The sequence below is a fragment of the Helianthus annuus genome, chromosome 12 (genome assembly GCF_002127325.2).
Source record: "Helianthus annuus cultivar XRQ/B chromosome 12, HanXRQr2.0-SUNRISE, whole genome shotgun sequence".
Taxonomy (NCBI): Eukaryota; Viridiplantae; Streptophyta; class Magnoliopsida; order Asterales; family Asteraceae; genus Helianthus; species Helianthus annuus.
The window spans coordinates 154,610,578-154,682,666 of record NC_035444.2 but is presented as its reverse complement, the minus strand read 5'-3'; the positions used below and the strand labels follow the sequence as shown (position 1 = coordinate 154,682,666).

The following is a 72,089-nucleotide window of genomic DNA, read 5'->3' as shown; positions in this document are numbered from 1 at the left end:
TGTTATGGTGGTGGTGGGTGGTGGATGAAGTGTGAGAGAGGTGGTGTGCCAAGGGATGAGAGAGAATGAAGTCAAGCTCCTCTATTTATAGGCTGAACAGAAGGCTGGACACGGCCCCGTGTCCGCTGGACACGGCCCCGTGCCCGTCTGACACTCTCTCTCTTCATTAATTGTAATTGCGAATTACAATTAATGCGCCTGCTGTACTTTCACCACGCCCCCGTGCCCGCTGGACACGGCCCCGTGGTGGGCAATGGAAGCTTCTACTGGTTTGTCTTTTCTGCTGCTTCCTGGGCACGCCCCCGTGTTCGCTGGACACGGGGCGTGTTCAGACTCTGTTTCTTCTCCTTTGCCTTGGGAGGTGCCGTTGAAGGTCCGGGCAGTCTACTTTTGTTCCTTTTCTTGTATTTATGCTAGAATTAGTTGTCTTTTTGCTTCTTTTATGATTTTGAGCTCATTTAATCCTGAAAATGCAAAAGGAAGACAAAAACACTATTTTTCCAACATTAGTACTCAAAAAGGGTTAGTTTTATGCCTTAATTGATGTGATTTATATGTTGCATTTTACACACATCAAATACCCCCACACTTGAACTTTTGCTTGTCCTCAAGCAAAACTCTTTAAATGTGGCTTACACTCCCAAATGGAATAGGTAGAAGAGAAGTTTTTAGCTTGTCCTAGAGTGTCGGGAATCCAAGGTCTTTATAAGTTTTATTTTTATTTATTTACAATCCTATTCGTTATGATTTATTTTGAACGTCTCATAAGATAAATTACTTATTTGGGCATAGCATGCCTTATTAAAATTCCATTTATATACAAGTTCACATACCTCACGGGAGATCACTCAACACTCGGCCGAAGGTGTATATTTTTAGTGAATCACTCGAGAGCGGCATGGAACTTAAGCCTTCCATAGGCTTGCCAAGCAATCAATCCTCCTCCTTTTTAACTTTTTACCTTTGTAAATATTAAGAGGACTTTTGGGTGAAGGGTTAGGCTTGGGTTAAAGGTGGGTGGTTGGGTTAGTGGTTAGTAAAAAGGGCGAAAATCGTAAAAGCGTCGGTTTTCGTAAAATGCCTTGTCTTTAGCAACTTTTTATTTTGAAGTATTTCTCCAAACAAGCTTTTATATAGCTTTTGTTTGTTTTTGACTTCATCATATATATATATATATATATTTCACATAAAAAGGCGAGTTTACGAAAAACCGAGCTTGTTACTAAAATAAAGGGTGAAAAATAAAAAGGTTTTTGGTGGGTAAAAAGGGTTTTTTTGGGGTAATGAAATGAAAGGTTTAGGCTCAAAGGGGCTATCTAGGGGGATTTTGGGTAGGTGATAAAAAAAAAATTGAAAAATAATGGTTTTGAAAGAAAAATGGTTAGTCCTAATGCCTCCATCATTTACTTACTTGGGTTTAAGTTGGTAAGGACCGGGAATGTATCGTCGTGGCAAGTTCTAGATTTGTAAGAACCAAGAGGCTATTCACACAAGAAACGAAAAATGAGCATTTAATCTAAATATGTATATTTTTATGCTCAATAAAGGCTCAAAACTCACTTTTGTGGGAATGGGTTTTTAATGTGATCAAGTATATATAATCGAATTTTTAACTAGACTTGTTATGCCCTTTCATAATTTTCTTATGTTGGTTCTTTTTATCACGACGCTATCGGTTGTAAACTTGTAAAAATATAACCTTTTTAGAACTTGTTATTCCCAACTTAAACTAAGACAAGTAAAAAAAAATGAAGAAGTTTTTGAAAAAAAAATTTGGGGTGTTTAGCGGTTCCAATAGAGTTTTGTGTAAGGCTTGTGTTTAGGATTTGCAAAATTCAAGGTTTTAGCATCCCCCCACACTTAAATTACACATTGTCCTCAATGTGTCCAAAAATAATGTTTTTGGTTGATTAGAATGTGTAAAAGTGGGTTAAAAAGCAAAGATTTATGTTACTGGCATCCTGGACACGGCCCCGTGTTGACCGGGCACGGCCCCGTGGTCAAGTGCCAGTAACAAAAATTAGAGAATTGAAACAGAAGCCTGGACACGGGGGCGTGTCCGCCGAACACGGCCCGTGTCCAGTTACCTGAACTGGGTGATTTTCTGCAGGGGGCTCAGCACGGGGCCGTGTTGGTTGGGCACGGCCCGTGTTGAGCCTTCTGTGATGGAGATTTTTGTCGGGTTGCTCTGTTCTTCGTGCATGGTTTCATTTTTCTCGTTCCCTTTTTCATCCATTACCACCATGAGTGTGTTTTATTTGTTAAAACAACCATCAATCTTAAAAACCATCATAGCATTGCAAACATAGAGAGACATTACATAAAGTTAAAGATAAAAGTACATAGATATTAAACTATGGAGTTCTAGCCCTATGTTTTATTTTAATTTAGCAAAATTTCCAAGAAGCTATTGATCTTGGTTAGATAAGGCATTTTAGAACTCCTTCTTCCGGGTGTGGTTCTCCTCACATGTCGGCGAGCCATTCCTCTATCTCCCTTGGAAGGAGAAAAGAGGGCTCATTTGCATTAGTTTGAGGAGTGGCAACTTCCGCTGGAATCTCTTGCGGGTTTTCCATGGGAGGTTCTGCGGGAAAGTCTTCCCACCCGGTAGGGTTGTGAACCCCGAGTGCTAGGTTCCAGTCTTGTTGCGGAAGGACTGGTTCCATAGGAGGTGCTACCAGAATGTTTAACCTTTGGTGCAAAAGGTTAATCTCTTGGAAGCTGCTTTCAAGTCCCATTGTAAGATCGTTAATACGGTCAATGAGGACCTCCTCTACTGACGTCATTTCGTCGAGAGCTTCCCTTAGTGCTATCACATAGTGCACAAGTGTAGCTTCAACGGAGGGCCTTCTCCCCCTTCGGCTGTTTGAGGAATGAACGGATGATGTTTCGCTGTTCTCACTCGCCATTCTACGAAAAATAAACCAAAAGCAGTTTATATGACGAAACAGTTTCTGGACACGGCCCCGTGCTCAGTGAGCACGGCCCCGTGTTTATCTTTCTGCAGAGTTTTTGGAGCAAGGAATCTTGGGTTTTTAAGTTATTTCCTGAATTTATGTAGACTTTTTGGCAGTAAATAACTTTAAACAATGTTACACAACATGTTTTTACCAAGATTCCATGATCTAAACTCATTGTTTCCTACCACAAAGGTTGAAAAATTCAAACTTTTCATGGTAGTTCTTGAAGAAAGATGAAAAAGAAGGAAATGTCTAGAAGAGGAAAGGACAAGATGGGTTGTTGGAAACTTCTTTTAGACTTACCTAGGATTGTTTGAGAGAAGATTCCTTCAAATCTCTGTCCCAAGTTGGTCCAAATGTGCAGGATTTTTGGCTGCATTTATAGAAAACGACAGCCTTCTGGACACGGCCCCGTGTCCGCTGGACACGGCCCCGTGTGCAGATGAAATTCTGACACAGTTTGTCCGTATTCTGACGTTCTGATCAGAAGGGAATCTTTAGGTGGACACGGGGGCGTGTTGGCCGGGCACGGCCCCGTGTCGGAAAGCTGTTTTATGAAGTTTAGTCTCTACTAAGGAGTTAATTTATATCGGGTGGCTCTTGACTTGTTGGAACAACCCCAAAGTGCCTAAGATACCTTAATTGTCCTATACTAAGGCGAGAACGCAAGAGGTTATCGGTGAGGGTAATTCCTATTTTCATTCTAGGTGGACAAGTCCAACCCTTTTCCGGGCTCTCGTTAAAGAAGGTGTATGCCGAATCGCTCAGGTCTATGTATGCACCGAACGAAGTCGATGGAGAGTCCTTCACGGCACAATCGGCACAGGGACGACTATCGTCCACGTCTTTTCCAGGTATGAAGGTATTTTCGGGAGCAACGAGGTTTTCGGAATGCGGTTCCAACATTTCCTCATGGTCATCATCTTGGGATGAATCTATAAAATCCTTCCTAAGTTCTTTTGACCAATTGAGAAGTAGTTCTTCTAGTTGAAATAACTCGTCAAGGAGCATTTCTCCTAGAATATCTGGCTGGGCGCATTCGAGGGAGAAATAGTGCTTATTTTTACTTTCGCCCCTCTTAAAGTTACAAGGAATCGGTGGGTCTATATAGTGGGGCCTATAGTTGAGAAAATAACATTTTAATTCCTCATGTTCGCCTCCACATAATCGACACCACAAACCATAAGAGTGCCGAAAGTAAAAAGAATTACTATCACTCATGTTTGTGTCAGAAATTACCAACCGCCGGGATCTAACGGTTCTGTTTTCAGCAACTGAATCTTGGGCACGGGGGCGTGTTGAGTGGACACGGCCCCGTGTTCAGCCTACTGTCTGACTTAAAACAGGATTGCCAGTTCCAATGATTGAGCACGGGGCGTGTTCAGCGGGCACGGCCCCGTGTTGAGCTCTGCAGAAGCTGAAAATCTAAAAAAAAAATCCTAAAAAATTAAAGAAAAATAAAAATACGATTAGGCCGTTGATTCCTAACTTTCTTAAAATCCTTGTGTCCCCGGCAACGGCGCCAAAAACTTGATGCGTGTGTAGTGTAATATATTTTTGATATATATTTTAGCCCCTTTTTACACTTTTAGCCAAGTTTTAAATTTATAAAACACGATATTTACTAACACTAAACACACATATGGGCAAGTGCACCCATCGTGGACGTAGTATAGTGTTGGTAAGATACCGAGGTCGTCCAAGGACACAAGAGCTTTTAATACCGGTTTATCCTCAACGTCTAATCAAATCAAAAAGTTAGAAAAATGTTTTAAACTAAGAAAAATAAAAACTAACTAAATGCTGAAAATAAAAATAAAATAAAAACAGATAGACAAGATGAATCACTTGGATCCGACACGTGTATTAGTATAACCTTTGATTATTTTCGCACTTTTGCACTTGTTTAAGAGATTATCTTAGTTATTGTAGTAGGCCCCTCTTTTGAAGGCGACGTTACCCTCAACCCAGTAGTTTGAGTCAGCAAGGATACAATCCTAAAGGGTCGGATTATTGAAAGATAATGAATTAAGTTATTAATGCAAATTGTGGTAGGCCCCGCTTTTGGCGGTGACGTTACCCTCGGCTAAGTAGTCTGAGTCAGCAGGGATACAGTCCTAAATAGCCGGGTTATAGTATTAATAGTAGTTAACTTATGAGGGGGTCAAAGAGTTTGGATCCCCGCCATCCAATACCTATGGGCATTGAAGGAGATCCTACTAAATTTGACCCAGGTCCCAAGCAGGACCTCTAAACGCTGAACAAGGGCAAGACCCTTACCAAACCGTTCCCTTAACCCCCGACCAGGTAGCCAACATACCTCCATATAGACCGTGGAGATATGAATGGTGAAAATCTTTTATTTTATATAGACAGTAAAATAATGCCAAGACACCACGGACAAACGATAAGGAAAGATCACCTTCAACATAAGTAACTAGTTATTAAAGTCATTAATACAAAACCAAATAAAAAGTGCAAAAGATTAAAAATAAAAAGTATTATACTAAACACTTGTCTTCACCAAGTGATGTAAGAGACTTAGGCAAACATGGCCTTGATTGTCAAGAACTCTTACGATCAATCTTGGATCCCGAGACGACTCACACACTCTACGATGGACAATGGATGATGGTGGTGGATGATGGTGTTATGGTGGTGGTGGGTGGTGGATGAAGTGTGAGAGAGGTGGTGTGCCAAGGGATGAGAGAGAATGAAGCCAAGCTCCTCTATTTATAGGCTGAACAGAAGGCTGGACACGGCCCCGTGTCCGCTGGACACGGCCCCGTGCCCGTCTGACACTCTCTCTCTTCATTAATTGTAATTGCGAATTACAATTAATGCGCCTGGTGTACTTTCACCACGCCCCCGTGCCCGCTGGACACGGCCCCGTGGTGGGCAATGGAAGCTTCTACTGGTTTGTCTTTTCTGCTGCTTCCTGGGCACGCCCCCGTGTTCGCTGGACACGGGGCGTGTTCAGACTCTGTTTCTTCTCCTTTGCCTTGGGAGGTGCCGTTGAAGGTCCGGGCAGTCTACTTTTGTTCCTTTTCTTGTATTTATGCTAGAATTAGTTGTCTTTTTGCTTCTTTTATGATTTTGAGCTCATTTAATCCTGAAAATGCAAAAGGAAGACAAAAACACTATTTTTCCACCATTAGTACTCAAAAAGGGTTAGTTTTATGCCTTAATTGATGTGATTTATATGTTGCATTTTACACACATCAATATGCTATGGATGAAACATCATGGAATCATAAATGTAAGAGTCCGAATCCCTCTGTGTTATGCTGAATGAGTTTGTATCTCAACTTATTGTGACTTCTGTCTACGCAGGTTGCAAATTCGATCTTGAACTCAATAGATTTGGATCAAACTGTGGCTAACCTGATGGTGACCGCGCGCAGTGATGGGTATACACAAGGATACGCGGAGTGTACCCAACATGTCACTAATGCTCTAAGGGTTGATTGGGATACCAGTAGATCTGCCACCTGCAGGGTTGACATCGGTGCTGCCCTTGCAGCTGCTAAAGTAGAATATAATAACAAGCGCCTTCCGGTGATGGATCTAGTGACTACTGCGCTGCAATCTGAGGACTTTGTGAATCAGCTGATAAAGATATTCCCTGATGAAGCGGACACTTCAGATGATGAAGACCTAGAGTAGGTCGTTTATATTTGTGATAGTTGTTTTTGAACATGTTTGGGATGTGGGATCCCGTTTTGTAATGTTTGTTAATGCGCTGGTGCGCAAGTAACTTTTTGTTAATATATGATATGTTTCAATTACAATATTTGCATGAGCAAAATTACTTTGCTTAGGTAAGACAAATAAAGATGGTATAAAGCTGATGTGTGAACGTAGGACTGGACCTTGCGTAGTACCTGTGACTGCGGATCGTTCATGAGACTTGTATTAGATTACCATAGTGTTTTTGTGCTTACCAAAAGAAATTGCATGCATTTGTAATAAAACATACAGGCGTAATGTAAGTAACAAACTTTGCATTGATAGGTAACAGACTTTGGACCATCAAGTTTGTTTTGTTTTTTTGTTGTTAGGTCCTTCATCTTTGCGGGTGATTTGTCGAATCTCTTTGCGCACATTCTGTACCAAATGAGTAAGTTCCCCACTTTTGAGTGCCTTTTCCATTTCAGTGTGCAGGCTGATACAGTTATCAGTGGTGTGACATGTATCCTTGTGATACTCACAAAAAAGATTTGGGTCTTGTCCCCGCTTGTTCTTCATCTGCTGCGGTGGTTTAAACTGATAATTTTCAGTGCTGAGTACTTCCGCAGGCATTTTGGTGAGAGGCGTCCATTGCCTTTCGTGGTTTTCTTGCTTGATTTCTTTCTGAGATGTGATTTTGTTAATTGTTGTGCGGGCATCATCTGAAGAGTGTGCGCTTGAAGTTGAATCTTTCTAGTTTTTCTTGAATTTTCGACCACTGTTTCCGCTCATGTCTTGAGGGCGATTCTGAGGCAGCGGTGGTCAATTGGAACTCAAGTTGCGCTCAGTCTGAGCATAAACTTTGGCTGCTGCCATCAACTTCTCCCAACTCTTTGGCAGCCCCTCCGTTCCGGATAACACCTTGATCATGTCATCACATCGCACCGCTATTTGAACTGTGCGCGAATTAAGTGTTCGTGCACATCACCAATCTCCAACACTTCTTTGTTATATCGCGTGATGAAATCCTCCAAAATTTCATCATCTCTCCGCCAGATGTTCTTGACATCCGCAGAGTCTCGGATAGAGCACCGTTGCTGGCTAAAATGGACCAAAAATTTATCCTTAAGATCAACCCAGGATGTTAACTTGCCTATTGGTAGGTTGTCAAACCAAAGGCGTGTTGCTCCAGTAAGGGTTTGGACAAATAAGTAACACCACAACGGTAACTTCCAACCGCCGATTAGCCCCGCGCTGGTGAATAGGCGCAAATGATTATCGGGATCTGACAATCCATTGAACTTCCCTACGTTTGAAGGTAGTTTTGCCCACTCGCGGGGAGCCAAAGCAATTTATCTGACAAACTTGGAATTCTCAGCAGCTTCCGTCGGTCGATAGATCAGATTGTAATCGTACTCTGCTTTTGGATTATACACCGCACGTATTTTTGGGTTATAATTTGCATGATCCTTTTGCAGACGATGAAAACACTTGTACTATCATCTTCATTATATGTTTTATCGTATTCATCAGTCTGGGTGTCCCGCTTTTATGAGAAACGCAGGCCCAACCGTGAATGGACGGATTAGCGTTTCTGAGAATGTTGCTCTTCACGTTGATCCCGACGTCTAATACCATAATGAGTAGACTCATATCTAGTGCGAGACTGGGAATTAACTTCTGTATCTTCGACTGACATGTACGATGATGAATCGTAATGTAAAACTCGAAGTGCAGATGAAGGTCGCACCTGAGCTGCAGATCTACGTGCTTGTGGTACCGTTTGAGCAGTTTGTGCACAAAGTTGTGCATAAACGGCGCTCAAAGCACCCTGTGATTTTACATACCATGAGATCGGAGTTTCACCAGGAAGTAAGATTGAACTGACCGCAATTTCAGGTTGAACTCCTGGAGTAACGGGATCGTTTACATGATTTCCATCATGCTGAACATCGTTGTCATCAGATGCTTCTTCCATGATTCCTTTGACACGGGAAGCATGATCAAAATTGCCCCTGTTCTCGGGTCAAGGACCTGGTGGGTAATTTGACGGACCATCTGCCATTGAAAACAGAATAGAGAGAAGAATTGATCGAGAAGATGAGAAAAATAGGAAATCGGTGGGCGCCAATGAAGAAACACCGGATCTAAATTGACCGGAATCAATTAGATCTAGGGGTAGGGTTTCTGCATAAAAAGGTTAATCTTCTCGTCGATTGCTGGATGGAGTTACTTCACCAGAGAACACTTCAAAACAAAAAGCCGTTAGACTCGCCACGGAGAGAATGGGGGTTCTCTCCGTGACCACCCTCCGGCGTAAGAATAAGTATAGTGATCTCAAGGAAAAAGATGAAGTAGTAAGAGTGAAAGTATGTGAAAAGTAGCTTGTGAGATCATACCTGAATTCCCATATTTATAACCAAGGTTTTGGCGCCAAAAAGGTGATGGAGCTAATGACGGAAATTACTTGTTTTGTTAACAGTTATTTCTTCTTTCGTTAATAGTTAACTCCACATCCACGCACACGGATCATGGATCTGATCAACGGCTGGGGAGGTGCCACGTGGAAAGTGGTTTGTTATAGATCCACCTTTAAGTTTGTTGCTATCATCGTGATTTAGATGAGCGACTAGGATGCTGCCACGTTACATTCGATTATAACCGAATGAAGCCATGCACGATGAGCACTTAAGGCCTTCTAGAAGATCTATAGTTGTAAACCATTGCATTATTGCCACGTGTCCATTTTGTTGTAACAGAAACCCTTAAGCCCACTTGCAATACACTAACTCTTGGACCAGCCCAGCTAGACATCTCCAAGCCCACATATAACCGGACCAAACTCATACAAAACAAATAAATGGCAAAAGGTTAGAGGAGCAAAAATATAACATTTAAACTGAAATAGTAAAATATATAAGGTAGTTTAACATTAGCTCTGCTTTTGACCAATAGATAGCTCAAGGTTTTGATCTCTTCGAACATATTCCAGACCTGGGATTGCTTATTATTAAAAACTGCATCATTATATATACACCATACAACCGTTTGCATGACCGCGTATTATCTTTTTTCCACTTAGCCGAACCCCGAGCATGTAGATGCAGATTAATAATATCTTTTTTTCCAGCAAATACAACCCATAAATCCTTACCCACCTCATCCCATAACTTTTTCTATAGGTAGTCATTGAAATAAATGTATAAATTATTGTTCATTCACGTATTATTTTCTGAAACAACGTATAAGTTCAACAATTTCAGGCGAATGCCTACCATGGTATATGTTCGTGAATCACATGTTGAGAAAATGGGGAAAGATCAAGATGTTGCATATGAAATCCTTAATGTCCTTGAGTTTAACAGGTATAAGTAATGTTTAGTTCAATTTTTATACTTTTGATTGTATATACTGTGTCAATAACTGTATTTTTCTCTTTTATAGTACTAGAAATCGATAGTCTTTTGTATGTCGCTACAAAGATGGAAGGCTTGTATTAAGTAAGATGTAAACTGGCCATAACTATTTCTGCAATTTAAACCATAAACTGACACTAATTCAGATTATCTATTGATTACAGGGGGCTGATTCTGTAGTTTATGAAAGATTGGGTAGTGGGAATGATGTAATAAAGAAAATTACAAGGGTACATATGGAACAATAAGGAGAAGCGGGATTGCGAATTCTTTGTTTGGCTTATAAAGATTGAAGCCCCCGACATGTATGAAAGTTGAAATGAGAAATTTATGCAGGCAAAATCTTGTTTACGAGACCGTGAGAAGAAGTTAGATGAGGTAATTAGTATTAATAAATAACTAGTGGGTTATCACCCGCGTTTCACAGCGGGTTCGAAATGTAGATAAAAATAAGCAAATCATGAGAGTTAAAGTTGTTTGGTATTTTAGTTAAGGTGCTAAACATGTCATTATTAAAGTTGAGGGGCTAAACATGTCATTATTAAAATTGATGGGCTAAAGCTGTTAAGTGGAGGGGCTAAACATGGCATTACCAAAGTAGAGGGGCTAAACATGCATTATTAAAGCTGAGGGGCAAAAGTTTTTATTATTATTAAAGTTGCGGGGCTAAAGTTGTTTATAATTAAAGTTGAGGGGCTAAAGTTGTTTTAGTTAAGAGGCTAAACATGTCATTACCAAAGTTAAGTGGCTAAACATGTCATTACTAAAGTTGAGGGGTTAAAGTTGTTTATTTTTAAAGTTGAAAGGCCAAAGTTGGTTGATGTGATAAAATAGCATATTTATAGTATATATAATTGGATAGGGGAAGGTTCATTTGAGAAGAAAATTTTATTGAGAAGAAAAAGAATAAAAGGGTATAATTGTAAAACATTAAATAGTTTTTTTCTCATCTCATTTATTATTATGTTTGACTAATTAATTAGTCATTAAGACTATAATCCTCCACACTAAATATTTTTGCCTACACACATCAAAAGTTATCCTACACATTTCGAAATTTATCCAACACATATTGAAATTTATCATACACAACTCGTAATTTATCCTACACGCCTCGTATTTATCCTACACTATAAATGAAATTTTATTTTTATTTTTTGTGAAAAATATATATCTTAAAAATAAGTTAAAAATTTAATATAGTTAATTATTAAAGATGAAACTACCAATTAATGATGTATGTAAGTTTACTAATATACCCATATAGTTACATTAAGTACAAATATTAAATGAAGTCTAATGAAGCATTTCTATTGGTTGAAATTTCTTCTTTTTTCTTCTTACAAAGAATTTCTTCTCATTTGAACCCTCCACTAATTGGATATGCCTATAAGTTATATTTTAAGGTAGATTTTTATCAGTTTACTTACGAATGAGTCAATAAGGATTGTGTTTCATTTCAAATGGGTCAAAAGTAAAAGAAACGTCTCAAGTGGGTCGTTATGGTTGAAACTTGAAAATTGCACAAAAGTTTGCTTGCTGAATTGTTTTATATGAAATTAAATCATTCCTATAGTAATATTGTTTTCATAATCAATAACATAAATCATTATTTATAGGACACTGAAAAATGGACAAAGAAGTGTTATTGGTAGCGGGTCAACCCAACCGGCCTAGCCCGTTTAGATATGTCCTTTTTTACTTGTAACCATTTGAAACTAAAAAAAGGCAGAAGAACCAATAGTGACGAAGCCTAATCTTATTAGAAGTAAACTATACGGATGGTTCTTTTGGTTTACCAAGATTTTGAATTTGGTCCCCCAACTCTTCAAAAGTACACGGATGGTCTCTGTGGTTTGCCAAGATTTTAAATTTGCTCCCTAACTTTTCAAAAGTACACGGATGGTCCCTATGGTTTACCAATATTTTGAATTTGGTCCCTAACTTTTCAAAAGTACACGGATGGTCCTTGTGGTTTGCACCCTGTAACGCATATGGTCCCCAGCCAACAAAACTTTGTTCATGTTCGTTTGTAAAGAAATATACGTGTTCTCAAACTATTCATGAACACTTACCTAACGAGATTTTATGTTCGTGTTCGTATCCGTTTGTCCATTGCAATCTTGTACAAACATAAAGGACGAAAAATGTAATTTACCTTAAATTTTTCTTGTGGAAACTTATTTCAAATGCTCACAGAATCGGTGTGCTTGGACCAGCCTGTGAGATCGGTCAAACTAGTAACATAAAGCAGTGGTTTGACCAAATTTGTTAGAGGTATATGTATTTTTTATTATATGTAAATTCTTATTTACTCTGAATTTTTTTTATTTTTTTATTTTATGCACCACATTTTGTTAGCATTGTAAATTCATTCTAAAACATAAAGCAGTTCTATATTTTCTTTTAAAGTAGCCTGTGTGAATACAGTGCATCTGTATTTAACTTTTAGATTTTTAACGTCATCTGGCTTTTGAAACCGGTTCAAGCACTGGACAAGATAAGAGATAAGACGGTCGTTTCGATAACCGATCTGGTTATGAAAGCATTACAATAAGTTGGGTAGCTATTTGTTGATTTGTAGTCAAAATTGGGTTTCTCGTGATTCCTTTATACAAAAGGTATTAAAGATGTGAGAATTTTCTGATGTACAATATATGCATTGTTGGGTTTTAAGCAATAATCACTCAAAAGAACAAACTCACAAAGATGAAACTTTGTTGCTTCAAAACTAGGGGTGCAAACGAGTCGAGCCGAGCCGAGCCCAAACTCGACCAGGCTCGAGCTTGAGCTCGTTGAACATATGAAAGCTCGAGCTCGAGCTCGGCTCGATTTGAACTTTATTTCTAAAGCTCGAGCTCGGCTCGAAGTTAATTTTTCAAGCTCGAGCTTGGCTCGGGCTCGACTCGTTTAGTATTTATTAATTAATTTATATTAATTATAATTATTATTATTATTATACGTATAATTTAGTTATTTTTTATATTTATATAAATGGTAATTATTATTATATAGATATTAATATATTAATAAAAAAAATATAAACAGAAAGCTTGTTTAGGCTCGCGAGCAGGGGCGCAGGATTTAAGGGGCGGGGAGGGGCGCCCGACCCCTCGATTTTTTCGGTCAGTAGTGTTATATATGTACGTTTCGTATAGGATTTTGTAGGTATATACGTTTTCGACCCCCCGGTTTTACGTTTCGTATAGGATTTTGTAGGTATATACGTTTTCGACCCCCCGGTTTTAATTTTTTTTATTTATATATTCCAAATAAAATATTTAATTACCCAAATATTATAGCTCAAATCATTGTATAGCCTAACTTAAAAGTCCACCCTATTCAAAAAAACCCAAATTCGTTTACTTTGGGAAATCGACCAGAAGAACAGAAGCCACAAGCCAGAACTGCAGAAGGGGGAAAAACGCAGGTTCCAGAACTGTTCGACTTCAGCTTCTTGTTCGAGAACAGAAGCAAAAACGCTGCTCGTTGTTGTAGTCTTGTACTCTTGTTCGACTTCTTCAATCTTCATAAGGTTAAAGGTATGTGTTTTTATCTTTAGGTTTAATTTAGGTTGAAATTAGGGGTAGAATTGGTTAAAATTTTTGCCCTAAACTTGTTAAATCTTTCTGTAACTAGGTCTAATTTTATTTGTTTAATCTTATTGTGATTTGATTTAGATAGAAATTAGAGTTTGAAATTCAGGGTGATTTGTTAACTTGTTTTATTATTAGATTATGCTATGGAGAATAATAAAATGATAACTTATTTTTTAATGTTTGAGAACTTTTTTATTTGATGGTTAATGTTTGTCCCGACCCGACCCGAATCACCGACGTCTGACCCGAACATACACCTTGAAACTATGCGATAGAAAATTTTTTTAGGTCTGTTACCTTCCGACCCCCGAATTTTTTTTTTCAAGCTTCGCCACTGCTCGCGAGCCGGCTCGAGCTCGATAAGCGAAGCTCGGGCTGGGGCTCGTTTACTAAATGAGCTTGTTTTTAGGCTCGGGCTCGAGCTCATTTAAGCTCGGATCATTCAAGCTTTTTTTCAAACCAAGCTCAAATAGCTCAGCTCGTTTGCACCCCTATTCAAATCTCACACTTTCATTCATTGCAAAAGTTTTACATTAAATAGACTGAAAACCATGCATATTGTCCACTTTTCAATGACCAACTACACCTAAAAACTTGTAACATATACTCCACTACCTAGACTCATTTAAAATATAAATAACCATGTGACTAAATACTAAATTATGCAACCCATTTTGAACCCGTTTCTGACCCGTATCCGTGAACCGAACTTGACCCATCAAGATTATCCAACATGCATAACTTTTGGTTTAGTCACCATAATCCATAAAACAGAAGGTTATACAAAAGGTACTAAAGATGTGAGAATTTTCTGATATACATCATTAGGAATATGATGTTACGATATATATATACATATGCATAACTTTTGGTTTAGTCACCATAATCCATAAAACACAAGATTAACATGCATACCAAACTAAAAACTGAGTTACGACAAATGCTTGCAAACCAACACACTTTACATCACTTGAAGAGCAACCTATCAAGATGAAGGTGTGGTGGTGGTGGCGGCGGTGGTGGAGGCAGCACCAAGGAAAGAGAGTCGTGTTTGTTCCTCTCATGGAACCTCCTAATATAATCCGAAGCCTTAAGATTTGTGACTGATTTTTCTAGCTCGCCCATTAGCATATGATCATGTACACTCCCAATGTCATGCTCATCACTTCCCTTAATCTTTATGAAAGACGAGCTTCCTCCTCCATCTAAACCGCCCAAGTGGTCTTTATCTGGCCTTATCGGGGACGGGGTTTTGGGTTGTTTAATCGTGGGGTGATGCCCATGTGACGGAGAATGAGAACTACTTGAATTAACATCTACGGGGAATGATGAGAGCTTGAGGATGTTTCTCATTATTTGCATGACTTCCTCACATGGAGATCTCTTCTTTGTCATGTGTGAAGTAATTTTGAGTAAATAAATTGAAACCGGCGTCGCTATTTATATATCGTGTTATAAAATTTCATGTATGATAAGAAATCTTAAAAAAAAAAAATGGAAATTATTCTGTGGGGTATATCATATGCTTGAAATTGATGGTATAAATAATGGGTTATCAATTTATAGTAAGGAAAGTTGTTGATCTTAAAGTACCTGATTCCAACCTTGGACTATGATGGGATAATTGAGTTGTCATATTGACAAATTAAGGCAAAGTAGAGAAAAAATGCATCAAGTTTTCAAATAATGGAAACTTTATCAGAAGAACTAAACTTTATCCGAAAAGCACGCTTAGGTATTACCCTTGGTTTGGACAACGAAAGTCGTAACATGGTTTTCATCTAGACATTTTGAAAAAGGAAGCAAGTGCCAAATGATGTTACAATGACCTGTTTTGACATGTGTTACAAAGTATATTAACTTACATATTTAGACCCGAACCCGTTTCCCAAGTTACCCTACAAGCCTAAGGTGCTCAAGGATATCTACTTAGATATATGCCTGACATACGTATAAGAGTCGGATCAGATAAAACCATAGTTTGCAAAAGCGACTAGACGGTTATTTTGCTATGTGTTTTAATCCAAATATATATTTACAAAGAGTCTAGGTTTTGCAAAACAGAACCAATTGTAATACTATATTACATTTTTACACTAGGTGTTGTGATTTTTTACATTTTACACAAAGTGTTTATGTTTGTCTCTATTTGGTGTTGCGTTTTCAAAATAAATTTTGCGTTTTCAAAACTACGTTTTGAAAAATCATCTAGGTATATGCTTCTCCAAAACTGCGTTTTGGAGGCAGATAATCATCTTTTCATCCAAACACTTTTTTAGATTATTTATGTTTTACAAACGCAATAATCAACTAATCACTTCAAAACGTAATCCCAAACACCCTCTAAGAAAAGTAGCATGAATTGTTATAGCATGGTTGTTTTTTCAAGTCATAGTATAGATGCCATTTACGCTCGACAAACTGATTTAAGTTTGTGACTTAACCGTTTGCGTATCATGTGCTCTCCTAGTGTCATGGTGATCATTTCCCTCTCTATATGAAAGGTGAGCTTCCTTCGCCATCTAAACCGCCCAAGTGGCGGCTATTGTGTCTTCTCGGGTCTCGTGGTTGGGTTGTTTCGTTGTCGGGTGATGCCTATGTGGCAGTGAACGAAAACTACTTGATCTGACATCGGTTCCTGTCATAGTTATCAAAAGCGGTCGATTTTGGCGCCTAAGCGATATTTCTGGGCGAAGCGAGTTGAATGCGCTCCTACTTCCTAGGTGTTTTGAGCGCAACCTAATTCCATGCGTTATAAATGATAATTAATCCTTTTTTTAATTTGTAAATTCCTCATTATCTGCAGTATTTATAGGACTATTGGCAACTGATTATATCACTAAATGTTGAATTCGGTATGCTGAATTAATCATTACTACTCACAGAACCTGCATATCCTAAATACATGGCTAGCTACTTTTGTCCTATTTTTTTGCACGGCTAAAAAACTTTCATTAGAATCCGGCAAACAAATACAACAGGAGCTAGCAAGTTACTCTTATCCTAAATAGATTAACAGCAGTTTTTTGTTCTCTGATTTAGTTATGTATTTTCCAGTATTTATTTTTAATTAGTTAATTCTGAATTAGTTCTCTAAGTTCTAGTTTTTGTTCTCTGATTTAATTCTGAATTCTGTTGTCACATTATTGTTTTGGTTTCGAGTACTTTATTCCCTTAATGAACTTTTTAATTTTTTTATTTAAGTGCGCTTTTGTTTTCTCGGGCGCACGCTTTTTTTGCGCTTATCGCCGAGGCCCTAATCGGAGCCTATGCGCCTAGAGTGCGTTTCGCGCCTTTCATAACTATGGTTCCTGTTAGGGGAATGATGAGATCTTGAGGATGTTTCTCATCATTTGCATTAACTTCTCACATGGAGATCTCTTTTTTGACTATAATCAAAAGTCATGTTTGTAGTAGTTTTGAACTTTTGAGTAGTATAAACTGAAAACCCACATGGGTATTGTGCTGGGAACTTTTTATAAGAAAAGAAATCTGAAAAAGTGGAAATTATTATGTGGAGGTTATCATTTGCTTGGAAGTTGTTAGATGGTATAAATTATAAAAGATCAATTGATTAGAGCATGAAAATTGAAAAGTTAAAGACCTTTTCTTCTTTCCTTTTGTTCAGGGAATATTTTCTTTTATCAGAAATAAAGCTCTTGTTCAGAGATAGCACTCATTTTGGTCACATAAGAAAGTGAAAGGAGAGTTTTGATTCAAATTTTGATAATCATCAAATTTTCTAGTATTTCTTCCATGAGATAAATGTTTGATATCGACTTGAATACAGGTAAAACTAAAAACGATATTGTGTAGAAATAAAGCAAAATTTAGGCACGTTTAAAACGAGTTTAGGTTAAAACTTTATAATTATATATTATATAAAAGATATAATTAGACACAATTATTATTAAAAACCAAGTAACTTTCAAAAATCACTGAAACCGATAGAACCTTTCAAACCAAAGCAAGTCAGCTTTTTTTTTTTTTTTTTTGAATGGCTAAACTTATACACCATGAGAATTGAACCCATGACCTCCTACTATTCTACACCTTATCAAACTCACCAACACCATTGGGCTATTCCCAATGGATCAAAGCAAGTCAGCTGGTTTGGCTAGTTTGAGATTTCAAATCAGTCATGTAAACCCAACCGGCTATTTAACCTTTTATTATCTTACTGTATGTATATTTTTTTTTCGTTTTTTGGACCTTTTAAAATCTATATGTAACTAGTTTTATAACCAGCGCGCGTTGCGGCGCACTAAACCGAATCGTTCTCGGTTTGATAACATATATGTTTATTATTCAATTGGTTGTACATTACTATAAACGATTTGAATTAAAAATCACGATTAGTTATACATTACTGTAAACGATTCGAATTAAAAATCAAAATCGCCCGGGCTGAAACCCCCGCCTAAGGGGCCACGCGGAAACCCAAGCCCACCCGAGGTGGTGACTTGGGCGTTTGTACCCAACCCACGCCACAACCCCCGCCCCATACCCCATATTCTAATATTTCCTAGATCTTTTTTTTTTAAACACATAGCCGTTGGCCAACAGCTAGCCTAAACGGCTACTTGTCTTGGCCAATGAGATCCCGCAATGTCATCTTGATAGCCCCGCTCAACGCCCGGGCTGAAACCCCTGCCCAAGGGGCCACGCCGAAACCCAACCCACCCGGGGTGGTGAATTGGGCATTTGTACCCAACCCACGCCACAACCCCCGCCCCATACCCCATACCTCATATTCTAATATTTCCTAAATCTTTTTTTAAACACATAGCTGTTGGCAAACGGCTAGCCCAAACGGCTACTTGTCTTGACCAATGAGATCCAACCATGTCATTTTGATAGCCCCGCCCAACGCCCGGGCTGAAACCCCCGCCCAAGGGGCCACGCCGAAGCCCAAGCTCACCCGGGGTGGTGACTTGGGCGTTTGTACCCAACCCACGACACAACCCCCGCCCCATACCACATATTCTAATATTTCATAGATTTTTTTAAACACATAGTCGTTGGCAAACGGCTAGCCCAAACGGCTACTTGTCTTGGCCAATGAGATCACGCCATGTCATCTTGATAGCCCCGCCCAACGCCCGGGCTGAAACCCCCGCCTAAGGGGCCACGCCGAAACCCAAGCCCACCCGAGGTGGTGACTTTGGCGTTTATACCCAACCCACGTCACAACCTCCGCCCCATACCCCATATTCTTATATTCCCTAAATCAATATTTAATTAATATATGTCACTGTTCATTCGCTTCAAATTTTATTAGTATATAATATATAATATATAATTTTTTCGTTTTTTTTTTTTATATGGATAATCGGATATCGTAATTTTGAAACATCTTTATCATTTTAAAATTTTAATACAGGCTAGTAACTTTAAAAAATACAAATTGGTTAAAATCACCTTAACCAAACCTTTAAAACCGACAAGTCCAGCCGACACACTCAACTGGGCCGGTTTAGCTTGTCATTTCTCAAAACTGTAGTTAGCGGACATTTCATCAAAATCAGCACTGTAAACACCCTAATACATATGAATTTTGAAGTGTGATATTAGTGTAAACACTTCTTTATTCAAATGATTCAAAATAAGCTACTTTTAAACTGTACACTAAATCTGGACAACAGACTTTTGACCTTTTTGGAATTTGGATATTGTTTTCTTTTTGGGTCTTTGGAAAAACTATGTAACAACCTGATTCTGATTCCAAATGAATGGAAGGGGAGACTTTGGACAAGATTCGTAAATAGTGCCATTAGAACTTAGGGTGTAGGGAGTGGTTAGACACTTTGAATAGGTAAACTCTCAAATCACCCAATCAAATAATGCAACGTCATTTTACCTATTTTGTTTACCTATTGCTCAAAAACGTTGGCGGTGGTTAGACACTTTGGAATAGGTAAACTATTTAAAAAAGAAAAAAAGTGTAGTTGGTTGAGAAGAATTGGACCCCACCACATGCCCTCTCTCTCCCCCTTTCCTTCACCTTCACCGAATCGGTGAAGGTTCACCGAACAAACATGGCAAAATCGGTAAACTTGGACATGGCGGAGGTTTACCGCATCGGTAAAGTGGTTTACCGAACTTTGCCGATCTCCACTCCGTAAGGCCTTATATAACATCTTAATCATTTTATTCCACATTAAAAAAAATAGATTAGCAGTTTAATATTGGAGTTTTCGTAAATATATTTAATATATAAACTACTAATACAATTCAAAGAAGGAGAAATGAAGATACGATTTTGGGTCAACCCAATCCGTTTTGATCCGTATTAAACTTATATGTTGAATGGTTGTAAAAGTTCCGCCTAGGTGGTCAACAGTGGCCAGATTCCGGCCAAATTTTGATCGAACCTTACAAAATCCCTCCATTACTTAAAAAATATGTCCCCAAGGGGTTAAAACATATCTACTTAAAAAATATTACAAATAAAATGTGTGTATACAAAACTAAAAAATTACATACAAAAAAACTTAATCCGATTAATCCCTATTAATCGTTAGTTGGTACCTCACGGACCGACTAACGCCTACCGATTCTTACAACCGATATGCTCTAACCCGAACATGTTTCAAACAGTTGCCCAACATGTCCGGCCCGCTTATTTTGTCAGCTCTAGACATCCATATGCCTTTGTTTAGGATATGGAACCACATATTATCCCAATCCAATCAGATAAGGATTCCACATTTTTAATAATTGGATTAACATATGGCAAAACAATTATTGCAAAAGAAGCAATTCAATGAAATATAAGCTTTCAGTATGATAGTTCTCTAAACTAGATCATGCTACAAACAATGAGATAAAACAATACACAATCATCATCAAGAACATTAGCACCACAACACATACCAAATAACATAAACCCTCAAGTTAATAAAGCAGAATATACCTTCTTGAAATCTTAATCTTTGTGATGATGCGGATCTTGTTTGGCGTATTTCGCAGGAATATCGTCAAATTGTTCCGAAAACCCGTGTGCGCCCGCCAAACCTTTTAACGACTGGTAAACGTTATACATAGAAGGTCGTTCTTTAGGCCTGGAAACAACACAGCTACAAGCAATCCGTAAAAACTGCAAGATTTCATCATCATTTCCTTTTCCTCTTAAAGATTTGTCAATAGCATCTTTACTTCTTCCTGAACCGACAAGCCGGTTAACCCATTCCACCAAATGACCTTTATACCCTCCTTCCTCTCCGTTGTTCACTTCAAGTGGCTTCTGACCGGTTGCGATTTCCAAAAGAACAACCCCAAAACCGTAAACATCCCCTTTCATCGAAGCAACCATCGTGCTCGAATACTCGGGAGCCACATAACCAAACTCACCCAAATTACCATTTTCAAATGAGCTATTGTTCGAATCACGAGTGCCCACAAGCCTCGCTATTCCAAAATCGATTATCCGGGCTTCAAAATCATCATCTACAAGAACCACATTCGAGCTAATGTTTTGATGAAGATACGGCGGTTCACAAACATGGTGCAACCAGGCTAACCCGCTCGCTGCACCAATACCAATTTTAAGCCTTAGCGGCCAGTCCAAATCGACATTACCAGCATTACCATGCAGAAGTGTATTCAAGCTCCCATTCGGCATATGTTTATACACCAACAGCTTTTCATCTTCAACAACACAAAACCCTAACAAGGGGACTAAATTCGGTTGCCGAAGCTGCCCTAACCTATTTATCTCAGACCGAAACTGTTTCTCATTAATCTTACAAGCACTTAACCGCTTAATCGCAAGCACAGAACCATCCTGTAACATAGCTCTATAACAAACCCCGGTTCTAGTAGTAATCTCGATATTACTACTGCTAAAATTATTAGTAGCACCTAATATATCATTCAACTTGATCTTAACAATCGGTTTCTGAAACAACGATACCTGCACAAGCCGATACGCTCTCAACCGATCCACCCAATTACTCCGATCACCCTCACTGCCACCTTCACCGCCATAACCCTTACCTTTTCTCCGATCAACTCGAATAAAAAACCACCACCAGATCCCAAACCCTAGCAACAACGAAGCAGCAGCACCTAACACACCTGCAGCTATAATAATCGCCAGGTTCTTATTATTCAACCGTCCACACTTCGAATCAACCGGCGGTCCACACAACTTATCGTTTCCAACGAACGAATCGGAGTCAAAGCGGTTCAAATCGTCAGGAATCGAACCGGATAATTCGTTGTTCGAAACATCCAGCTTCTTCAACCGTTCAAGTTGTCCGATCTGGTACGGAATCGTACCGGAAAAGCTGTTATCCGATAGAATCAAATTGTTTAAAAACTTACAGTTTTGAATCTCAACCGGAATGTTACCGGTTAACGAGTTTCCGGACAGATCTAGGGTTACTAAATACGGCAACCACGTGCAGATCTCTACCGGAATGGAACCGGAGATCTGGTTTTTGGACAGATCTAGTGATTGTAACGAACGACAGTACTGTAGCGAGTCAGGTAACGTACCGGCGAGTTCGAATTCCGGTAGCTGGATGGATATAAGGCGGTTTTCCTTCTCGTTCCAGCAGGAGACTCCGACGAGCTTGCATAAGGAGGTGACGGAGTTGTTGTTGGTGAAGGACCAGGAGGAGAGTCTGTTTTGTGAGTCGGTGAGTGAGGATTTGAGGCCTTGGAGGCAGCGCATGTCGTCTTCCATGGCGGTGGTGGTGGTGGTGGTGGTGAGGAGGAGGAGGAGGAGGATGATGAGTGGTGTCATGGTGGTGGTGGTGGTTGCTGGTGGTTTCATGGTGGAGGTGGTTGTGGCTAGGGTTAGGGTTAGTTGCAGGTGAGATGGTGTTAAGGTGGAAATGGGGTTTTTTGTTGTTGTTGGGATTTGGGAGGAGACAGATGACAGGGATGAGCTGTTTTCAGTTTTGACTACTCACGTCGCTGTTTTGACTAAATTCTTATTTTAGTCAAAGATTTTTGATTTTAAGAGCAACTAAATGACATTTTTTTATATATTTGTAATTTTCATAAGATTAAATGACTTTTCATATATTTGTAATTTTCATAAGTGATGAATAAAACAAGATACATACTTTAAACGTTTATATTAGGTTACTAGACAGCGCGATTGTATTGACGAAAACCATGCAGTCTACACACATATCTACTATTCCATACTTAAGTTTGTTATCACACTTCAGTCTTACCCTTTAATGCTCTATGTAGGTCTGTAAACGAACCGAACGTTCATGAACTGTTCGTGAGCTTGTTCGGCAGGAAGTTCGTTTATGTTCATTTGTTTAATAAAGAAACGAACACGAACAAAAAATTTTGTTAAATGAACGAACATGAACACACCTTGTGTTCGTTCATTTATGTTCGTGAACGTTCGTTTATGTTCGTTTAAATTTTAGAAAATTCCTAAGTAGTTATATTTATATAAATATTAGGTTTTCTTACTGTTTATATAAATATAAGAGCTAATTACACAAATGGGTCATGTGGTTTATACTTAATTTCGCCTTTGGGTACTAACTTTATTTTTTAACAGATTTAGGTTCTATGGTTTCAATTTTGTAACACCTTTGGGTACTAACAACAAAATTAGTTAATTAATGACTAAAATACCCTTGCGTTTTTTTAAGTTTATCAATGTAACACATTTGGGTACTAACACCTAATTTTATTTAAGTTTAAATCAATTTTACAAAATATATTTATTTTTTTTATTTTCATATTTTTATTATATCTCTTAATTAACATAAAGTATATTTAATTTTTTTTATTTTCATATTTTTATTAAATTCTTATTTAACATAAAATCTACTTGTTACACCAGTATTTTTTTAAAATAGATTTTTTAAATAAAATCTACTAGCTATATAGTTTTATGTAAATTAAATTTCTTACTAGTTTTAAATAATGTAAACCTTACTCGTTTTCAATTTTGGATATATATGATTGATAATGATAATAATAAATATCTTTCATGTAAAAACAATTAAGCCATTTTTAACTTGTCTTTTGTTCATTTACATTTTACTATTTTAGAAAGATATTTAATTTACATAAAATCTACTAGTTGCACCAGTAAAGTCTACTAGCTATATAGTTTTATGTAAATTAAATATCTTTTTTACAAAAAAAAAAATGAGTTAAAAAAAGGCTTAATTTTTTTAGTTTTATCTAAAATACCTAGCTATATAGTTTTATGTAAATTAAATGTCTTTCTAAAATAGTAAAATGTAAATGAAAAAAAAAACAAGTTAAAAAAAGGATTAAAATTTTTTACATGAAAGATATTTATTATTATCAATCATTTCAATCCAAAATTGAAAACGAGTAAGGTTTACATTAGTTAAAATGAGTAAGAAATTTAATTTACATAAAACTATATAGCTAGTAGATTTTATTTAAAATATCCATTTAAAAAAAATACTGGTGTAACAAATAGATTTTATGTTAAATAAGAAATTTAATAAAAATATGAAAATAAAAAAAATAAATAGAGTTTATGTTAATTAAGAGATATAATAAAAAGATGAAAAAAAAAATAAATAGATTTTGTAAAATTGATTTAACCTTAAATAAAATTAGGTGTTAGTACCTAAATGTGTTACATTGATAAACTTAAAAAAACGCAAGGGTATTTTAGTCATTAATTAACTAATTTTGGTGTTAGTACCCAAATGTGTTACAAAATTGAAACCATAGAACCTAAACCTGTTAAAAAATAAAGTTAGTACCCAAAGGCGAAATTAGGTATAAACCACAGGACCCATTTGTGTAATTAACTCTAAATATAACTAATTAGTAACTAAGTTTTCTAGTAATAAAAAATGAAATTTTAATTTTTTTCTTAGATCCTAACTCATCATTTACTTAATATTTATTTAAAAAAACTAAAATTTAGTATTTGTGAACCCTAATTTAGATGTGTTTTTGGATGAACTACAACATATTAGACCTGTATGTTTGTGTTCACTAGTGTTAAATTGTGTTTGTTTATATTTGTTCAATACATTCATTTTTGTTCGTATATGTTTGTTCAACCATGTTAATTTAGGTTTGTTTATTTGTATTCAAATATATTCAGTTAGATTTTTTTTATTTATGTTCGTTTGTGTTCGTTTATGTTCGTGAACTGTTTATTTAGACTTTAAACCAACGAACATAAACGAATACAAACATGCCCGATTTCTTAATGAACAAACATGAACAAAAAAATGCGTTCGATTATATGTTCGAGTTTGAGTTCGTGTTCGGTTAAAGTTAAATGAACGAACACGAACATGCCTATGTCCGTGTTCGTTCGGTTCATTGATAGGCCTAACCCTATGGCGCCCCTTTGAGACGGTGTTTAGCTCCCCTACGTGACGTTGTGGAGTCAGGCGCCAACCCACCACACTTAGTCTTAATGGAACTATTGGATCGCGGGGACCACTATCCCCCCAACCACACACACACACAAAAATAATAATAATGATAACCCGGTTGTCCTGCTTGAACAAGAAGGATTTGGAGACGATGCGGAATGAAGTTGGTGTTGAGGATAGGGGAAGCGGGGAACACCACACAACTGAAGTGATATGACGCTTTTTGGACAAGTTTAGTGTAAAAATATAATCAGATAATGGTCTTCACACCTTACCATTATAAATTTAGAATTAGAACTTGGAATTGGAACTTGTGATATATTTGGTTGACAAAATAATCATGTTTGGTTTCTATTTTTGTTAAAAAGTAGAAATATGTGGGTGGCGGCAACTACATATGTTGTGGGGCATTGGTGGTTGTTGTAGTGCTGCGATGTTGGTAGCGGCAACTACATTGATGTTGCAGGGGCATTTGGTGGTTGTTATGGTGCTACGATGTTGGTGGTGGCACTGCTGACATGCCAGGTGGCAGTAAGAACATTTTCAATGTCTCTATGGTAGAGTGGTCACGACTCACGACAATAGCAATAGGAGATCCTATTTCTTTGGGCAGTAAAAACATATGCAATGCCTCTGAGTGGTTATGACAATAGAAGTAGAGATTCATATTTCTTTAGTTAACTCTTACACATTCTTTAAAAGAGAATGTTAAATTCAAAAGAGAATTTTAAGTGGATTATTCGAAATCCAATTTCATTCATTCATGTTGAATTCAAAAGAGAATTTCTACCATTTCTAGGTTTCCAACTTCAATGAAGAGGTTAAGAATATAATTCAAACCCCAATAAAATCTTGTTTTCGTAGGGCTTTATTCATTTATATTTTGTAATTTAAATTCGTAAGAGAATGTAGTATTCAAAGTAATGAATATAGTATATAACTTAACTCCTAATTACCAACTTAAAATAGTTAAAAATAGAATAAAAATGGCGTCCTTTAACCAATTTAAGTAGATCACCCATGCCTGCTAAATTAAATAAAAATGAAACCTACACTTGACATTAGACCAATCAAAAAGTCGGTATCTTTGACATTAGATTGAAACCTTTTAAATTTGCCAACTAAAAAGCCAGATGCTCAGGAAAGTATAGGCTTTCACTTTCTCATATAAACCACAAAAACCATTCAAAAAAGCCAAAAAAAGAAAAAAGAATCATGCCTTTATAGACGAAAAAGGAACACATCATACCATGTCATTACTTCCTGCATTTTCCTTCCAACAACATATACGCCAAAACATAAAAAAAAAAAAAACCCCTCATAGCAACCTTGAATCACTTGTTCTACAAGTGAGGAGAATTACAAATTTCATATTGCCCCAATTAATTTAATTATATTTATAAAAATTAACTGGAGTCTTGTGGGTGGCATCCGCCTCGATCTGCTTCGGGGCTGGATCGAATTAGAGAAAGTTTTGCTCCATGTTTTCACCAATTCGAGAATCGCAGCCATATTTCCACATCGACAACAATAATTCGGAGCACCAAATGATAAAACTCCAGATTTCCACATTCTTGTCCCGATAGTTTAGTATTAATACACCAAATGACAAATTTATTGACTTATTTACATGGTTGTAAAACAAGGTCTCCAAGGCCGAGTGCTCCCCGAGTAGTCGCTACAAGGTAGGCTACCGAGACGACTTTCTTCAACTCCGCCTAATTACTTGGAATCGATTAAACGCGGTCAACCTCGGCCAGAATCAAATCTAGTAGGTCAACTAGGGCCGAGTTTGACTTAAAATTATAAAACATAATTTCTATGCCTATCACATTAAAGAATGAATATCATTTCACGTATTTTGTTATAAATATTAGTAAATTTATGTTATTTGACATATATTTAATTTCCGAAAACTAATTTCTTTATAATTTAACATGTCCGAGTACTCCCTGAGTAGTCTCCGCCTACACCGAGTACTCTTAGCTCCCCGGTCGACCGACTACGGGGCGCCTAGAGACTTTTGCAACCATACTTATTTATAAAGTATCAGTCACATAAACTGTAATATTCATTCAAAAACTTGTCCGGAGTCCATTTATAAAGCATCAGTCACCTAAACTGTAATATTCATTCAAAAACTTGGATTATCGTTGCAACATGTTTTCGTAATCTTGGTTATTGCATTAATTATTCTATTAAAAAAAGTTAAATGCAAAAACAATAAGTCATTGCATCAACCCAATCCAGCCGTCAAGTTTTGACACATTCTAAAAAATGAAATTTCAATCTAAAACTGTTTCAACTTGTTTTTGTATCAACGCAGTTAATGTGTTATGCGTATTAACCTGGCCCTTTTGGACAACCTACTAAAAATGATCAGTTCCAACCTAACACATTGACCAATTACCTAACCCGTCCAACCCCATGAGATCGGCGTAGGGTTACAAATAACCAAGTCACTGCCACGTTATTGCCACATCATACGCCACGTCTTAGGGATTGTTTTGGGTAACATAATTAAAAGTTATAAGCGTTATTGGTCAGAGTGTTGGCAGGGATAACTTATATAAGACCACCCGTAGTGAGGCATTATTTTTGAAAAAAATCCAAAAAAAAAACGCCCCCCTCCCCATTACTTAGGCGTTATGGGGCAGTTTTTTTGAAAAAAATTGGCTTGGCGTTTTTAAAACCACGCCTAAAAGAGATTGTGATGGGTTGACTGGGTTTGACTGGCCAATGAGAAACTAGCTTGCTTTTTTTTTTATAAAAAAAACGCCTAAAAGGGATTATTGGGCATTATTCCCACTACGCCACTTTTGCAATAGCGCCCCATGCTGACTGGACTGCCACGTGTTGAATAATGCCCCATGATGGGAGCATTATTTTTCTTAACCACTATACATGGTCTAATAAAAGTCACTCACATACCACTTTAGTTTAGAAATCATAACAGTTTTCTTTGATACATAAAACATTGCAAATCATAAATACTTCCGTTTACCCACTTTAGTAATTAGTCAGAGGGGTCTTTACTCTCTCTAAGGGAGCTTTCTATTTGAACCTCTATGAGGGAGCTTTATATTCTTCAAATTAAAAAGTATTTTTTTTTACCATTTGTAGACCATGTGATGCAAGTAAACTAGAAAATTAATTATGATGATTTGGAAAATCAATATGTATGTTTTTAACAATCTATATACATATATATATATATATATATATATAGAGAAAGTATAATGTACAAAACAGCTTAACCTACATTAACGTATGCGATATTGACCATTATAACGTGTGTGATTATCACCTCCATGCGTGATTAACTGATCCATGCGTGATTATGGCCCTGATCTGATGATTCTGCTTGTCGTGTACGTGAAGTATGATAAGGCTTTTTGTATGTTAACCTTTCTCTCTCTCTCTCTCTCTCTATATATATATATATATATATATATATATATATATATATATATATGAAAAAATGTGTTTGAATATAAACACCCATAAATAATATTAGCTAATAAATTGACAGGTCTATTATGATTACTAGATTTATGGGAAAATAACAAAAACAAACATTTTGACCAAAAACTTTATCAAAATAAGAATGTAGCTGTTGAACTAAAGGTAAAAAGGGATTGTTACGTAGAGAGAGAGCTCTCACTAACTTTTCCCTCAAAAGTGTGTAATGGTTGGACGTGGTCACCATCCCACCACGCTTAGTCTAAACATTGATCATTTTAAATGCTTTTTGTAGACATTGGCAACTTATGGAATGAATGTTGATGTATAAGCTATAAATGCTAATATTATGTTCATAAAAGTCATAAAATACTTATGGTCATTTATGAACGTAATTGAACAAGTACAAAGTAATTGGAAAACATGTCATATTTCTGTAAATGGACACACAACAAATTTTAAAAGATTCTACAATCTAAAAAAAGTAAAAGACCCTGATTAACTTCAAGATAAAGCTCACTGAATGAATGAATCAAAATGATATTAAACCTTAAACTCCTCAAAAATGTAAACTGATTTTTTAAAACTACAAGTATATTTTTTTTTTGTTTTTGAGTGTGAGCTAGCTACTAGTGTTGGCTATTTTGAGGTTTTTTGTCTTTTGGTTTCATGCTAGCTCTTCTAACAACATCCCAAGCCTTTTGGGGTGCAACCACTCCTTGTTGTGAAGCGAAAAACGACTCGTATCCTGGTGAGTCGAAGGCAAAACCCGTGTGCTTTGAATTTTCTTTTGGGAGCATAGCAAACGCGTACCTTATTTCATCTTCTGGGCTCAACTGGTGGCCTATATCAAGCAATCCTACACCAACTGCATCTGATTCATGCCTGTGGACTTCCTGAACAATCTGATAATCGTTCGGGAATAACCATCTCTGAAACCTAAAGCCATAACAAAAAGAATTGAACACTAATGCTTATTGATGAAGGTCAAACAGTAAAACGGGTCAAATGAGTCATACTGGTCAAACAGTCGTCAAAACTAGGGGTGTGCATGGTTCAGTTCGGTTTTTGGGAAAACCGAAACCGAAATGTTCGGTTTTCGGTTTTTAAAAACCATTCGGTTTCGGTTTTAGCAACGGTTAGGTTCTGTTCGGTTTTTCGGGTTTTAGCACCGGTTCAGTTCGGTTATTTCGGTTTTTAAAATAAAAAGTATAATCTAAGATTTAATAATATTCTTAGATATTTACATTTATGTTAATATATTTAACCTTTTTAATTGATATTGTTCACATAAACCTAACCTTCTAATATATTTTTATGTTTCTCCAAAGTTTTTTATTAAGACATTTTCTTATATAATACTTTTAAAATCATTTAATTTTTATGTGTTATATATTATTATTTCTTGTAGGCAAGGGATAAACATTTCAAAGATAATAAAACATAATATTAAAGTTCTTATTATAAATACTTAACATTTAAAAATATAATTAATAATTCCTAAATCAATCTATAAAAAAAATAAAAATAAAAGTGATACTGTGGGTTATTCGGTTCAGTTTTTTCGGTTTTCATAAAATGCAAAACCAAAACCGAACCATAAATTTTGGTTCGGTTATTTTCGGTTTTTTGTACGGTTCGTTTTTTTCGGTTCGGTTAAATCGGTTTTTCGGTTTCTGTTTTTTCAGTTTTTTTGCTCACACCTATCAAAAACATACCCATTTGACTCGTTACAACCAGCCAGCTCAGCCCGCCCAATTTTCAGTTATAGAAAAGGAAAGCTTACCCTTGGTATATGAAATCGCATACGAGTGCACAAATGGGAACAAGAATGACCATCAGATAGAAGTAGATGGTGCTCATTAGCACATAAATGGTGAAAAACGTTCCCTGAAGTTAAAAACATGAAATACAAAAAATAAGGCGTAGCAAAGATTGTCAGCAATTTATACCATAAATTTAAAAAGGTAACGAATTTATGTTGGACGTGAAAAAATAAATGCATGAAGTTTTTCAACTAGAATATAAATATATTTAGTAAAGAGTAAAATGTCGTTTTCGTCCCTGAGGTTTGGTCAGTTTTGCAAATTTCGTTCAAAGGTTTGTTTTTCCGAATCTGGATCCAAAAGGTTTGAAATCTTGCCATTTTCATCCGGCTCGTTAACTCCATCCATTTTTGTCCGTTTGTCAGGTGGTTTTTTCGTGTTTTTTTGTTAACTTAAAGGGCAATTTGGTCTTTTCACTTTATGTACAAGCATTTAGCATAATGTACAAGTATTCAAAACCATTTAAGTTAACCAAAAAAAGACAGAAATACCCCTGAGTTAACGAGAAAAATGGATGGAGTTAACGAGCTGGGTGAAATTGGCAAGATTTTAAACCTTTTGGATCCAGATGCGCAGTGTTGAAGTAGTCGCTAGTCGGGCAGTGGGGTGGGGACTAGCGATTAATCGGTGATAAATCGGCGCCTAGTCGGGATTTTTTACAACCATGCAGATGCGGAAAAACAAACCTCTAGACGAAAGTCGCAAAACTGGCCAAACCTCAGTGACGAAAATGGCAGCAGCTACTAAGAAACGGACTAAGGGTAAGTAAAGGGCCAAATGGATAAAAAGAGACGTACCTTATTTACAAAAACGATAGCATATATAAAGATGAACAAGAACCATAACAGCACGCTGCCCCCAATGCTAATAACGTGCCACCTTGTAACTGTGCTACACATCATCAGAAGACGCAGATTGACTGTAATCACAAGACATGTGAATGCCATTGTGCTAACATCCCAGTGGCCCAACATTTTTCCTGTTGAGGTCAAGCCTGATGTGCTAGAAGCAACCGCGAAATTGTACACAACTATAGATTGATAAAGTGAAAACAATGCCAAAATACCAACAACTTTCCAGTTGAAGAAAGTATTGTGTATTCCCTCTTTGTATAATTGAGGGTATTTCTTTGAAAGCGCTACACTTACATCCTGCAAAGACAGTTAAAACATACAGTTTGAAATTTTTGGTCAACCCTCTTAATTTGTGGCAAATTTAAAATACCAGAATGTCACACTAATTTGATGATCATGTTGTGTTGATTGGAAGTAAATCGAGGCGGCAATTTCAACCTTTTGACTATGAATGGGTCGGTTTGGGTGGGGTTGGGCTGTGTTTTAGCTCAAACGGTTCAAAAAAAAGAATATAGCTAAAACGTAAACAGATCGAACAAGTTGAAAAAGTCGCCCAAAGTCTTATTTTGTGTGCATACAACCTCTAAATTATTGTATTTGAAGATTTAGATTATGATATTATAATGTTGTTTCTGTAATCATTGTATTTGAAGATTTAAATTATTAAAAGAGTAAAATGCCATTTCCGTCCCTAAAGTTTGCCACTTTTGCAACTTTCATCCAAAGGTTTGTTTTTCGAATTTGGATCCAAAAGGTTTGAAATCTTGTCATTTTCACCCACTCCTTAACTCCATCCATTTTTCTTCGTTAAATGAGGGGCATTTCCGTCTTTTTAGACATTTTCTATTAAAATAAAAAACACTATAAGAAATAAAGATCCACCTCTGTTGACTTTCTCTCCACCCAAACCCTTTAATCATCACAAAAAATGTCTAAAAAGACGAAATGCCCCTGACTTAACGGAGAAAAATGGATGAAGTTAATGAGTCGGATAAAAATGGCAAGATTTCAAACCTTTTGGATCCATATGCGGAAAAAACAAACCTTTGGGCGAAAGTCGCATAAGTAGCCAAACCTCAGTGACGAAAATTGGCATTTTGCACTTATTAAAACTACCTTGTCAAGCAGTCCAACGATGACAACCGGGAGGGCAGTGAAAATGACATTGTAGAGAGACTGACACCAATCATCATAGAATCTTTGACCCGAGTAACCGGTTTGGAACGTATACCAGAACTGAGTCAACGTGAATGTAAGATTCTTGTAAAAGAAGTAGGAAACAACCTACATGAACAAATCTTCTTAAGCAACAAATATAAATGACAGAACAGTTAAGGGTTATAATTAATAAACCTTGCATAATCTAAGATAAGACCATCTTCCATGCACAAGGAGTAAATCCGTTAAAAACCGAAACTGAGCAATTGCAAAATCACTTGCCATCACAGCCTGCATTCCTTCCATACCACTTATCCCAACACCAATGTTAGCTGCTTGAATCATTCCAACATCATTTGCACCGTCCCCGATACTTAGTGTTATCTTGTTTGCCCCCTTTCTCACCAATCTTGTCACCTAAAAATTATAATTATAAAAACTAATAAAGATTAAAGTTTTTTGGAATTATGTATACATACGCCACCCAAGTACTTAAACATTTTCATTAAGTCTACACAAATAATAAAACGCCATCCAAGAATCAGTTTGGTTTATTTTATACCAATATTGGCAACAAAAAAGTTGTCCAGAAACTGTTAAATGACAAAATGCCGTTATATTAGAGATTGTGTCATATGTAGAGTTGTAAACTGATAAAATCTACTCATATATGACAATCCATCTAGAGATTGTTGTTTAGATAGATTCCAGTGCATTTTCTTTCATTAGGCAACACTAGGTGTGATAAAAAAAAATCAAGAGTGAAGTACACAGATGGCCCCTGTGGCTTTGCACTTTGTAACATATTTAGTCCCCAACTTTTTAAAAAAATACATGGATGGTCCCCATAATTTGCACTTTGTAATGCATTTACGCACTAACTTGCTCAGCCTAATTTGCACATGCTAAAAACTTTAGATTTGTTGGTTGGGGACTAAATGTGTTACAAAGTGCAAACCACAGGGACCATCCGTGTACTTTTGGAAAGCTAGGGACCAAATCCAAAATTTTGGTAAACCATAGGGACCATCCATGTGCTTATTTCAAAAAATCAACTTTTGAAAATTTTGGTGGAATATGTATGCAATTCATTAATCCTAATTATTAGTTATAATAAAGCCACAAGAGTATTATTACCTGTGCCTTTTGTAAAGGAGAAACACGACAGCAAACAACCGCGCTACAATTCAAGCAAAAGCTAAGCAACATTGACCTCAAACTTGGGTCTAATGCATACATCAAGCATTTCCCGTCTATAAGAAAGGCCAACTTTTGGCCCGATGAGCCACTAAGGATAGTTTGTGCTTCTTTTTGGTACTTTTGTAACTCAGTTTTAACTTTCTCTTTTATAAATTGAGCTATCTCCACTTGGTCACCCTAGATGAAAAGTTTGACTTGAGTTCGATGGTCAAGGAAATAATAAACCTTTGAAATTATAAGGGGTGTTTGGCATTGCATTTAACTAGTGATTGTGTGACATGGAGTAATCAGATATAAACTATAACAAAGCGGGCTATAGTCGATTATTTTGGGTGTTTGGAAAATTCTGGTTAATTAAGGAATCACATGTAACATGAAAAATAATAAGATAAGGCAAATCAATTTTTTTACTAAATTGCATTCTACGTCCTTTAAGCTTTAACGAAGTTGCAGGCACTGTCCTTTAACTACGAAAATTACACTGGATGTCCTTTATGTTACTCAGTAAATCCCACCAATAGCAAAGCTAAGGTAGGGTCCGAGGAGGGTAAGATGTAGACAGCCTTACCTCTACCCCGTAGGAATAGAGAGGCTGCTTCCAGTGAGACCCTCAGCTCGATAGTAGTTTTGCATCAAGCCTTGGACATAAGGCACATAACACTCGAGCAATCGGGACAAAAGCCGATTTAGTGCATGTACCCCCTTGTCTTTCGGCTATCAACGCCACCACATGATGCATGATTAACCGTCCCTCGCTTTTTAATGTTATTTTCACACATGTATACAATATATGCGCACACCTCAACCGGGGTAATTTCCGTAGTTAAAGGACAACGCCTGCAACTTCATTAAAACTTAAAGGACGTAAAATGCATTCTTTTTTTTTTTTGCAACCACTCCTAAACTGGGTACAATCAGATAATCAGAATCAAGTTCAATATACCCAACACACAATAAAGTGATTATCTACGGTTTTGAAAAATGAAATAATCAGATAATCACATTAAAAAAAGCAATATCAAACACCCATGAAGTGAATGATAGCTAAGAAAGATTGCTTACTCGGTTTTCAACTTCCCTGATCTCATCAGTTTCTGAACTTATAATAAACTGTTTCATGTCATTATTAATCAACTTGCAAGCTAGGACAATACGAAAATGCGTACACTAATAAGATTTTTGCAATGGCATGATGTATATAAAACCATAAGATATATAGATAATGACATACCATAAGCTATATTTATTGCTGTTTCCAGTTTGTCCCCTGTAAGTACCCATATCTTTAATCCAGCTTTAAAAAGAGTTTCAATGCAGGCCGGTACCCCATCTTGAAGCTTATCTTCTATAGCAGTACATCCAATCAAATTTAGATCTGTCTCCATCAGTTCCGCCACCTGTTTTCGGTTTCACATGTTTTCAGTGTTCTATAAATAATGATTGTGTTAATGATTATGAAAACGATACTACTACAGTAATGATCTGATTTCAGATAAAACATATCACAAAGCAGACATTTGGGCAACTTTCAAGTTTCAACCATAACGACCCACTTGAGCCCGTTTTTTTTTTACATTTGACCCATTTAAAAAAAACACAACCCATATTGACCCATTCATAAGTAAACGGATAAAAACCTACCTTATGTAACCAAATTATAACTTATATAAGTATATCCAATTACATTACATATACTATAAATATGCTATTTTTCGTATTAGCCAACTTTGGCCCCTCAACTTTAATAATAAACTTTAGCCCCTCAACTTTAATAATATGACATGTTTAGCCCTCAACTTTCGTAATCATGTTTAGATTCTTAACTAAAACAACTTTAGCCCCTCAACTTTAATAATAAACAACTTTAGCCCCTCAACTTTAAAAATAATCCACTTTAGCCCCTCAACTTTAATAATGACATGTTTAGCCCCTCAACTTTGTTAATGCCATGTTTAGCAGTTTAGCCCCTTAACTAAAACAACTTTAGCTCCTCAACTTTAATAATAAACAAATCTAGCCCCTCAACTTTAATAATGACATGCTTAGCGCGTTAACTAAAACATCAAACAAATTTAACTCTCACGATTTGCTTATTACGTTTTGAACCGCTGTGGAGCGCGGGTGGTAACCCACTAGTTATATATTAATACTAATTACCTCATCTAACTTCTTCTCACGGTCTCGTAAACAAGATTTTGCCTGCATAAATTTCTCATTCCAACTTTCATACATGTCAGGGCTTAAATCTTTATAAGCCAAACAAAGAGTTCGCAATCCTGCTTCTCCATATTGTTCCATATGCACTCTAGTAATTTTCTTTATTTCATCATTCCCACTACCCAATCTTTCATAAACTACAGAATCGGCCCCCTGTAATCAACGGATAATCTGCATTAGTGTCAGTTTACAGTTCAGATTGCAGAAATAGTTATGGTCAGTTTACATCTTACTTTGCAGTACAATACAAGCCTTCCATCTTTGTATCGACATACAACAGACTGCCGTTTTCTAGTACTATAAAAGAGAAAAATACAATTATTGACACAGTATATACAATCAAAAGTATAAAAATTTACCTAAACATTACTTATACCTGTTAAACTCAAGGACATTAAGGATTTCATATGTAACATCTTGAACTTTCCCCATTTTCTCAGCATGTGATTCACGAACATATACCATCGTAGGTGTACGCCTGAAATAGTTGAACTTATACATTATTTCAACAGATAATACGTTAATGAAAATTGAACAATAGTTTATACATTTATTTCAATAAATACCTATAGAAAAAGAATCCAAAGTTCTTTGCAGCGACAACTAAAGCAGCCTCATCAGGCGATGCAGCTTGATATCTAATCTTATCTGGCGTCTCATCACCTTCAGGGAGTACAGTATGGCATATAGCAAGGCATCTGAAAAATTCCTAAAACAAGCAAGAAATATGATCTTAATAAATGGAAATTTTAAAATGAGTAATATGCCATTTTCGTCCCTAAGGTTTGGCCAGTTTTGCGACTTTCATCCAAATGTTTGTTTTTTCACATCTAGATCCAAAAGGTTTGAAATCTTGCCATTTTCATCCGGCTCGTTAACTCCATTCATTTTTCTCCGTTGAGTCATGATTATTTCCTTCTTTTTTGTTAACTGTAAGGGCAATTCACTCCTTTTCACTTTATGTACAAGCATTCAATTAAAGGGCAATTCAGTTTTTTTCACTTTATGTACGAAAATACCCCTGAATAAACAGAGAAAAATGGATGGAGTTAACGAGCCGGATGAAAATGGCAAGATTTCAAACCTTTTGCATCCAGATGCGAAAAAACAAACCTTTGGACAAAAGTCGCAAAACTGGCCAAACCTCAGGGACGGCAATGGCCTTTTAATCTCTACAAAAACAAGGTATAAACTAAACTTCGTTATGAAATTAAATTACCTTGCACATATCAGGATTAGGTTCATTCCTCCAAGCACCAGACATAAGCCTAGCATCATCAAAATTGAACCCCTTATCATATGCTTTGGTTGATGGTTTCTGTACCTGCGAAGTTTTTACCAAAATAAGATCATACTTTTTGTTCATCACTTCTTTACAAAAAAATGCAAGGTAAGAAAGTTAATGTACCTCCTCGATGTTTGCTACTCCCACTTCTATTTCAGTAACACCAGTCCCATATGTCTCTCCACCAATAGAACATTTAAAAAACTCCATTAAGTTTCTAGTTAAAGTGCCCGTTTTATCAGAAAATATGTACTCCACCTACAACATATATGACAAAACCATATCATGTTTCTGTCCCGGAATAAACTTTGTTAAATTTACTAATGTATAGATGACCTGCCCAAGTTCTTCATTTAGATTCGATGTTCGTGCCAATGCAGGGGTGTTAGTTTCAGAATGGTACATACGCAAGTCATTGTTAATAAATTTAGTTGACTGTATAAACTTGATCATCTGAAAGACGAAAACCATAACAAGAATTAGTTCAATTAAAAACAAGGAGTAAAATACAATTTTCGTCCATGAGGTTTGGTCAGTTTTACAACTTTCGTCCAAAGGTTTGTTGTTCCGCATCTGGATCCAAAAGGTTTGAAATCTTGCCATTTCCATCCGGCTCGTTAACTCCATCCATTTTTCTCCGTTAAGTCAGGGGTATTTTCGTCTTTTTTATTTAGTAAGGGTATATCTAATAGTTGAACATTATGCTAAATGTGTGTACATAAAGTGAAAAAGACCGAATTGCCCTTTAAGTTAACAAAAAAGACGAAAATACCCCCAACTTAACGTTGAAAAATGGATGGAGTCAACGAGCCGGATGAAAAAGATGAAGTTTCAAACCTTTTGGATCCAGATGCTGAAAAGCAAACCTTTGGACGAAAGTCGCAAAACTGGCCAAGCCTCAGGGACGAAAATGGCATTTTACTTAGAAAACTAGCTTATTAAATGCATGAACCTACCTCAATAGAAACATAAAGAGAAATTGGAATAATTGGTGAATACAGAGTAATCAGGGTGAAGATGCTTAGAACAAAGACCTGAAAGCAAACTAACAGAATCAGTAACTAATATTAATGGCAAAAAGAAAAAAAGAGGAATTTGCCATGTCAACAAGCGAAAAGATACCAAAGGTCTGTTTCCGGGATTAAACTGTTCAGATTCCACATTATTCCCAAGCTGTAAGTAGTAATACCTCTCATTCACAAATAAGGCACTGCAAAAATTGAAAATAAAATTTTATAACACCTATGCCAAAAGGGTATAAGTGTATAACTATATAAGTAATAATGGGCATGATAGTATAGTACCTGCCTATAGCCCCAATGAGACACAAGGTAAGAAGAACACCAAAAAGAGTAGCTATTACTTTGTCAAGTTTCTTCTCAAGTGTGCTCCTTTTTGAAGGGACATTCATGGCATTCATCATTACCTGTATTCCATACATATAATTGTAAAAAGAATTCATTTTTTTGTAGCATAACCATTCAAATACCTTAGTCTCATGTCCGGTAAATACTACAGCCCCAACGATATACTCTGTATTACGGAGATTGCATCCCTGGAAAACATGTATATAAATATGAGTGATTTGTTACTTTCTAGAAGACTTTTATCTTTTAAAATTATAAAATTAAAAGCCAAAAATCAACTGTTAAGTAAAAAAAGAAAAAAAATGGAAGTATCATATCTTACTCGCAACAGAATTTGATTTGGACCAAGGGGTAAAGTTTGGTTTTGAGTTATCAAATTCCCAGTGAAGGTATAAAGTGAATTATTTGGTTGTTCACACTGTATTTCTCCTGCAAATGGTGAACAGGAAAAAAGTCAACTCAATCAAAATTGCAAGTATGAAAAAATGTAAGATGTAAACAATTTTTTTATTGTATTGTAGATGATAATTCATCATGCTTTACTATTGAGTATAATGCCATTTTCATCCCTAAGGCCTAAGGTCTCGCCAGTTTTGCGACTTTCGTTCAAAGGTTTGTTTTTCCACAACTGGATCCAAAAAATTTGAAATCTTGCCATTTTCATCCAGCTCGTTAACTCCATCCATTTTCTCCGTTAAGTTAGGGGAATTTCCGTCTTTTATTATCAACTTAAAGGGCAATTCAGTCTTCTTCACTTTATATACGAAAATACCCCTGACTTAACGAAGAAAATAGGATGGAGCTAACGAGATGAATGAAAATGGCAAAGATTTCAAACCTTTTGGATCCACATGTGAAAAAACAAACCTTTGGACGAAAATGACAAAACTAGTCAAACCTCAAGGACTAAAATGGCATTTTACTCTTTACTATTTAACCTTTAAATTCTGAGGCTCTCTCAGGGGTTATATAGTCCCATGTCTTCTCCAAAGCTTTCCTGATTTTAAGATTTGTTTCACCATCCAGGTTTGCAGTCTGTAAACCATAAAGCAGAACAAAAATAAATGTAACAATATTATAAAATCGAATAACATACCAATTACCAATTTAGTTTAACTTTTACGAAATGCATTAGGACAAAAATATAACTTTTATGTAGAAGCCTGGAACTAAAAACAAACCTCAGTATAGCATACACCATCCGGATTTGTAGTTGCAAGGAATACTAGATCTGCTGGAAAGAAGGCGTCTTGCTTCACCTACAACCAGATGAACATCATGATTTGCTTTGTCTTCAATGAACTCAATGATAATCTAGTAAGTGATATCAACTAATGATTTGTAAATGAAGTAAGATTTAATTCATGTTTGTAAATGAATTTTTCTACTATATATTCAAAGACGAACATAAACTCAGAGGATGTTGAACCATGAGTGATTCAAACCGAAAATATGACTTCCAAACCATTTATCAACCATAGAGGCATAGAGTCACTCTTAATGGTTTAATAACCACAAAAATGAAAAAGAAACAAGATATGCATGGTACTTACTCTAATAATATCCCCAACCTGAACTGACTTCCAGGGTACAGATTCCCACCTTTGGTTTCGCAGCAAGTCAACAGGAGAATTATTTATCGTCATATCATTTTGAAGGCGTTTCTGTTAATGTTACATATTTATAATTCCTGAAGTAGAATATACATTTTATAGCAGCAAAACTAAAAGGATAAAATAATGCTCACCCAATCTTCGAACGCCTCCTTGACAAGAGAGACGAAAAGCACAATACTTAATGGGACTACATTTGTGATTGGACTAACAGGACTGCACATGAAAAGAACTATGTAAAGAGTCAATAATAACATCATTTTACATGCATACATGAACACATACAGTTACACAAATGCATACATACATTCCAAACTTAAGAGACTTTGGGAAAATGATGTTCTTCTGGCAAATCGTGTCTTAACAGGTTTAACAGGTTTCTGACGACGCGCACAACATAAGTTTCAAACATGATTACGACTCGTTTAACTACTTTCTACCCCATGTTTATAAAACAGTTTTATGTTTTATGTACAAAGATGAATAAATGATAGATCCTAACATTGTAATTTTAATTATTTTAAAAATTAAAAAAGTCAAAGGGTGTATTTTTCAGTCAAACAGGTCTAATCGTGTCTTAACAGGTACCCAATTGCCAGCCCTATTATTATTCCGGCTAAACTATGAAAGCTTTTAAGTTTATATCCTCATAATACTGTTGTATACAACCGCTTAGTATTGGTGTATAAATGATTAAAATCTGGGGGAGGTTGATTTTCTCAGAAGATAAATTCAGCCGATATCTTTGACATCTATATATATGCATTATGTATGTATATAAAGATGTCACAGTCATAATCCAGATTAGAGAAATTATATATTACAAAATACATCAAATGATTGCAGCATGAGGAAGTTTTTATTCCTCGGTTAATCATCAGATATGTTATATGTTAATAATACAAAAGGGTTTCTTAATCTTGAAAAATCAAACCTGACAGGTGTAAATGATAAGCATGAGATGGTGAGAAAGTACAGGTTAGCCACCCGCCTGAACTGTCAAGTCATTAACAAGAAAAATGTCAACACAAAGATACATGGTTGAGATAAATAGACGAGCGATTAGTTTTTCCATGTGTGTTGTTTTATCAAATAGACGAGCGATTAGTTTTTCCATCTTCAGACGTCAAACTGAGTGTTACTCAATGAGTCCCACATTAAGGGTGAACTTTAACTGTTGAAGTTTAAACTCAACGAGAATAGTTACTTACACAAGAACATATACAAATTTTGTATCATTTTGAAAGCTGAAAGTTGAATTATAAAGAAAATTTAAAAGAGTACCCAAAAAGTTATTATTGTGTGATTTACCTGTTCATAAAGCCCCTTCGGCAAAAAAGTAAAAAGGTTGTACTTCGTTGTTGATACTGAATTTCCCTGTTCACACCGTTAAAACTACCATTACTGTACAGCTTACAGAAATATCAGTTGCATTACAGAAAGACGAATTTGCATGAAAATGGAACAATTTGTGGTTCTATGGAACTCATGTTTTCTGTGTAAAGAGAATATACGTTTATATTCTAAACCATGACTGTCAAGCAAGCCAACATAACTCATACAGGGTTACTTTTCTCTAAAAAAATCTACCTAAGAAGTTATCAATCATACACAACCCTAGACCGCACACCTGTTGTTCTATGTATTAGCATCCCAATAGAATTTGTATTTAACAACTGTTTAAAAATCATGCTCCTCGGGAACACCACCCAAATGCTAAATAACAATACATCATATATCTACTAGAAATAATATCATAATCATTAGTAACATATTCCCAGGGACAATAAACAAACAATGTAAACAGTTATAATATCAGTTTAAGGAAGATCATAAGCTTATCAAGTGAATACTTAAAACGATGTTAGGAAGGTAACATATTATAGATAAGTCATCATCATCATCATCATCATCAAACTCAGTAAATCCCACCAATAGCAAAGCTAAGGTAGGGTCTGAGGAGGGTAAGATGTAGACAGCCTTACCCCTACCCCGTAGGAATAGAGAGGTTGCTTCCGGTGAGACCCCCGGCTCGATAGTAGTTTTGCATCAAGCCTTGGACATAAGGCACATAACACTCAGCAATTGAGACAACTGCCGATTAGTGCATGTACGCCCTTGTCTTTCGGCTATCAAAACCACCACATGATGCATGATTAACCCTCCCCCTCTTTTAACGTTATTTTCACGAAATTAGTAAAATAATGTTAAATTTAGTGCACTTTCACTTTTGCCCCCCGAGCGCCCACACATATATACATTATATGCGTATTATAGATAAGTCATTTTCATAATTTAAGCGTTAATTCTATAATGGCATTATGGCATAACCTGTAAGATTCAGTTATATAATATCAATTGCACAATCGAACACATAGATATCAACTAGAAATAATGTCACAGTCATTAGTAACAAATTCCCAAGGACTCATAAACAAGCAATGTAAACAGTTACACTCAGTTTATCGAAGATATAAGCTTATCAAGTGGATACATGACAGAATGATAGGAAGGTCACTTATTATAGATGAATCATGTTCATAATTCAAGCGCCAATCACGTAACAACATTGTATGTAACATATACTGTAAATTTCAGTTATATCATATCAACTGCACAATTGAGCACATAGATAATGTGGCAATCATTAGTTAGCAGTGAATACTTGAAAGAATGGTAGGAAGGTCACGTAATATAATTGAATCGTGTTCATAATTCAAGCGCCAATTCTATAACACTATAACATAAACGATTGAATTCAGTTATATCATATCAATTGCACAACTGGACACATAAATATCTACTAGTCATAATGTCACGGTCATTAATTAGTAACAAATTCCCAAGGACTCGTAAACAAGCAATATAAACCGTTATAATATCAGTTTATCGAATATGATAAGCTTATCAAGTGAATACATGACAGGATGATATGAAGGTCAAGTATTATAGACGAATCACATTCATAATTCAAGCGCCATCTCTACAACAACATTATAACATAAACAATACAATTCAGTTATATCATATCAATTGCACAATTGAACACATAGATATCCACTATAAACAATGTCACAATCATTAACTAGTAACAAATTCCCAAGGACTCATAAACAAGCAATGTAAACAGTCATAACATCAGTTTTATGAGTCATGTTCATAATTCAAGCGCCAATTCTACAACAACATTATAACATAAACTGTAGATTTCAGTTATATCATATCAATTGCACAATTGAACTCATGGATGGATATCTACTAGAATAATGTCACAATTATTAAGTTATTAACTAGTAACAAATTCCCAAGGACTCATAAACAAGCAATGTAAACAGTTATAACATCAGTTTTATGAGTCATGTTCATAATTCAAGCGCCAATTCTACAGCAACATTATAACATAAACTGTGGATTTCAGTTATATCGTATCAATAGCACACTTGAACACATAGATATCCACTATAAAGTATAAACAATGTCACAATCATTAATTAGTAAAAAAATCCCAAGGAGTCATTTACAAGCAATGTAAACAGTTATAACATCAGTTTACAGATGAATCACGATCATAATTCAATTCAAGCGCCAATTCTACAACAACATTATAACATAAACTACAGATTTCAGTTATATCATATCAATTACACAATTAAGCACATAGATCGATATCTACTAGAAATAATGTCACAACAGGACTCATAAACAAGCAATGTAAACAGTTATAATATCAGTTCATAGATAAATCATGTTCATAATTCAAGCACCAATTCTCCAACAACATTATAACATAAACTATACAACTCAGTTATCTCATATCAATTGCACAATTAAACACATAGATATACGTTCAGTATATAACACAAACACACCAGATATTTGGCTAGATAGTTCGATTCATAATCGTTACAGAAAACCGTGCGATGACACGGCGCCTGCGGCTGAACACGACCGAGTTGAATGGAACCTGATGACGAAACACTATCCAGAATCGCATGCGAGCCACCGGAGACACCTCCGCCGCTACTTCTTGACCTAGACGTCGTTTTCCGTTCCGACATCGCGATTTTCCGATCAAAAACGGTTGAATCAACCAAAAATTCGTGTGAAAACCTTACGAACGAGATGATTTCTCGCTCTGGTTTCGGAAATCATCGAAATCATTCAACAAATGTCGTTCAATTCGTGTAGAATCGTAACGATAACGAACTTTTTGCAATGGTTTTGAATACGATTTGTGTTACGACGTCGTCTTTGTTGTTGTGGCTTGTAACGGAAAAAGGAAAATGCGAGCAGCGCGTGAGAAACAGATGATTTTGAACTTGATTATTCACATTCGCCACGCGCTTGGAATAACCGTGTGTTCAATATTTTTCAGTTGTAAAGCTACACCTGTTATTTTTATTTTTAGAAATTATTATGAGGTTATTATTTGCTTCTTTAAAGACCTTTTCTTCTTTTCTTTATGAATATGTTTTCTTTTTTAACACATGGTAAAAACTCATTTACACATATTGTGTACGGACCGTATAATGTTATACGGAATAGAATTTAAAAAACTAACAAAGTTTGTGCCAGCAGACTTTGTCAATTTTTTTAATTCCATACGGGCCGTATAACAGTATACGGCCTGTATACACCATGTGTAAATAATTTGCATGGTCGTATACAATGTATACGAACTTGTATACGGACCGTATACTGTTATACGGTCCGTATTCTTCGAAAATTAGATTTTTCTCAAAGTATTTAAGGGATTTAAGGTGTCAATTACACGAGACATTTTACAGTCGTGAGGTGTTCAGTCCTTTCTAAAAGTAGAAAAAAATAAAACATTAACAAGTAACAAAGATTGAAGAACAAAAAAACGTGTCGTATGACTGTAATAAAACGGAAGCTATCAACGCGGGATTACGGGCATGGTGTTATTCTTTATTTAATATTTACAGAATAAAAGGAAGGGTGAGGCATTTGATGAGAGTTGTAAGGAGAAGCGTTGAAATCAAGGGTCCCGTCATTACAACCACTTGCTTCATAGGACTCATTTGAATCATCTCGAAAGTACTGAACAACCGAAATAACAGCTTCGGTTTCATCAGCCTGTACCGAAGAAACCAAATTCGCAACAATGAGTCTGAGTCCATTGTTGTTCGTGAATATTTCGAATCATCGTAGAAGACGTGTCGGGTTATTTTGGTAGTGGTCGGGCTTCCAATGCTCACACAGGGTAATAAACAACACTGATATGAACACAAACCAACTGCTTTGTCTTAAGTCGTCGGGAAAACTTTTCCTCGGGGGAGGGTGAGTAGTATGGGTCTGAGTCCATTGTGGTTCGTGAATGTTTCGAATCATCATAGAAGATGCGTCGGGTTCTTTTGCTAGTTATTCAGAATGTTTCGAATCATCATTAAAATTAACAATGCGGTCTTGATTGAAAAGACGTAATTGCAAGACTGTTTTTCAGGCTTCCAATACTCACACATGGTGAAATACAACCCTTGATGTTGAAACCGGTTTTACCTCATGAAAAGGAAAGAAACAAATTTTCTTAGAAAAGCGTTGGGATTCAAGGGTTTATGAGTCAAAGTTAACATTCAGATTCAGATTCAGAAAGCAGATGATTTTGTACTTGGTTTATTCTCTTTAATCTATTAGAACGATCCTTATTTTCTTACGTACATGCGTTTAATTCCCAACATCCTTGTTTTATCACGTACATTCGTAAGAAACTTTTCATGCACTGAACCTTCAGTTGTGTACGCAAATTCACCACCGGTTTCTACAGCACAAGCACATACACCGGTTTCCAAGTAGGGTTTAGAATGTTTGAAGGAAATGTTGGTTTAATACCAACTCATCTTTAGTAGTATTTGTTTGAGAACCTGATTCAGATAAACAACGGTTCTCCAATTCCAGAGTAAGCAAATACACAACGGTTCTCCAATTCCAGATCAGTAATGAACATTCAGTTATGTACACAAATTCATCACCGGTTTCTACAACACAAGCACATACACAGGGAGAATGTTCTCGAAATTGAAGGAAAAGAAAAAATGGTTGATGATGTTTTTCACTATCAGGATTTTGTTGGTTTGTTTCCAGGTAGGGTTTAGAATGTTTGAAGTATTCTTGGTTCAATACCAACTCTTCTTTAGTAGTGTTTGTTTGAGAACTTGATTCAGATACACAACGGTTCTCCAATTCCAGATCAGTAACCAACTGCTCGAAATCCCTTTCGTTTTTTGGATCGTTCTAATAGATTAAAGAGAATAAACCATTATCACTTCCAGATTCGCTAATTTCACTGTTGGGTCCATTCTTTCGTAGTGTTTTTTTGAGAACCTGATTCAGATACACAAATTCATCATCGGTTTCTACAGCACAAGCATATACACAATTAGGGTTTAGAATGTTTGAAGTATTCGGATTTTGTTGGTTTGTCGGGTTCTATAACTACAATCCTTCCACCATTATTGAAAATTAACGTACACACCGCATTCGAAGATCCTTGCATTGGATACAATTTGTTGGAATTTGTGGATCAACAGAAATAACTGAAATAACTCGCGATTCTCTTGCACCTTCAACTATGTTGGTTCGGTTTAGTTATTTTTCGATTGTTTCAGTTATGATTCAATAAATAATATCTGATTGAGAAGCACTAAAATGGTTGCGGTTGTCCAATTCCAGATCGTCTTTAGTAGTGTTTGTTTGAGAACCTGATTAAGATAAACAACGGTTCTCCAATTCCAGAGTGAGCAAATACACATTCCGAATAACTTCACAAAGATTTGTTGAAAACCCAACTCTCTCTGTAGAAATGACCGAGAGTGAGGGTTACTCTGTTATATACATCAACAAATGATTGGTTTAATACCAGTTGCTCGAAATCCCTTTCGTTTTTTGGATCGTTCTAATAGATTAAAGAGAATAAATCAATTTTTACCATAAGAATACGGGTCGTATACAATTATACGGCCTGTGTACACAAAGTTAAAAAAATTTACCGGATCGTATACAATGTATACGATCAGTGTATACGGGCGGGCCGTATACTATTATACGGATCGTATACTATGGGTAAAAATGATTGTATCAGACTCTCTCCCCCTCCTTTTCTCTCTCTGGGTAAAAAATACGTTGATTGTGGATTTAACTTGCAAGATACATGGATGGTTTGTTTACGTTCAATAAGATTCTGTAATTATATTTAATATTGAATGAAACTAACAAGGTGAACCTGAATTTTCAGATTTTTAGACACTTACTTGAACCGTTCATTATCTGTGGTTCCAATGTCCTACTACTACAATCCTTCCTAATTATTGAAAATTACTATATCACCACCACCAGATACATCAATTTGTCACTTGATAAATTCAAATCAAACTAACACGAAGTATCTCGAAGGTATTTTATTCAAATCAAATCAAACTGTATGAGGCGTGCTAGAAGGACGGAAAGCAAGAATTGGGTCCGTCGCATGATAAAAGATACATATCATTCGTTCAAGTTGAGCTTCCTGATACATATCATCCGTTCAAGTTGAGCTTCCTGATACATATCGTTCGTAAGAAACTTTTCATGCACTGAACCTTCAGTTGTGTACGCAAATTCACTTTCTCTCTCTAGGTACTGGTACCCTTCAATCTTCTTGAGTATTTTTTTAACTTTATGCTTGCATCCACCACAGTGAATATTAACTTTGAGTAAAAGAGTCTGTTTAACTACAGCACAAGCACAAGCACATACACATTCCGAATAACTTCACAAAGATTTGTTGGAATTTGTGGATCAACATAAATAACTGAATACAACCGGTCAAATCACACACTATAAAGTTTAAACTTATCGTGTGTTGTAGTTTGGAAAGATGATCGAATAGAGATCTGAATCAGGCGTTGTTCTCGTTGTTGCATCGGGAACGAAGGAAGAGACTCAACTGTCGGTGCACTGTTCTCGTTGTGGTCGACGTATACCAAAGGTTCTGCGGAAAAAAACATCATCTGTTCATCATTGTTCTTGAAGATGAAGATGAAGAAACGAGGGTTTATTCTCTTTAATCTATTAGAGCGATCCTTGTTTTGAGAACTTGATTCTGATTTAAACAATGCACGATATGTCTGTTAGTGGTTTCTGTAACCAATTGGGAACCACATATTTGCTTCAAGATTTACGTCTGATGTCCAAGTTTGATCACATTTGACTTTGTTCTCCGTTTTTTGGATCGTTCTAATAGATTAAAGAGAATAAACCATTTTTTACCCTAAGAATACGGGGCATATACTATTATACGGCCCGTATACACATGTGAAAAAAAATTACCACATCATTTTTACCCTGTTAATACGGGCCGTATACTATTATACGGCCGTATACAGCATGTGAAAAAAATTTACCCGATCGTATATAATGTATACGATGATTGTATACTGGTCGTATAACATTATACGACCCGTATACTATGGGTACAAATTGGTAAAAAAAATGGTTTATTCTCTTTAATCTATTAGAACGATCCTTGTTTTGAGAACCCTGATTCTGATTTAAACAATGAAATTATTCCTCTCAATTGAATAGGCAGACACTTGCTTCATAGGACTCGCTTCAATCGTCTCGGAAGAACTGAACAACAGAAATAACAGCTTGGGTTTCATCAATGGCCAATAAGAAACAAATCATTAAAGCTCACATTTTACTACGTTGACCATGTTTTTTGACAAATCATCTGCTTCCTGAATCTGAATCTGAAAGTTAACTAGACCCCTCAAGTTTTCATTCATAACAACTAAGCATCTGGAGAAGAGTATGTTGATATAGGAGAGTTGATGCAATTTTCCAAGCATTTTATCGTGTGTTGTAATTTTAATGAAGCAATGAAGATTGAATAAGCAAACCGCGTCCGTTTTGTATCCAGAAACAGTGGCTATGGGAAATACAAACCCGACACGTCTTCTCTGATGATTCGAAACATTCCGAATAACTAGCATGTACCATATGTTGAAGGAAAAATATAAATAAAGGAGAGAAACCCTAAGACATGCACGCTGACTTTGGGTGGAGCACAAAAAGTAATTCAACAACATAATCATTCATCATCATGTGCACATGAGGGTTTTATAAAACAACATCAAATCATCATCAAGAGCCGACATCATCATTGATAATACATGCAGACTTCTACAAATCTTGGGGAACGAGAATTACAAGGAATTGAGAATTATTTCTTTTGAGAAATCATAAAAAGGAGAAGTCACATGAAGGCGTGTGGCATGTGTGTAGTATCGTAAGCATGTTAGCTTTAGTTAGGTAAGTCTTAAATTGTTTTAAATGCGTATCATTTGTTTGTCAGATTGTCAATCTCGATTGTGTCAGTCTATGGGCGGGTATGACTTGGGACCTTAAATTGCTAATTCGGTAAGGGATTCAATGGTGATTTGTAAATTAGGTGAGTAGTGTTTATAATGCTTGCTTGAGGACAATCAAGGTTAAGCGTGGGGATGTGATGGAGAGTGTGAAACACGAGCCTTAAGTGTATTAATTTGTGTGAGTTAATGCGTTTTGTGAGAGTATGTCTTTGAATATAGTAACTAAGAGCGTTTGTTGATTTACAGGTTAATCGGTATAATTCGGTGAAATTAAAGTGCGTGGAAGCAAAGAGGAATGAGCAAGGATGATTACCGAAAGAAATCACGTCATGCGGGAAGTGTTCGGGTCCGATATGGAATGTAGAGACACAAGATGTATGATATAATAAAGTCGAGGGACCTAATGTGTCATTGCGTGAACGTAATATGTGAAGAGAAAGGGAATTGGAAAGATAAGACGTAGGTTACGAGATTCAAAACGTAACTTACGGTTGGATTGAGCTGAAACCAAACGAAACAGAGAGTTTGTTCCGTAACCGGAGCTCCAAACCGTAGGCTACGGTTGCATCAAGGGCAACATGTGCCATATGTTGAAGGAAAAAAATAAATAAAGGAAAGAAACCCTAAGACATGCACGCTGACTTTGGGGTGGAGCACAAAAAGTAATTCAACAACATAATCATTCATCTTCAAGTGCACGTGAGGGTTTTATAAAACAGAATCAAATCATCATCAAGAGCCGACATAATCATTGATAATACATGCAGACTTCTACAAATCTGGGGGAACGAGAATTACAAGGACTTGAGAATTATTTCTTTTGAGAAATCATAAAAAGGAGAAGTCACGTGAAGGCAGGGAAAGATACACAGAGCAAAAAAAGTAATTCAACAACATAATCATTCATCATCATATGCACATGAGGGTTTTATAAAACAACATCAAATCATCATCAAGAGCCGACATCATAATTGATAACACATGCAAACTTTTACAAATCTTGGGGAACGAGAATTAAAAGGACTTGAGAATTATTTCTTTTGAGAAATCATAAAAAGGAGAAATCACGTGAATGCAAAGAAAGATACATAGAGCCCAAAAAGTAATTCAACAACATAATCATTCATCATCATGTGCACATGAGGGTTTAATAAAACAACATCAAATCATCATCAAGAGCCGACATCATCATTGATAAGACATGCAGACTTCTACAAATCTTGGGGAACGAGAATTACAAGGACTTGAGAGTTATTTCTTTTGAGAAATCATAAAAAGGAGAAGTCACGTGAAGGCATAGAAAGATACATAGAGCACAAAAAGTAATTCAGCAACATAATCATTCATCATCATGTGCACATGAGGGTTTTATAAAACAACATCAAATCATCATCATTAAGAGCCGACATCATCCTTGATAATACATGCAGAGTTCTACAAATCTTGGGGAACGAGAATTACAAGGACTTGAGAATTATTTCTTTTGAGAAATCATAAAAAGGAGAAGTCACGTGAAGGCAGAGAAAGATACATAGAGCACAAAAAAGTAATTCAACAACAAAATAATTCATCATCATGTGCACATGAGGGTTTTACAAAACAACATCAATTCATTATCAAGAGCCAACATCATCATTGATAATACATGCAGATTTCTACAAATCATCGGGAACGAGAATTACAAGTACTTGAAAATTAATTATTTTGAGAAATCATAAAAAGGAGAAGTCACGTGAAGGCAGAGAAAGATACATAGAGCAAAAAAAGTAATTCAACAACATAATCATTCATCATCATGTGCACATGAAGGTTTTATAAAACAACATCAAATCATCATCAAGAGCGGACATCATCATTGATAATACATGCAGACTTCTACAAATCATGGGGAACGAGAATTACAAGGACTTGAGAATTATTTCTTTTGAGAAATCATAAAAAGAAGAAGTCACGTGATGGCAGAGAAAGATACATAGAGCACAAAAAGTAATTCAACAACATAATCATTCATCATCATATGCACATGAGGGTTTTATAAAACAACATCAAATAATCATCAAGAGCCGACATCATAATTGATAACACATGCAGACTTTTACAATCTTGGGGAACGAGAATTAAAAGGACTTGAGAATTATTTCTTTTGAGAAATCATAAAAAGGAGAAGTCACGTGAAGGCAGAGAAAGATACATAGAGCACAAAAAGTAATTCAACAACATAATCATTCATCATCATGTGCACATGAAGGTTTTATAAAACAACATCAGATCATCATCAAGAGCGGACATCATCATTGATAATACATGCAGACCTCTACCAATCATGGTGAATGAGAATTACAAGGACTTGAGAATTATTTCTTTTGAGAAATCATAAAAAGGAAAAGTCGGCAAAGAAAGATACATAGAGCACAAAAAGTAATTCAACAACATAATCATTCATCATAATGTGCACATGAGGGTTTTATAAAACAACATCAAATCATCATTAAGAGCCGACATCATCATTGATAATACATGCAGACTTCTACAAATATTGGGGAACGAGAATTACAAGGACTTCAGAATTATTTCTTTTGAGAAATCATAAAGAGGAGAAGTCACGTGAAGGCAGAGAAAGATACATAGAGCACAAAAAGTAATTCAACAACATAATCATTCATCATCATGTGCACATGAGAGTTTTATAAAACAACATCAAATCATCATCAAGAGGCGACATCATAATTGATAACACATGCATACTTCTACAAATCTTGGGGAACGAGAATTACAAGGACTTGAGAATTATTTCTTTTGAGAAATCATAAAAAAGAGAAGTCACGTGAATGCAGAGAAAGATACATAGAGCCCAAAAAGTAATTCAACAACATAATCATTCATCATCATGTGCACATGAGGGTTTTATAAAACAACATCAAATCATTATCAAGATCCTACATCATCATTGATAATACTTGCAGACTTCTACAATCTTGGGGAACGAGAATTACAAGGACTAGAGAATTATTTCTTTTGAGAAATCATAAAAAGGAGAAGTCACGTGAAGGAAGAGAAAGATACATAGAGCACAAAAAGTAATTCAACAATATAATCGTTCATCATCATGTGCACATGAGGGTTTTACAAAACAACATCAATTCATTATCAAGAGCCAATATCATCATTGATAATACATGCAGATTTCGACAAATCTTGGGGAACGAGAATTACAAAGACTTGAGAATTATTTCTTTTGTGAAATCATAAAAAGAAGAGGTCACGTGATGGCAGAGAAAGATACATAGAGCACAAAAAGTAATTCAACAACATAATCATTCATAATCATATGCACATGAGGGTTTTATAAAACAACATCAAATCATCATCAAGAGCCGACATCATAATTTATAACACATGCAGACTTCTACAAATCTTGGGGAACGAGATTTACAAGGACTTGAGAATTATTTCTTTTGAGAAATCATAAAATGGAGAAGTCATGTGATGGCAGAGAAAGATACATAGAGCATAAAAAGTAATTCAACAACATAATCATTCATCATCATATGCACATGAGAGTTTTATAAAACAACATCAAATCATTATCAAGAGGCGACATCATAATTGATAACACATGCAGACTTCTACAAATCTTGGGGATCGAGAATTACAAGGACTTGAGAATTATTTCTTTTGAGAAATCAAAAAAAAGAGAAGTCACGTGAATGCAGAGAAAGGTACATAGAGCCCAAAAAGTAATTCAACAACATAATCATTCATCATCATGTGCACATGAGGGTTTTATAAAACAACATCAAATCATTATCAAGAGCCGACATCATCGTTGATAATACTTGCAGACTTCTACAATCTTGGGGAACGAGAATTACAAGGAATTGAGAATTATTTCTTTTGAGAAATCATAAAAAGGAGAAGCCACGTGAAGGAAGAGAAAGATACATAGAGCACAAAAAGTAATTCAACAATATAATCATTCATCATCATGTGCACATGAGGGTTTTACAAAACAACATCAATTCATTATCAAGAGCCGACATCATAATTGATAATACTTGCAGACTTCTACAATCTTGGGGAACGAGAATTACAAGGACTTGAGAATTATTTCTTTTGAGAAATCATAAAAAGGAGAAGTCACGTGAAGGAATAGAAAAATACATAGAGCACAAAAAGTAATTCAACAATATAATCATTCATCATCATGTGCACATGAGGGTTTTACAAAACAACATCAATTCATTATCAAGAGCCAACTTCATCATTGATAATACATGCAGATTTCTACAAATCTTGGGGAACGAGAATTACAAGGACTTGAGAATTATTTCTTTTGAGAAATCATAAAAAGAAGAAGTTACGTGATGGTAGAGAAAGATACATAGAGCACAAAAAGTAATTCAACAACATAATCATTCATCATCATTTGCACATGAGGGTTTTATAAAACAACATCAAATCATCATCAAAAGCCGACATCATAATTGATAACACATGCTGACTTCTACAAATCTTGGGGAACGAGATTTACAAGGACTTGAAAATTATTTCTTTTGAGAAATCATAAAAAGGAGAAGTCACGTGATGGCAGAGAAAGATACATAGAGCACAAAAAGTAATTCAACAACATAATCATTCATCATCATATGCACATGAGAGTTTTATAAAACTACATCAAATCATTATGAAGAGGCGACATCATAATTGATAACACATGCAGACTTGTACAAATCTTGGGGAACGAGAATTACAAGGACTTGAGAATAATTTCTTTTGAGAAATCATAAAAAAGAGAAGTCTCGTGAATTCAGAGAAAGATACATAGAGCCCAAAAAGTAATTTAACAACATAATCATTCATCATCATGTGCACATGAGGGTTTTATAAAACAACATCAAATCATTATCAAAAGCCGACATCATCATTGATAATACTTGCAGACTTCTACAATCTTGGGGAACGAGAATTACAAGGACTTGAGAATTATTTCTTTTGAGAAATCATAAAAAGGAGAAGTCACGTGAAGGCAGAGAAAGATACATAGAGCACAAAAAGTAATTCAACAACATAATCATTCATCATCATGTGCACATGAGAGTTTTATAAAACAACATCAAATCATCGTCAAGAGGCGACATCATAATTGATAACACATGCAGACTTCTACAAATCTTGGGGAACGAGAATTACAAGGACTTGAGAATTATTTCTTTTGAGAAATAATAAAAAGGAGAAGTCACGTGAATGTTGAGAAATATACATAGAGCACAAAAAGTAATTCAACAACATAGTCATTCATCATCATGTGCACAAGAAGGTTTTATAAAACAACATCAAATCATCATCAAGAGCCAACATCATCATTGATAATACATGCAGATTTCTATAAATCATGGGGAACGAGAATTACAAGGACTTGAGAATTATTTCTTTTGAGAAATCATAAAAATGAGAAGTCACGTGAAGGCAGAGAAAGATACATAGAGCACAAAAAGTAATTCAACAACATAATCATTCATCATCATGTGCACATGATGGTTTTATAAAACAACATCAAATCATCATCAAGAGCGGACATCATCATTGATAATACATGCAGACTTCTACAAATCATGGGGAACGAGAATTACAAGGACATGAGAATTATTTCTTTTGAGAAATCATAAAAAGGAGAAGTCACGTGAAGGCAGAGAAAGATACATAGAGCACAAAAAGTAATTCAACAACATAATCATTCATCATCATGTGCACGTGAGGTTTTATAAAACAACATCAAATCATCATCAAGAGCGGACATCATCATTGATAATACATGCAGACTTCTACAAATCATGGGGAACGAGAATTACAAGGACTTGAGAATTATTTCTTTTGAGAAATCATAAAAAGAAGAAGTCACGTGATGGCAGAGAAAGATACATAGAGCACAAAAAGTAATTCAACAACATAATAATTCATCATCATGTGCACATGAGGGTTTCAAAAAATAACATCAATTCATTATCAAGAGCCAACATCATCATTGATAATACATGCAGATTTCTATAAATTATGGGGAACGAGAATTACAAGGACTTGAGAATTATTTCTTTTGAGAAATCATAAAAAGGAGAAGTCACGTGAAGGCAGAGAAAGATACATAGAGCACAAAAAGTAATTCAACAACATAATCATTCATCATCATGTGCACATGAAGGTTTTATAAAACAACATCAAATCATCATCAAGAGCCAACATCATCATTGATAATACATGCAGATTTCTATAAATCACGGGGAACGAGAATTACAAGGACTTGAGAATTATTTCTTTTGAGAAATCATAAAAATGAGAAGTGACGTGAAGGCAGAGAAAGATACATAGAGCACAAAAAGTAATTCAACAACATAATCATTCATCATCATGTGCACATGATGGTTTTATAAAACAACATCAAATCATCATCAAGAGGGACATCATCATTGATAATACATGCAGACTTCTACAAATCACGGGGAACGAGAATTACAAGGACATGAGAATTATTTCTTTTGAGAAATCATAAAAAGGAGATGTCACGTGAAGGCAGAGAAAGATACCTAGAGCACAAAAAGTAATTCAATAACATAATCATTCATCATCATGTGCACGTGAAGGTTTTATAAAACAACATCAAATCATCATCAAGAGCGGACATCATCATTGATAATACATGCAGACTTCTACAAATCATGGGGAACGAGAATTACAAGGACTTGAGAATTATTTCTTTTGAGAAATCATAAAAAGAAGAAGTCACGTGATGGCAGAGAAAGATACATAGAGCACAAAAAGTAATTCAACAACATAATAATTCATCATCATGTGCACATGAGGGTTTTAAAAAATAACATCAATTCATTATCAAGAGCCAACATCATCATTGATAATACATGCAGATTTCTATAAATCATGGGGAACGAGAATTTCAAGGACTTGAGAATTATTTCTTTTGAGAAATCATAAAAGGGAGAAGTCACGTGAAGGCAGAGAAAGATACATAGAGCACAAAAAGTAATTCAACAACATAATAATTCATCATCATGTGCACATGAAGGTTTTATAAAACAACATCAAATCATCATCAAGAGCGGACATCATCATTGATAATACATGCAGACTTCTACAAATCATGGGGAACGAGAATTACAAGGACTTGAGAATTATTTCTTTTGAGAAATCATAAAAAGGAGAAGTCACGTGAAGGCAGAGAAAGATACATAGAGCACAAAAAGTAATTCAACAACATAATCATTCATCATCATGTGCACATGAAGGTTTTATAAAACAACATCAAATCATCATCAAGAGCGGACATCATCATTGATAATACATGCAGACTTCTACAAATCATGGGGAACGAGAATTACAAGGACTTGAGAATTATTTCTTTTGAGAAATCATACAAAGAAGAAGTCACGTGATGGCAGAGAAAGATACATAGAGCACAAAAAGTAATTCAACAACATAATAATTCATCATCATGTGCACATGAGGGTTTTAAAAAACAACATCAATTCATTATCAAGAGCCGACATCATCATTGATAATACATGCAGACTTCTACAAATCTTGGGGAACGAGAATTACAAGAAATTGAGAATTATTTCTTTTGAGAAATCATAAAAAGGAGAAGTCACTTGAAGGCATAGAAAGATACATAGAGCACAAAAAGTAATTCAACAACATAATCATTCATCATCATGTGCACATGAAGGTTTTATAAAACAACATCAAATCATCATCAAAAGCCAACATCATCATTGATAATACATGCAGACTTCTACAAATCTTGGGGAACGAGAATTACAAAGACTTGAAAATTATTTCTTTTGAGAAATCATAAAAAGAAGAAGTCACGTGAATGCAGAGAAAGATACATAGAGCCCAAAAAGTAATTCAACAATATAATCATTCATCATCATGTGCACACGAGGGTTTTATAAAACAACATCAAATCATTATCAAGAGCCGACAACATCATTGATAATACTTGCAGACTTCTACAATCTTGGGGAACTAGAATTACAAGGACTTGAGAATTATTTCTTTTGAGAAATCATAAAAAGGAAAAGTCACGTGAAGGAAGAGAAAGATACATAGAGCACATAAAGTAATTCAACATTATAATCGTTCATCATTATGTGCACATGAGTGTTTTACAAAACAACATCAATTCATTATCAAGAGCCAACATCATCATTGATAATACATGCAGATTTAAACAAATCTTGGGAAACGAGAATTACAAGGACTTGAGAATTATTTCTTTTGAGAAATCATAAAAAGAAGAAGTCACGTGATGGCAGAGAAAGATACATAGAGCACAAAAAGTCATTCAACAATATAATCGTTCATCATCATGTGCACATGAGAGTTTTACAAAACAACATCAATTCATTATCAAGAGCCAACATCATCATTGATAATACATGCAGATTTCTACAAATCTTAGGGAACGAGAATTACAAGGACTTGAGAAATATTTCTTTTGAGAAATCATAAAAAGGAGAAGTCACGTGAAGGCTGAGAAAGATACATAGAGCATAAAAAGTAATTCAACAACATAATCATTCATCATCATATGCACATGAGAGTTTTATAAAACAACATCAAATCATCATCAAGAGGCGACATCATAATTGATAACACATGCAGACTTCTACAAATCTTGGGGAACGAGAATTACAAGGACTTGAGAATTATTTCTTTTGAGAAATCATAAAAAGGAGAAGTCAGGTGAATGCAGAGAAAGATACATAGAGCCCAAAAAGTAATTCAACAACATAATCATTCATCATCATGTGCACATGAGGGTTTTATAAAACAACATCAAATCACCATCAAGAGCCGACATCATAATTGATAACACATGCAGACTTCTATAAATCTTGGGGAACGAGAATTACAAGGACTTGAGAATGATTTCTTTTGAGAAATCATAAAAAGGAGAAGTCACGTGAATGAAGAGAAAGATACATAGAGCCCAAAAAGTAATTCAACAACATAATCATTCATCATCATGTGCACATGAGGGTTTTATAAAACAACATCAAATCATTATCAAGAGCCGATATCATCATGGATAATACATGCAGATTTCTACAAATCTTGGGGACGAGAATTACAAGGACTTGAGAATTATTTCATTTGAGAAATCATAAAAAGGAGAAGTCACGTGAAGGAAGAGAAAGATACATAGAGCACAAAAAGTAATTCAACAATATAATCGTTCATCATCATGTGCACATGAGTGTTTTACAAAACAACATCAATTCATTATCAAGAGCCAACATCATCATTGATAATACATGCAGATTTCAACAAATCTCGGGGAACGAGAATTACAAGGACTTGAGAATTATTTCTTTTGAGAAATCATAAAAAGAAGAAGTCACGCGATGGCAGAGAAAGATACATAGAGCACAAAAAGTAATTCAACAACATAATCATTCATCATCATATGCACATGAGGGTTTTATAAAACAACATCAAATCATCATCAAGAGCCGACATCATTATTGATAATACATGCAGACTTTTACAAATCTTGGGGAACGAGAATTACAAGGACTTGAGAATTATTTCTTTTGAGAAATCATAAAAAGGAGAAGTCACGTGAAGGCAGAGAAAGATACATAGAGCAAAAAAAGTAATTCAACAACATAATCATTCATCATCATGTGCACATGAGAGTTTTATAAAACAACATCAAATCATCATCAAGAGGCGACATCATAATTGATAACACATGCAGACTTCAACAAATCTTGGGGAACGAGAATTACAAGGACTTGATAATTATTTCTTTTGAGAAATCATAAAAAGAAGAAGTCACGTGAAGGAAGAGAAAGATACATAGAGCACAAAAAGTAATTCAACAATATAATCGTTCATCATCATGTGCACATGAGTGTTTTACAAAACAACATCAATTCATTATCAAGAGCCAACATCATCATTGATAATACATGCAGATTTCAACAAATCTTGGGGAACGAGAATTACAAGGACTTGAGAATTATTTCTTTTGAGAAATCATAAAAAGAAGAAGTCACGTGATGGCAGAGAAAGATACATAGAGCACAAAAAGTAATTCAACAACATAATCATTCATCATCAGATGCACATGAGGGTTTTATAAAACAACATCAAATAATTATCAAGAGCCGACATCATCATTGATAATACTTGCAGACTTCTACAATCTTGGGGAACGAGAATTACAAGGACTTGAGAATTATTTCTTTTGAGAAATCATAAAAAGGAGAAGTCACGTGAAGGAAGAGAAAGATACATAGAGCACAAAAAGTAATTCAACAATATAATCATTAATCATCATGTGCACATGAGGGTTTTACAAATCAACATCAATTCATTATCAAGAGCCGATATCATCATGGATAATACATGCAGATTTCTACAAATCTTGGGGAACGAGAATTACAAGGACTTGAGAATTATTTCTTTTGAGAAATCATAAAAAGAAGAAGTCACGTGATGGCAGAGAAAGATACATAGAGCACAAAAAGTAATTCAACAATATAATCATTCATCATCATATGCACATGAGGGTTTTATAAAACAACATCAAATCATCATCAAGAGCCGATATCATAATTGATAATATGTGCGGACTTCTACAAATCTTGGGGAACGAGAATTACAAGGACTTGAGAATTATTTCTTTTGAGAAATCATAAAAAGGAGAAGTCACGTGAATGCAGAGCAAGATACATAGAGCCCAAAAAGTAATTCAACAACATAATCATTCATCATCATGTGCACATGAGGGTTTTATAAAACAACATCAAATCATTATCAAGAGCCGACATCATCATTGATAATACTTGCAGACTTCTACAATCTTGGGGACGAGAATTACAAGGACTTGAGAATTATTTCATTTGAGAAATCATAAAAAGGAGAAGTCACGTGAAGGAAGAGAAAGATACATAGAGCACAAAAAGTAATTCAACAATATAATCGTTCATCATCATGTGCACATGAGTGTTTTACAAAACAACATCAATTCATTATCAAGAGCCAACATCATCATTGATAATACATGCAGATTTCAACAAATCTTGGGGAACGAGAATTACAAGGACTTGAGAATTATTTCTTTTGAGAAATCATAAAAAGAAGAAGTCACGTGATGGCAGAGAAAGATACATAGAGCACAAAAAGTAATTCAACAACATAATCATTCATCATCATATGCACATGAGGGTTTTATAAAACAACATCAAATCATCATCAAGAGCCAACATCATTATTGATAATACATGCAGACTTTTACAAATCTTGGGGAACGAGAATTACAAGGACTTGAGAATTATTTCTTTTGAGAAATCATAAAAAGGAGAAGTCACGTGAAGGCAGAGAAAGATACATAGAGCAAAAAAAGTAATTCAACAACATAATCATTCATCATCATGTGCACATGAGAGTTTTATAAAACAACATCAAATCATCATCAAGAGGCGACATCATAATTGATAACACATGCAGACTTCAACAAATCTTGGGGAACGAGAATTACAAGCACTTGATAATTATTTCTTTTGAGAAATCATAAAAAGAAGAAGTCACGTGAATGCAGAGAAAGATACATAGAGCCCAAAAAGTAATTCAACAACATAATCATTCATCATCATGTGCACATGAGGGTTTTATAAAACAACATCAAATCATTATCAAGAGCCGACATCATCATTGATAATACTTGCATACTTCTACAATCTTGGGGAACGAGAATTACAAGGACTTGAGAATTATTTCTTTTGAGAAATCATAAAAAGAAGAAGTCACGTGAATGCAGAGAAAGATACATAGAGCCCAAAAAGTAATTCAACAACATAATCAGTCATAATCATGTGCACATGAGGGTTTTATAAAACAACATCAAATCATTATCAAGAGCCGACATCATCATTGATAATCATTGCAGACTTCTACAATCTTGGGGAACGAGAATTACAAGGACTTGAGAATTATTTCTTTTGAGAAATCATAAAAAGGAGAAGTCACGTGAAGGAAGAGAAAGATACATAGAGCACAAAAAGTAATTCAACAAATATAATCGTTCATCATCATGTGCACATGAGATTTTTACAAAACAACATCAATTCATTATCAAGAGCCAACATCATCATTGATAATACATGCAGATTTCTACAAATCTTAGGGAACGAGAATTACAAGGACTGGAGAAATATTTCTTTTGAGAAATCATAAAAAGGAGAAGTCACGTGAAGGCAGAGAAAGATACATAGAGCACAAAAAGTAATTCAACAACATAATCATTCATCATAATATGCACATGAGAGTTTTATAATACAACATCAAATCATCATCAAGAGGCGACATCATAATTGATAACACATGCAGACTTCTACAAATCTTGGGGAACGAGAATTAAAAGGACTTGAGAATTATTTCTTTTGAGAAATCATAAAAAGGAGAAGTCACGTGAATGCAGAGAAAGATACATAGAGACCAAAAAGTAATTCAACAACATAATCATTCATCATCATGTGCACAAGAGGGTTTTATAAAACAACATCAAATCATCATCAAGAGCCGACATCATAATTGATAACACATGCAGACTTCTACAAATCTTGGGGAACGAGAATTACAAGGACTTGAGAATGATTTCTTTTGAGAAATCATAAAAAGGAGAAGTCACGTGAATGCAGAGAAAGATACATAGAGCCCAAAAAGTAATTCAACAACATAATCATTCATCATCATGTGCACATGAGGGTTTTATAAAACAACATCAAATCATTATCAAGAGCCGATATCATCATTGATAATACTTGCAGACTTCTACAATCTTGGGGAACGAGAATTACAAGGACTTGAGAATTATTTCTTTTGAGAAATCATAAAAAGGAGAAGTCACGTGAAGGAATAGAAAGATACATAGAGCACAAAAAGTAATTCAACAATATAATCATTCATCATCATGTGTGTTTTGGTCAAAAATTACCGAAGCAATTAAGTGATCAAATTAGTTAAGTGAGGTAGTGTGCTAAGAGAATGTGTTAAAAAATATGTTAATTGAGTTATTTGCAAAAACAGTTTTAGGATACGGCTCAGGATATAGAGTCGTATCTGTGATCAAACAATGAGCAAAAAAGTAAAGTAAATGACACGAGTTGTACGAGCAAAGCCCTTGATCAATCTAGATCGCCGGCATAAAACCTCGGGAGCTGACAATCGCAGCTGCCTTGTTCTTCTATTGCTTCAAATATCAGGATACAGTGCAGGATGTGGTGCGGATCGACTAAGTGTTACAACGAAATTTGAATACAAGTGTGCTGTTTGCAATGAGCTATAAAGTGAAAGTATGCGAGAGTGTCAGTGGAGATTGTGTGCCTTAAACTGATCCGCCCCCATCTATTTATAGTAAAGATAAAATAACAAACTATCCTAAACTTCCGGGATCCACCGAATATTCCTTCATCGAACGTTGTAGACCTGGTCTTTCGGGCTCAACGTCTCTCCTTCAACAAACTCGTCCGAGTCCTGAGGAGAAGAAGTCCTCTTGACCGTTAGCAAGTCTCAGCCTTTAACCTGCACGTGGTTAATTAATAAACCTCAGGATATCACCCAAGATGTTAGCAATATCCTCTTCCAGCATCCTGGTCACAAATAAACAAACAAAGGCAGGATATTGGTCAGGATATGTATGCTTAGAAAATGAGCCATAACAATTGTCCCCAAATATATCGGTTGGGATACCAATCCAACGGATATATTTCAAAAGTTTCACCTCATAACTTAAGGCAATTAATATGACTAGACTCTTGAAATGACAACGGTGCAACTTCCAAAGCATCATTTACTCTTTACCCCCCTATATTCATCCTATATTAGCCGAGGGACTCCTTATCATGGTTATCCTTATCTTCAAGCCCAGGCCGATCTGGAAGCCGCCCATGTGCAGTATGAACGGGATATGGTCAGCTACCGAGAAAGCCTCAAAAGTTCCGTCGTCATTTCTCTCCTCCAAGCCAGGTTGAAGATGGCTCATGAAGCCAAAACATTAGGTTTCGACTGCCCTTCTTGGGATGTTGGTGCTTGGGAGACCAAGCTAAAGAACCTTGGCGGCACCTCTTCCAAATCAACTGTCGATGAACCTTCCAAAACAGTCTAAAAAGCAACCGATGCTGAGAAGGATACTGAGGCGGATCCCAAGACGGATGTTGCTGAAAGCACTATGGACCAAGAAGGCACTACCCCCTAGAGCTTATTTCCTTTGAATTATTCGAACAATTTTATGTTTCTATGAACAATTTATATTTCTGTATCTAAACAATTTGATAGCCGAAGGTGGATGGGTCCTGGGTTTCAGGATGAAACCTTCGGTTATCAACCAGTATTGATTGCTTCAAGAATAATTTCATCTTTTTATATTTCTAAGTATAAATCTTAGCTTTGCAAAAAAATTTCATACTGTTATCTTATAAAATATCCTGATCAGTATGCTCAGCGATATACTGTAAAAACTTTTTATTAGATAGAACTTCCAAACATCCCTTCAACTTTGTAGAAAGTTTTTGATAAACAATCTATTTTTCCAGAACTAGTTTTCGATAATATTTAAATGATCAAAGTTCCAAACTAACACTAGTTTCAAACACCCTAATCAAATATTCTGAAAAGGACTTTAAGAATATATCAGGATACTTATCATAATGTTACTAAAAACTTAGACGATGTTTACAAAGGAAAGATCATACCAGAAATAGGGTATAAACCTATTACCAAACTTCAATCCCTTTGCAATTCTTCCAATGAAGATGTCCCCTGTGCAAGGTAGTTAGTGCATTAGTTCTGAGCCTGGTCCTTTTAGCTTTACATCACCACCTTGGTAGGAATGTCCCCTGTGTACAATGCCTTCAAATACTTTAGAAATCTTCTGAATGTCAGTTTCCATTGTATAGGCAATTTTTTTTTACGTCCCAAGGGCAAAACCCAAGGATGTACTGGAGATAAATCCCTTGTATCCTGGGGAAAATCCCATATTTTCATGCGCTACAGGCGGGAGTGTATAAACTCCAAGACTTAGAAAGGTGAAAACCTTTAAACCTTAGAGAGTATGAAAATACCCTTTCGTGAGAGAGGGTGATCAATCCTCATATACCTTTAGGATTCAGGATATAGCCAACAGTAACGAAATTGTCAGCCACTTTTACATGGACTGGTCCCGCCACCTTGAACTATCCCTGAATAACTTGCGCTCCAGGCGGGGTGTTTAAACCCAATTCGGAAGAAAGGTGAATACCTTTAAACCTGTGAAGGGATCAGTATCCCTTAAACGTGAGAGAGGGGTCCAATCCTCTAATCTTTCGAGTTATCCTGAGTACATATCTTGGAGCTGTATCCTGAAACATATCTTGCAAAACAATTGTAAACTAAGGTGGGTGTTAGCTTGGCTAACACCCCTCCGATGCTTAAGTCAGTATTGGGTTACAAAGAACAAACTAAACCAAACATATTTAAAAAAGGTAGAATTCATACCATCCTGAGTTAGAAATTAAATTCTAAACTCACTTGAAATAGAGCTTAAGGTGTATAGCATTCCAAGACCTCGGTAGCATATCCCCCTCCATATTCTTGAGTCTGTATGCTCCTTTCCCTGCTTCTGATTCAACTTCGTATGGTCCTTCCCATTTTGGAGCTAACTTGCCATCGGCAGGATTAGTAGTATTCTGAAAAGCCTTTCTTAGCACCCAATCTCCAACCTTAAATCTTCTGGTCCTAATATTCTTGTTATATGCCCTGGATATTCTCTGTTGATATGCTGCCATCCTTAGCCTTGCCGCATCTCTCTTCTCATCTACAGTGTCTAAATCCTGACTCAAGGCTTCAGGATTCTGCTCAGGATCACTTAGGGTAGATCTTGCAGTGGGTATTGTCATTTCCGTCGGAATCATTGCTTCTGCTCCAAATACCAAGGAAAATGGGGTTTGGCCTGTTGCATTCTTTACCATTGTCCTATCAGCCCATAAAACAAAGGGTAATTCTTCTGCCCATCTTCCTTTTTTGGCTCCAAGCCTTTTCTTTAAGCTATTGACAATTATCTTGTTTGAGGATTCTGCTTGTCCATTCGCTTGAGGATGTACTGGAGTAGATGTTACCATTTTGATTCCCCAACTTTTGCAAAAGTCAGTAGTTCTCTTGCTTATAAACTGAGAACCATTGTCACAGATTATTTCGGCTAGTACTCCGAATCTGGTAAGGATATTCCTCTTTATGAAGGATAATACTTCTTGGTCTCTAACTTGAACAAATGCTTCCGCTTCGACCCACTTAGAGAAATAGTCCGTCATTGCTAGCATAAAAACTTTTCCTCCCGGGGCTTTTGGTAGCTTTCCCACTATATCCATACCCCACTTCATAAATGGCCAATGGGAAACAATAGGATATAATGGTTCAGCAGGTTGATGCAGTATGTTACTATGTCTCTAACATGCGTCAAATCTTCGAGCATATTCTGCGGCATCTTTTCTCATTGTTGGCCAATAATATCCTGTCCTTAATACTTTTGAGAATAACGACCTGCCCCCAGTATGGTTACCACAATCCCCTTCATGTATATCCTGAAGTACTTCTTTGGCTTCAGGACCCTCCAAGCACCTCAAATACGGTCCTGCAAGAGATTTCTTGTATAAAACATTGTTTATAATAGTGAATCGTGATACCTTCATCCTAAATGCCTTAGGATTTTCATCTCCGGGGATATGTTCTTCCTTGAGATATCTCATGATTGGAGTCGTCCAGGATTTAGGATCCTTTTCAGGATACTCCGCTCCAGGATCCTGAATACCTGCTACTTCTTTTTCCTGAGGATTCGTTGCAGGATACAAGATATGTAATATTGGTATTTGGGTCCCTTCAGGTATCCTGATCGATGATCCCGAATTTGCTAAGGCATCCGCTTCAGCATTATCCTCCCTTGGTACCTGTTCAAATATAAAAACATCGAAATATCCTGCTAATTTTTTGAGAATATCGAGATATTCGATTAATTTCTCACCCTTAACTGCATAGGATCCATTAAAATGGTTAGTAATTAACAAAGAGTCAACATATACTTGCAAATTTTTGATACTCATACTCTTAGCCAATTCTAATCCTGCAATTAAAGCTTCATATTCTGCCTCATTGTTAGTAGCAGGAAATTCACACCTAATAGCCTGGGGTAATATGTCCCCCTGTGGCGATTTTAGTAGTATTCCTAATCCTACTCCTCTTACATTAGATGCACCATCAGTATATAATGTCCAGGATCCTGAGGATTCTCCTAACTGTTGAACTTCTAGGTCTACCTCATCCTGAATGTCACTACTAAAATCAGCCACAAAGTCAGCTAAAGCCTGAGACTTTATGGCATTTCTAGGTTCATATACTAAATCATAAGCACTCAACTTTACTAACCACTTGGCCATCCTGCCCGACATTTCTGGTTTCCTAAGCACATTTTTGACAGGATAATTTGTCTTAACATGTATCCTATGTGTCTCGAAATAATGTCTAAGCTTCGTTGATGCCATGACCAATGCTAGTATTAATTTTTCTAAGTGAGAGTACCTAGTTTCAGCATCTAATAAACTTTTACTAACATAATAAACAGGATATTGCTGACCTTCATGGTCTTTTATAAGAACGACACTTACAGCATTCCCTGATACAGCAAGGTATAGGGATAGTGGTTCACCATTTTCAGGCTTCATCAATAGAGGTGCGGTTGAGAGATATCGTTTCAAATCCTGCAGGGCTGCTTCATGCTTCTCCCCCCATTCGAATCTTTTGTTCTTCTTCAGGATATCATAAAAGTCTTTGCATTTCTCTGAGGATCTTGAGATAAACCTGTTTAAAGCTGCTACTCGTCCTGTCAATCTTTGTACGTCCTTCATATTTGAGGGTGATTTTATATCCAGGATAGCTTTGATCTGCTCTGGGCTTGCTTCTATCCCCCTTTTTGTCACCATATATCCAAGAAACTTTCCTGCCCCCACTCCGAAATGGCATTTAGCAGGATTTAGCTTCATGTTGTATTGATCCAAGATATCAAATGCTCCCTTGATATCCTGGAGGTGATCCTCAGCCTTTTTAGATTTCACTACCATATCGTCAATGTACACCTCCATGGTGTCCCCCAGTTTGTCTTTAAACATCATGTTCACCAATCTCTGGTACGTTGCACCTGCATTTTTCAAACCAAAAGGCATAGCAGTATAACAGTAAATACATGTTGGTGTCATGAAAGCAGTATCCTCCTGGTCTGAAGGTTCCATTTGGATCTGTTGGAATCCTGAGGATGCATCCATGAAGGTTAACATTTCATGACCGGTAGTGGCATCCACCATCGAGTCTATATGAGGCAGAAGGAATGGGTCTTTAGGACATGCTTTGTTCAAGTCTGTGTAATCTACACAAACTCTCCATTTCCCATTCTTCTTTTGAACCACGACCACATTTGCCAGCCACTTGGGAAATTTGACTTCCCTGATCATTTTGGACTTCAATAGTCTTTCAACCTCTTCTTGAATAATTATGTTTCGTTCCGGAGCAAACTTCCTTCTCTTTTGCTGGACAGGCTTGAAAGACCTGTCAATTCCAAGCTTGTGAGTGATAATATCTTTGGATATGCCTGTCATATCCTCATGCTTCCATGCAAACGTTGACATCCTGCATTTCAAAAAGTTAATTAATTGTTCTTCAATATCCTGAGGGATATTGGTTCCCACGAGCACCGAAATATCGAGATTATCCTGGTCTAGGATAATTTTCTTCACATCCTGCTCCGGATCCTCCACGATATCCTGGGCCCGCGTCTTTAATTGCTATGCTGCACTAGGTTTGGTTGAGGATTTCATCGAGGATGAGTAGCATTCTTTCGCCTGCTGCTGATCACTATCAACTTTGACAACTCCCCAAGGGGTAGGTATCTTGACGCATTGGTGATATGTTGATGGCACGGCCTTCATATCGTGAATCCACGGTCTTCCCAGTATGATGTTATAGCAGGATAGAGAATCCATCACACAGAAACGTTGTATCGAGTTGACTCCTTCAACGTATACTGGCAACTTTATCTCTCCCACTGTGTTTCTAGCCTCTCCACTGAACCCAACAAGCACAGTAGACTTTGAAGTGATATCCATTGGAGATACATTCATTCTCTTCAGAGTTTCTAGTTGGATTATGTTGACGGAGCTGCCATTATCAACCAGTATCCTGCGTACAAAATGGTTAGCCACATATAACATTATTACCAGAGCATCATGGTGAGGATCCTGGACAGTATCCCTGTCATCTGCATCAAAAGTGATCACTTTGTCAGTTGTGAGGGTAGTCATCCTGACAGGTTTGTCTCCCCTTTCGGCCTTAGCTTCCTTTGCATGTCTCTTTGCTGCCGAATACGAAGTCCCACAAATTTCAGATCCTCCCGAAATGAAGTTGATTATCTTGGCATCCGCGGGAGGTGATGCTGCTCGCTCAGGATCCTTCTCAGTATCCTGACCTTTATTCTTCTTTCTTCCTAAGAGATCTTTCAGATATCCCTTGCTTAGAAGATAGCTTATTTCTTTCCTTAGAGCAATGCAATCCTCAGTTACATGTCCGAAATCTTCGTGGAAAGCACACCATTTTGACTTATCTTTCCAGTCAGCCTTTTGTTGATTCTTTCGAGGTCACCTAGCCTTGTCTCCTAGACCCTGCATGGCATACATCAATTCGGGAATGTTAACAGAAAAGCAATATTCAGACAACTCAGGATACTCTTCAGGATCCTCATCTTCGACAGCATTCACTCTCTTGTTTTCATTTCTACCATATGGCTTAGGCCGATATGACTTGAATGAGGATTCTGACTTCCTGTTAGTTGACTCATAAGTGTTAGATGAGTTCATCCTTTCTTGCATCTTCCTGTCATCCTCCAGACAGATATATCTCAAAGCCCTGTTACGAGCTTCGTCGAGATTCCTGCAGGGATTCATTACAAGATCCTGATAAAACTGAGAATCCTTTTGTAATCCCATCTTGAAGGCTTGCACAGCTGTTGCAACATCAAGATGTGGGATATCCAAGGATTCTCAACTAAATTTGTTCACATAATCCCTCAATGATTCCTGAGGCCCTTGAGTTATCCTGTAAAGATCACTGGTTAGTTTCTCAAAACTCCGACTACAAGAAAATTGACTGTTAAATAAATTAACCAAATGAGCAAACGAAGTAATTGAGTGAGGAGGAACGTTTAACAGCCATTTTAAGGCTGATCCTGTTAGAGTAGAACCAAATCCCTTGCACAAGCATGCTTCCTTGAGCTCCGGAGGGATAGGGTTAATCTCCATTCTTTCCCTATACCGAGTAATATGCTCCTCAGGATCCGTAGTTCCGTCGTAAAGCTTCATGTTGGGGGTTTGAAATCTATTTGGGATCTCAGCATCACAGATAGGATGTGCAAAACGAGATATCTTATGGCTGTCTTGGGACACTTCCGGGATCGGCTGGACCACCCCAGGTACACTGGATATCATGTCCTTCAACTTTTGAAGTTCCCTAGTAAGTGCTGATGTCACACCTGTATCCTGCAAAGATCCACTATTGTTAGTAGCATGAGTATTATTATTATTTGACACGTTACCCGTTGGAGGATTTTGCCCATATCCTGAAGCATATCCTGAGCTCCTCATGGTTGACATCCTGACTGAGGAGGGTATTTCAGGAGTATGATTCTGAGGAAGACTGGGCACAATATTCCCCCTGTTATCCTCAGTATACACAGCTGAACTAAAGTTCAACGCTCTGGGGTGTAATGGAGTGACATTATCCTCAGCAGATCTGCTCGAGCCAGACTTCAGGAGTTGTATTTCCCTTAAAAGCATTTAGTTTGTATCCTGTTGCTGCCTCATTTGTTCCTTCACACTTCCAAATAAAGTAAGAATTTCATCATTAGAAGCTAGAACGGGAGCAGATTCCTGAACACTGCGGGTAGGGATAATATCCTGAGGTCGTGAAGAGGCTGGCGTCCTTGGAAGAGGTGGTGGAAGCACCGAGCCAGTAGTAGCAGAGGTCATAGCAGACACAGTAGAGGAACTCATGTTTGATCTTGAGGACATTATGGACAATGTGGCAAAAAGTTTTGAAAATAGAAAACTGATTAGCGATTTGACAAAAATTTTTAGTAAAGAGAGCACTTGCCCCACGGTGGGCGCCAAATTGTTTTGGTCAAAAATTACCGAAGCAATTAAGTGATCAAATTAGTTAAGTGAGGTAGTGTGCTAAGAGAATGTGTTCAAAAATATGTTAATTGAGTTATTTGCAAAAACAGTTTTAGGATACGGCTCAGGATATAGAGTCGTATCTGTGATCAAACAATGAGCAAAAAAGTAAAGTAAATGACACGAGATGTACGAGGAAAGCCCTTGATCAATCTAGATCGCCGGCATAAAACCTCGGGAGCTGACAATCGCAGCTGCCTTGTTCTTTTATTGCTTCAAATATCAGGATACAGTGCAGGATGTGGTGCGGATCGACTAAGTGTTACAACGAAATTTGAATACAAGTGTTGTTTTGGTCAAAAATCACTTAAAGATAATGCAACCAAACTTTATGTAAACGGGGAATGATGCTCGGTATGATGAACAAAGTGAAGGATCACTCAAATGTAAAATGCACAAGTGACACAAGGATTTATACGAAGAAAAAGCCCTTGATCAATGAATGATCTCCGGCATAAAAAACCTCGGGTGATGGAAACTACTGATCACCAAACTTTAATATAACAAATAATGGTTACAACTTCGGATGGTAACGAGCTAGGTACAAGGATCACTATAGTATCGTATGCTAAAGCGTGTGAGAAGTGTGTTGTGTCTTCCGAATGTTCAAGAGTGCCATTTATACAAGTGTGTGTGGTTCTATTTTAGGCAAATCACCTAACTACTAGCTCGTTACCCCTTTAGAAATAGAAGTAAATTTAGCCTAAATAATCGCCCTTGAATTGTGCTGAGTTTCCATATTTGCCATAACGTCCATCTTTGATTATGCATGTGCGAGATTATCGTGACAGATTCCTTGTTTACGTTGCTAAGACCGGATCCAACTCGTAATTCCTGCAAGATAATATTAAGTCCAAAGAGAACAGTCGTTAGTATGAGGATCCTTGGAATGATCCGTGATCCTGATCCTGGAGCTCCTCTGAGGATCACTATCTGCCAAAGAAACAAGGATCACTTGTTAGGATCACATGTTAGGATCATATGTAAGGATCATAGGTCATAAAAATCCAGCCCTAACAATTGCCCCCAAAATATAAGGAGTATTTATGTAATATAAACGAGTTATATTTTGCTGAATCTTTATCTCTAACTAACTCAACGGATATATAGCCGTTAAGGTGGAACTATCCGTTATGGTCTGACGTCATGGAGGTGACAGCCCTGCACAATCATGATTATAAATAGAAATAGGGATAGGATCGAATGCATTTAAATTCAAAGCAACTCCCTTTATAACCGTATTCAGAAGATCATCCAGGTATTCTCCTTTTCATCTTCTTCTCTCTTGCTCTGTTTTTCTTCTTCTTCTATTCTTCTGTAAAAGATGTTGCTCCGGAACTCCCCCTGCAAGGATCCTAAGAAGAACAGCCCCTTAAAGGGTCAAGGGATCATCAAAGATTCCCCCTCCGAGA

At 36.3% G+C, this 72,089-nt stretch overlaps 2 protein-coding genes across 3 annotated transcripts; both read right to left on the bottom strand.

Annotated features, from left to right (window-relative positions):
• Positions 1-20,391: 20,391 nt before the first annotated feature.
• Positions 20,392-22,580, bottom strand: LOC110895960 (probable inactive receptor kinase At1g27190). 2 transcript variants are annotated; one of them, XM_022143351.2, is made up of 2 exons: positions 22,147-22,380; positions 20,392-21,935 (listed from the first exon to the last, which is right to left on the bottom strand). In XM_022143351.2, exons 1-2 carry the CDS (start codon positions 22,227-22,229, stop codon positions 20,573-20,575), a joined length of 1,446 nt encoding a protein of 481 aa, XP_021999043.1. In that variant the 5' UTR covers positions 22,230-22,380; the 3' UTR covers positions 20,392-20,572. The 2 variants fall into 2 exon arrangements, with proteins under 2 accessions (XP_021999043.1, XP_021999042.1); XM_022143350.2 differs by having other exon boundaries at positions 20,392-22,580.
• A 6,410-nt stretch (positions 22,581-28,990) lies between these two features.
• Positions 28,991-44,330, bottom strand: LOC110895959 (phospholipid-transporting ATPase 3). The gene is made up of 27 exons (XM_022143349.2): positions 43,856-44,330; positions 41,298-41,363; positions 40,921-40,982; positions 40,121-40,202; positions 39,927-40,037; positions 39,555-39,632; positions 39,312-39,408; positions 38,696-38,802; positions 38,496-38,561; positions 38,311-38,432; positions 38,129-38,216; positions 37,963-38,040; positions 37,343-37,459; positions 37,130-37,264; positions 36,941-37,045; positions 36,288-36,430; positions 36,098-36,199; positions 35,955-36,018; positions 35,662-35,874; positions 34,736-34,901; positions 34,567-34,646; positions 33,442-33,681; positions 32,500-32,721; positions 32,263-32,430; positions 31,090-31,443; positions 30,253-30,356; positions 28,991-29,405 (listed from the first exon to the last, which is right to left on the bottom strand). The coding sequence occupies exons 1-27, from the start codon at positions 44,042-44,044 to the stop codon at positions 29,096-29,098; spliced, it is 3,669 nt and encodes a 1,222-aa protein (XP_021999041.1). The 5' UTR covers positions 44,045-44,330; the 3' UTR covers positions 28,991-29,095.
• Between the last annotated feature and the right edge of the window lie 27,759 nt (positions 44,331-72,089).

Coding starts and splice junctions, on each gene's coding strand:
- LOC110895959 (XM_022143349.2), bottom strand. CDS start 44,044: ATGTCGGAACGGAAAACGACGTCTAGGTCAAGAAGTAGCGGCGGAGGT. Junction 41,364..43,855: donor ACTATCTAGCCAAATATCTG/GTGTGTTTGTGT, acceptor CGGTGTGAACAG/GGAAATTCAGTATCAACAAC. Junction 36,200..36,287: donor TTTGGATTCTTTTTCTATAG/GTATTTATTGAA, acceptor CAACTATTTCAG/GCGTACACCTACGATGGTAT.
- LOC110895960 (XM_022143350.2), bottom strand. CDS start 22,426: ATGAAACCACCAGCAACCACCACCACCACCATGACACCACTCATCATC.